The following is a 72,089-nucleotide window of genomic DNA, read 5'->3' on the forward strand; positions in this document are numbered from 1 at the left end:
TGACTCTCCTTTTTCAGCCAGGGTTGATTTCTTAGGGCCATGATTCTATCAAATGATTTTTCTTTGAATTAGTCAAGTTATATATAACCCACTTAATGTCCTACAGCTTTGCGGAAAGCTTATTAGAATACTACATCTTGGATTAAGATTTTTAAAGCCAAGTCACTTGCTTTTCTAAAATAATTCTTTAACAACTGAAGAGCAACTTCATTTACATTAAAAACAGTTTATACTGAATAGCAATGGAGATTAAAATGCTATTGTTGAAGACTTTACTGAAGTTTAATTTTGACATTTAAAACCCAAGCTATGACTGATTATATGACTGGGTCAGTATACAAGACAAGCCTAGCAAGGTAGTGTAGTGTCAGAAAGTTAGGAAGTGTAAAACAAACAAACAAACAAACAAATAAACAAAAAACAGTGATGGGGAATGTATGCCAAATAGACACAGGAGCCCACTGAAAGAACTCTCGGTGGCCAAAACTAGCACAATTTAAAAAACCAAATAAATAACTTTGCACTGGATTATAACCCAATTGTGATGGTTAGGCTAATGTGTCAGCTCAGCCAGGTAATGGTGCCCAGTTAGCTGCTGGGCAAGCAAGCACTGGTCTAATTGTAGTACAAGGGCATTTCATGGACTTTAATCATCAGTAAATTGATTACGTAGATGGCTGGTTACATCTGCAATCAACTGAGGAGATTGCCATCAGCAGTGAGTGACAATTTATCTAATCAGTTGAAAGCCTTAAAAGAGGAAGCTATTTCAGCATTCAGAGAGAGAATTCCCATCTCTGCTTCAGACAGCCAGAGTCTCCTGGCAGCTCATGAAGGACCTTCAATGGAGCCCCTGGTTTACAGCCTGCCCTGTGGAACTTGGACTTGTGCATCCCCACGGTCACGTGAGACAATTTTATAAAATCTCATACTACTTACAGATACCTCCTATCAGTTCTACTTCCCTAGAGAACCCTAACTAATACATCAATGTGGATAATAAATATCCATGTGTACATTTTGGTACAATTAAATGATTGATTAAATAAATGGAAGGGAATACACAAATCATCTATGCAGAAAAATTTCAAATAATGTATGAAGCTACTCTGTCCTCAAGGAGTTGGAGCACAATTTCCCAGCCCTTATGTATGGCCTGCATATGGTGACTGCCTTTCAAAGAGTATAGTATGAAGAGGAAGAGAAAGAATTACTTTATAGTGGAGAATCTGACAGGCACAAACTGGTGCCGGTTTAACTCAGGTCTACCTCCCTCAATCCCATAGCCCCTGTCAACTCTTTAGAAAAACATTTGACGAACCAAAATTTGAGAAACGTTTTATAAAATACCTGACTGGTATTCCTCAAAACTGTCATGGTCATCAAAAACAAGGAAAGTCTGAGAAACTGTCAGAACCAAAAGAGCCTAAGACATGCTGACTAAATGTAATATGGTATCCTGGAACAGAAAAAGGGCATTAGGTAAAAAACTAAGGAAATCTGAATATAGTATGGATTTTACTTAATAAAAATGTATCAATTTTAATTAGTTGTGACAAATATATCATCCTAATGCACGATATTAACAGCAGGGGAAATTGGGTGCAGGGTATATGGAAACTGTATTATCTTTACAACTTTTCTATAAATCTAGGACTATTCTAAAATTAAAAGTTTGTTAAAAAAAAACAACCCTAAATGTCATGTTTAATTTTGAATCATCCTGGAGGGAATGCTTATATCCTGCAGCATATTCATCAAATATAATACATTTTGAAAGAGGATTCCACATACTTCTCAGATGCATCAGCCTTAACCACAGTGTGATTGAAGAATACTGATGGGACAGATATCTCCAGAAGATTGTTAACACCACAAAACATTTCCTCATGAAATGTGCAGTTTGATTGTTCACAGTTCAGTAGCAAGATCAGATCGTATGATACTACAGGGTGGCTATTAATTTAGTAATAAATCCAAATCTCTTGAAAATATTAAACTTAGTCAATTTTTCCATTGTCTTTAGACAGACATCTTGCCTCCAAGTAAACAGCCCATTTAATTATTCATCCACTCCCTTGTGTCTTTCACAGTTGAATACAAATCCAGTCACCAATTCTATTAGCATGGTAGAATCAGAATCAGTGTTTCAACATTTATTTGCATGATCAAAACCTCAAATTGGAAGAACTGCAGGTTCCATATGAAACTAATATCCCCTTGAAGGAGCTGCTGGAAAGATCAGATCCAATTATAACAGAAGTCAAATTCCCAGGCTTTTCACAGTAGCTAGATTGTCCCTCAAGTGGGGAAGCCAAATACAACCATCTTGTCTTGGCAACGCCATCCCTTGGACTGTCTGCCTCTTGCTTTGAGACAGTATTGACTGTTGAATTGCTTGAAGGTTTGGGGATTGCACTTGCAAAATACTTTTAGTCGCACTTATGAATATCAGGATTCCAAAAAAGATTCTGTATTAAAAACTGAAGAAAAATTTCACTTCCAGCTGCTTTTAGTAATGCTAAATAAGTCATACAAACATAAAGACAGTCCATATATCTAACATTATTATTTTGATGCAGTAGGGGCAATGATAAATGATTACTCACCACTGAACAACTGATCAGTTGCAATGATTCTCAATGGTGGGGACAATGAGAGAATGCCTTTGGGGAGTGCATCATTTGAAAAAAAAAACATATTTGATAGACCTCTTATTTTTGTAAGTCAAACATTGCAAATTCTGTTTTCTCAGCTGATAGGACTATGCATAAGATAGTGTGAGAAAGAACTGTAGGTTAAAAACTATTGAGAAACACTGATGAGAGATTCAAATGAGCTTAGACATAGGTGCACTGGATTCTAGTTTCAGCTCTTTCACTGCCATTTCAGAGATCTTTAATTTGTAGAAAAAGTTTTCTCCCTTTGCTTTCTCCTCTGTGACCAAGGCTAATTATGTCTTTGCTAATGTGGTATATATATATTACATCATGTGCCTCACTTTCTCTACTTTAAGTTAGATGTATTATATTATACCCATAGAACCTTTCCTTAGGTTAATCATAAAGAAACAGGAAGAAGAAAGGAGAGAAATGAGATGATATTCAAAACAATTGTGGGACTCAGGTAACACCTGGACCCCAGGAGCCCAGAAGTATATATGGACAGTAATCCACAACCTCCTCCCCCCACAAAAAATATTCATTTTCCTGTCTAGATGTTATAAATCCAAATTAAAAGAACCTATCACCCTGGGTAATATAAGATGCATCTTGTTGTGGATGACCAGTATGGGAGCGGTGAGTGTTGTTAAATGTTATTTTTATGTCAAGAAAGGGAGAACTGGTCAGTAGTGGGATATTATGAAGTTATATCATAATATCTCAAATGTAATTAAAGCTGCTACATTCCTGCATGTTTGACTTTCACAAAAACACCTTTATCTCGTGTTCTTTCCACACTTGATTTTCCATCAATAATTATGGGGAAAAAACAGATCTGGTTTCCTAGTTTTTACAATGTTGCAGACTCTGACAGCCCTCTCTCCCAGTTTATTTGTCTAAATTAAAGACTGGAAGGTGAGATTTAGTGGAGAAGGTTGGCATGAGAAGGGGGAAAATGTACCCAGGGGGATCTGGCTCTCTATAGGCAAATGTGGTCTAATCATTGGCACCCTGTATAGTGGAAAGAGCCTGGAATACAAATCAAAAAGCCTGGAGGCTTTGTCCAGAATGCCACCAGTATTCTGGAATTTATGCTTTTTAGGAATTCTTTAGATGGAAAATTCTAATATCTTATTATCTCTTATTAATATTTTCTCTTTCTCTTTTCTGATTTTTCCCATTCTCCAGTCTTTATTAAGGATCTGAGATATGGTCATTTTAAGCAAAAGTAGTTTTAGGCCAGTGGTTCTTAAACTTTTTTCCCATGGACCCCTTTGCCATCCAGGTGAAATGAATACTACTGTAATTTATTTATTGCATACATTCATAAGTGAAGGAAATGCTAGATTGCAGTTAGAGGTCTGGGAAAATAAAGATAATAGTTGACTTTTTTTTTTCAATTCAAGCACACAGACCCTTGAAATCTTTCTACAGACCCTTGGGGATCCAAGAAGCCCTGGTCAAGAACCCCTGCTTTAGACCATGTATTACTCAGGGTCCTCCAGAGAAACAGAACCAACAGGATATATTTATACATATGGGGAGAGATAAAGAGGAGGAGAAGAGGGAGAGAAAAAGAGAGAGATTCATAAGAGAGTCATAAGTAATTAGCTCATGTGATCATGGGTGCTGGTAAATTCGAACTCCATAGGGCAGACCAAAAGCACAAAACTCCAATAAAGGTGATGCTAAAGCCCTTAGAATGATTGTCCAGGGGTAAGTCAGCTGGTTGGAAATTCCAGCAAGAACCAATTCTGAAGCTGAGTCTGAATATTCCAGAGGAAGCTGGCTGACCTGAAATTCTGGTAAGAACCAATGCTGAAGTTGAGGCAGAGATTTTTCTTCTGATCTCTGAAACTCTCAGTTGTAACTTTTTGGACCACTAGCTGATTGGTTGAGGAGATTCCCTGTATTGCTGAGGACCATCTCCTTTGCTGATTGTAGATACAATTAAAGGACTGTGGATACAAATCCCACCTATAAAATACCTTCACAGTAACAAGCAGGCTAGTGTTTAACTGAATAATTGGTCACCACAATCTAGCTAGATTAATGCATAAAATTAACTACCAAGGGCCACTAATTTAACTTATTTTTCTTGGATCTAGAAGTGATTATAGAAAAGGCATTTTTCTCCATGTATACAACATCCACTCACTTTCCATTAATTCAAAATGCATAAATTGCTTATTTTATTCAAGGCCTTGTGGGATACAAAGATGAATAAAACCCAATCTTTAAGTAACTCAGAGCCTGCTGATAGATTCAAAACAAACAAAATATATACAAGAAAATAAAAACCACTGTGATAAGCAGTGGTGTGCTGGTTAAGTGTTAAATGCCCTGCTCTCTGGGAGGACGGGAAGGAATCCTGGTTTCTAGTATTTGCCAATTTCCATGATATAAATCTTCACCTTCATGGACTTCAAGCTACTATTGTGATGCCACTCTAGGCAGACTTGTGAGGAAATGCTATGCTATGACTTTAAAAGCACATGATACCAGCATTGCAAAGAGAATACTCTGACTCTACATAGTAGCTCAGGTACAGACTGCAAGATGGGGAATCCTTGAGATGATATTTAAAGGAGAAGTGGACGTCACGTCAAGAGGGCTTTCAGGTAGAGGGAAGAATGACTTTTGGAACATAAGTTGGCAAATGTTTTCTTAAAGGACCAGATAATACATTTTAGGCTTTGAGGACCATGAGGCTAAATAGAGGACATTATATAAATACAGGACATTATATAACTATCAAATATAACCATTTGCAAATATAAGAAACACTGGAGGCTGTTAAATTTTTTTAAAATGATGGGCTGGATTTGGTACTTGGTCCATAGTTTGCTTAACCCTTTCTAGAAGAAGATACAGACTACAGGAAAATTATGCTAAAGGCTCCCTTCTATAGAATGGGTGAGTTTTTCTCATTTTCTTAAAATGTGTAAGAGTCAACAACACCACCTAACAGAATTCTGGAAATAACATTTTATTTAATTTGACCCTACACTCTCCTGATTCAGCAAGACTAAGAGGTGTTAGTGAACAGATCAAACAGATAAAATTCTTCCCATTCTTTTTTACATTCTGAAATATACATCACTACACATTGATGTTCTGATATCCCAACCAATTCAAGGAAGAAAATGAAATTCTGGAAATTATTTCATGTTGTGTGGCCACTGGTGTACTTTGCCATCATCCTTACATGAAGTAGGGTATATAGGACTGTTCAGATTATTCTTTGAAATAAGGTCATACGACTAGCTTAGTTTGAAAGCAATTAAGTCCTTGGTACGGTATTAGATCAAAAACATATATTGACCTTAATATTTCCTGGACAAAGTTTCTGAGGATAATATTTTCCAGGTACTGGCATTTTTAAAAAGATACAAAGGCCTTATTTTTGCTACATACTCAAAGGACTTGACAGAATATCCTTAAAAATAAAAGAGAAACATCTTGGGATACAAAAAAGTAAACAAGTTCTCAGAAAAGGGCACAAAAGTTTACAGAAACTAGGCTGAAAGAAGTCCCAATGACTGAAGCTAGCACAATTTGAGCAGCAAAATGAAATAGTATTGGATTATAACCACAGTATAAAATAAATATCCATATATGAGTTCATACTTACTTAAACAGAAAGTTGAACAAATAAACAATCTAAGGGGAAAAGACCGTTCTTCCTTACAGAACAAAAATTAATAAATGTAGAAGAAATGAAGCAAAAAGGAAAATCACCATTAGAACATACAAATAATATTTATTGCAGGCAAGATAATATTAATGGATGCTAAAATTAGTGGGTGAAAATTTGAGGAGAAACAGGGTACTTGCCCAACTTCAAAGTATCTCCTCTAAGATATTTATCATATACAAAGGACCACCTTAATAAGTCATCAAGGTTAACATCACCAATAGGAAGACATATCAATATCATATTCCCCCTGGTATGATACACTGAAGAGGGCATATTGCTTTTGTGATATTCTTGCCAAAATGTGCAACCTCAAGTTGACCATGAGAAAAACAAATAAAGATAAATTGAGCTACATTCTACAGAAATATGTCAGGGTCATAGAAGACAAAGTCATGAAAGACAAGGAAAAGACTGATAAACTGACATAGTTTGAAGCAGTATAAGGAAACCAAATGAAAGTGTATCTTAGATTAGATCCTGGAACAAAGAAGGACAATAGTAGAAAACTGGTCAAATCCATATAAAAGCTATAATTCAGTTAATGAATTTTACTAGTGTTGATTTCTTGGTTTTGATAATTGTGCTATGATTATAGAAGATGTTAACATTAAAGGAAGCTCGTGAAGGATATACCAAAATTCTTTGTACTATTTTTGCAACTCTTTTATAAGTCTAAAATTATTTCAAAATATCAAGCTATAAAGAAATGAAGGAGAAAATCTGAACTGACATTTTTCATTTATGGTATATTTTCCTTTGCTGGACACTACTTGGACTTCCCCATTTATTTCCCTTACTAGCTTCAATGGATATATGGGTACAGTGGAATTGACATTGTTACTCCTGGAGTTGATTTTCCATCCTACTCCAAGCAGACATTGAAGCATCTAACATGCACAAATATACATCTAGGCCAGGGCTAGTTCTATTAAATCCCAGGAATTATCCAATACTATAAGTGTTATCCCCAATTCTTTTTTTAGGAGGCACCAGGGATTGAACTCAGGACCTGGTACATGGGAAGCAGGCACTCAACCACTTGAGCTATAGCCTTTCTTATCCCCGTTTTATATTCAGTGGTACTGAGGTACTAAAATATAAGCTCCATGAGTACAGGAATTTTTGTCTTCGCTTTTACTGCCATATTTTCAGCTCCTAATGTATTTCATGGCACGTGGTGTGCACTCAATAAATATTTTGAAATGAATAAGTGAATGAATGATGCTTCAAGAGATTAAGCAACTTACCAACATAGCTGGAAAATGGGAAGCCAGGTCTTGCTCCTAGAAATACCTGATATCAGAGGACAACTTATCCACAGTACTAGATGACATTTATCTTGAGATCCTAAAAGAGGGGATTAGTTGTGAACATATTTGTGGTCACTGTTCATTTATACCAGTCAAACCATAAAAGATGTGAGAACCAGGAAATCCAAGGAGACTGTTAGTCTGACTGCTGCAAAACTTGTTTTTTACCCATTTGCTGAAGCAATTAAAAAGTGGAAATATCTAGAAAGAACCTAGCAATTTTTTAGCAAACCAGAACTGCATGTCAGGATGATACAAAAATATATTTTGAGAAATGGCATACAAAGCAGTACCACAGTGGAATGACTTCTACTTTAAACATTCGGAGGACATTGCTGATGGTTTTGGCTAAATTTGACTCACCTTCCGTGGAGTAGTTTTGCGGAATTTTCCCCAAGTATTTGGCTGAGTTTATTTGAATTTGTCTCAAAGGTTAGGCTTGAATAATATTTTCATTTCTTTACCACAGAACGTGACAATTAATTTAAATCGCATCTCATATTTTAGCATTGTAGCACCTTTGGGACTAGACATTTTATTTCAGTGTGGAAAAGATTCTATTGCAAATTGAGGGCGTGGGTAATGTAGCAGAGAGGGCTGTTGACCAAGTGTCAGAATAAAGAGTTCTAAGTCTGCTTCATTACTTACTAGGGGTGTGACCTCAAGAGAGTCATTTAAAGCAATTCTGACACTCAGTTTTTGTACCTCTAAAATGGGGACAGCAATTTCTTGGCCTTTTTGCACGGCAATGTTTTTAAAATAAAGTTATTAAATGTATGTGGCTATTCTTGTAAATTCTAAAACACTATCACCAGGATTATAAAATGGGAAAAAAAATATGTAAAACATCATTTATGTTTGGAACTTCTGAACACTTTGCCAGCTATTGGTTTTCTAATTTTTTTTCCATTAAAATATTAAAATTTGTTATATTTGTACTACATTTTTCATCACCTGTATTATATATTAAATACATACATATATATTTCAAAATTTTATATAACCCCCCAGCTCACAAACCTTAAAAAGATTGTTACTTTGAAATACTAGGGCAAAAACTATTAAGTATTTCTTCCTTCCTTTTTTTTTTTTTTTTTAGGACATAACATGTTAAGATTGTATGGAGTGCCACATTCCTTAAAAAAACAAAAGCATCTAATTTAAGTTTAATTGTCAGATAGTCAATAGGCTATGTTAGCCATCCCTAAAATTCACTGAACAGTAAGTAATGGTTTAACCCCGCCCCCACCAGAAAGAAGACAGAAGAAAACCAAAAGCAAATACCTTATTATTCAAACCAATCATTCGTTTGGCTTGATTAATCAATTCAACTTTTACAAAGTGTCCTATTTGTAAATACGATGAAGATATATCTAAACCAGGGGTTCTTAACCTTTTTCGTTCCATGGACCCCTTTGCTAGTTAGGTGAAAACCACAGACCCCTTACTAAATCCACACTATACTATGTATTATCTAATAAATGTATCAGACTCACACCAACACGTCTCCACAAGAATAATGGTTTTTTAAAATTTCATTTCAAACCCACGGACCCCTGGTTAAGCATCCCTGGTCTAAATAGATGTCACAAATTCAAATGCTATCAGGGGCCTGGCACTGTGAATGAGTGAAACAAGGATGACAGGGCACTGCAGTGAGCAGGGGCACTCCTGCTGTCTAAAGGGGGTAGCTTCTTCCAGCTGACTGCTGTCACTGAAGAACGCAGACCAACTCAGTCTTTGAGGATCTGTGAAGTTTTCGTCTTCAAGAGAAAATGGAAATTGAATTTTCAGTGAAATCTTAACTTTTTTCAAAGTTACAATTAATTCAGATTTTTATAAGACTGTATGGGCCAGTTTGGGAACTCTGCTATTTTTTTTTTTTATTATTGACCATTTCTTTGGGTTATGAATGTTATTTAGGTAGTCATTTGTCTCCATTTAAGAACCTCTGGTGTATGAAACCATAATATTAGAATCCAGCATCACTGACATTAGAAAAGGAATCTACTTTATAAAAAGACTCACCTTAGGAAAAGAAAAACAGTGAGATATAACACTACATATCAAAAAAAAAGCTAAACCTACAGAAATGCAAATTTAATGCATAATTCAGTTTACAGACCTCACATTCCTGCACTTCTCCACCCTCCGACACTGTGAGAATTTAATTATATAAGGCTGAACAATAAATTAAATGTAAGAGAATAAACTTCACAATGGTAAATACATACTGCATTCTTCTACCCACCACTAAAGTCCCTCAATTCTCATTTCTCCTTATAATTAGTTATATCTGAAAAGAAAAAATGAACAACAGCCTCTCCTGACATAGTGTCAGCCCCATCCCATAGGTAGAAAGAGATAGAAACTAATGACAGTTTTCAAACCACGTGACACTGCCACTTCCCACTCTTCATTTCCCACCTGAATTCCTAGACCTACCAGCATTTCCAGCTGCAAAAGGGTGATACCTCTTCTGAAATTCTCTTTTTAAATTTCCTCCAAGCCCCACCTTCCCCCAATCTCAGGGACTTCACTGTTGTAATTCCCACTCACCCACTCCTCTCCAAATAAGCCTCCTGTCCCCCAGTGTGTTATCCAAACTCTTTGAGAAATGAAAAGGGAAAAGTAATCCCTTCTTTCAAAGCCAATTGGAAACCCCTGTCTTAATATTTTCTGGAGTTCTGCTTATATTTTCCAAATGATCTGGGTTTGGCAAAACATTTTTGGTTAAGTAATAGACAACATCATAACATTCTAACAGGAAGATGGAAAACCCAGACAATTTAGGCTACCATGAAGACTAAACACTGGATCCTTATTGTGCAACCCAAATAACCCTCCCAAAAGAGAAGAGCTTCTTCAACTTCTTTAATACCTGGTATCTTAGGACACATGTTGCTACCTTTAACCTGCAATTTTTGTCTTGTTTTATTCCCTCTCTCCTTGCATAGCATTATAAATGATAAATGGGAGTCCACAGTCGTTTCTAGAGTCCAACACTACTGGAGTAGGGCTTGAACTAAATTTCTCTTCAAACTTATGGGTAGGTGTTATTATTATCCTCATTTTACAGAAGAGGCCACTTAGGTGAAGCATGGCTAACTAACTTGAACAAGATCCCACAGTTTTAATTTTGGGATCTGGGAGTAAAATCCTGTTATTCTGGTTCCAGAGCCCATGACCTTTACTCCTCAACTGCTCTACTTGATATTCTTTTTCAAAGCTCCTGATTCTGGAAATGTGTTTCTGCTTTGAATTTGAAACAGGTCTTTCATTATTGGTCTGAGACTAATATCCTCTATCATTTTACAGTGCATATACATTATTAAAGCTGAGAGTCTTAAGTTTTGATTTTCAATATAGTGATGAGCTAATATAGTGATGAGCTGTGAGATGATGTATCTCGCAGATGTTATGCTGAAAGAGGCCCTGGGAAGGAGCACGGAGATCCTCTGGGGACTGTAAATGCTATCTTCCCCTTGGTGGGGGTCCCACTTACTGGCAAGACCTTAAAAAGATAACCTCATATTAAAAGGCTCATTATTTTTATTTTTTTAATTTTTAATTTTTTAAAGTTAAACTTTTCTGTTTATTGAAAGGCCTCGCTGAAAATGTAGAAAGGAAAGCCACAGTCTGGAAGACAACATTCACAGCATGTATATCTGACAAAGAACATGTATCCAGAATAAAGATAAAGAAATCATATAAATCAATAAGGAAAAGGCAAGCAATGCAAATTTTTTTAAATGGGCAGAAGTTCACAAAAGGAAATATGCAAATGGAAAAGAAGCTCAATATCATCAGCGATTAGGGAAATGGAAACCAAAGCCTCAGTGAGATACTACTTCACCCAGAATGGGTCTATCTGAAAAGATTTCCTGGGGCTCTCACACCTGCTGGTGGGAGTGTAAAATGAAAATTACTACTTTGGAAAATGGTTAGGTAGTCCCTAATCAAGGAAAATGCACTTGTAGCCTTTTGATGGACACCCTCCCCGCCCAAGTACATGTGAAGAGAGAAGTGTGTGTGTGCTCACAGTCACTTAGGAGAATGCGTGAGGATGCTCATGGCTGCTTGACAAAATCCCAACACCTACCAACAGGAAATGGGCCAATGACCGTATTGATTAGGAACAAACTGCATGGATGCATCTTGCAGATGTTACGCTGAAGCAAGCCCTGGGAAAGGAGCTCAGGGATTCTACCCGGACGGGAAAAGCTGTCTTCTAGGGGTGGGAGTCCCGCATGCACATAATGTGACAGCAATAGAGCTGCACTCTAAGATAATTGCACACCGAGGTATAACTCAACATGAGAGTAGAAAACTTAGCATAGCACCCTCATTTTCCAAGAGTTTCACCCCAAATTTTTCTCTTTTCCTGGCAGTTCTCTCTCTTTTCTGAAAGCTGTTCTCCCTCTTCTTTAGCCTTGCCTGGAACAAGAGAAAGTCCGACTTGCTCCAACACCTTTGCCTGTTTCTCCAACCCTCTTGAAAGCAAAGGTCCTGAGCAGGGGAGACGCTAAGTCGTCGTCAGAACACACAGCGGCAGTTTAAAAAGGCAGCAGGACAGACAGCAGGCTTTACTCCATCTTAGAAGGGAAGTTCCCAGAAAAGTGGCTCATAGGACAGGGCGACAAACCAGGCTTCGCGTTCCAGCGATTTTCATTTCAGGCCTTCACTCTTCTCCCTCTGGGCTCCAAGATGGGTCCCCGTCACAGCTCGCACGCGCCTCTTGGCTCGTTGGCGGCCTGTTAGGGCGGGGACATCAGGGCAGAATTTATTTAAATAAAATCAGAAGTGGATATTCACAATGAAATTACCAGGATCCTTCAAGGAAGAAAAAGGCATGGAGAGAGGAGAGAAACCCTCTGTTGTCAATACCCTCTGAGTCATTTGACCTGCGTTTCCTCAGCCTTCTGCTCTGGCAGCAGATCTCCTCAGCCCCAGCCTGGGACAGCTTCCAGGGACAGTGGGGCCTCTTATTTCCCCTGAGAGCTCTTTGTCTCAGCCACGGAGGGGGGAGAGGGGGCGGGCCGGTGAACTAATGGAGATCAGATACCTACAATGGGGATAGATCTCATGTCCCTGAGATACCAGGGAAGGCTTTCTGGGGCACTGCCTAAACCACCAAAGCCAGTTTTACCTGTCAGTTTTCTCTAACACTCAATATGGGACCTGAACATCATTTAGGCCTACTGAGGCTTCCTGGCCTCATTAAGGTCATTAATAACATTAGATCTCAAGGAGGCTGCTGCTCAGTCTTTCACATTAAAATTTCACCATCTCACATCCCCTGTCGTACTGTTGAGTGTCGGCCCTGTGGATGGAAGGCAGTTTCCTGTGAAACACTCAAAGGTACAGTTAGAAATATATCAAGATACATTCACATTTCTCTGTCCCTTCCAGGCCTGCTTTTTCATCCTTGAAGTGACCAGAAAATGTAAAATTTTCTAGAAAAACTGGACTGTCTTAAAAGTGAGGTGCATTTCGAGAGAAAGAAGAGGAAGCATATACTGTTGGGAACAATTTTCAAGAAGGCATATAGAAGAGCCGGCACTGATGTCTACAGATGCTGGTAAGTTTTCAACATTTACAATAACCTGTCCTTTCAAAGATGCCCTTTGCCAATTCCTCAGCCATAACCAGGCAGATCATGCCTCTTCAGGTAAAAGTGCTCAGTGTTTCACTTAATGGTCTTAAAGTAAGCAAGTTTCATCAAGCCCAGCCTATCATACTGTTCCTAGAGCAGGACAGAAAATTCTGGCCTGGCCCTTGCCTGTAGTTTCCCTTCTGCATGTCGGCAGAAAGGAGGTGCTGTTTAGCTGCCCTAATCTAGTAGAGACTACAACTTCTGAGTCTCTATCCTATTTGTGCCCAACCACATGTGGCCTAGGCAAATGACCCTGCAGAGCTTTGCTCTTGCCATAATTCAGAATGTTCATGGCCCCGGAGCCAAGACAAGATCAAAGGCACAGTTTTAGGCCAAGCGTCTGTGGTGGCCTCTCCTGACTTTGAATGTGCCTTGCTCGCCATGTTTTTTTCTCTGCAGATACCGTGGACTTCCTTTTTTCCAAGCTTGACCCATTCACATTCTTACTGTGCTCACCTCCTTCACCCACCCAATCCAGGGGTACACACTGAGGACTCCCAGGCCCCAAACCCTCCATCTTCACACTCATTGCTCTGTCCTCTGTCTCTCTCACCATATTCCCATCTTCAGCAGCCATAGTTTACCCCTGGCACTCTCTCCCAGATCTAGATACCCCAAATTTTCCTAAATCTATACGAGAGACAGCAGAATGATGCAAGAGTCTCATCTCTCTTTTCCTCAATGAATATCATTATGTTCAGGGCTGACTGTGATAAAAAAAAAAAAAAATGGGTATATGGCCCTTCTCTTTTTCTGCCTTTTGCTTGGGGCTGTAGTGGGACCTATAAATAAGGAGGGGGTGGGGGGCATAATAGGTAGAAGATGCACCCTTCTGATGCAAATTCTTAATTGAGGGGAAGAAATGGTTTCTCTTCCTTTCCTTTCCTTACAAATTTGAATTAGACAACAAAATTTTACCTAATAAAAGTCTCCTGAGGAATGATTCGCATTTGCATATAAATTGCTGCTATGGAAATGGTACTTCTGTCACATTTCAGAAATGTTGGAGTCACTTCATCCTCTAAAGTCATATAAACACCCTTTGTAAGTGTCTTAAGCTTCTAGATGATTTACAAACGTTCTTTATAAATCAACCTGAGCTAAACCAAAGCCAAGACCTTGTTGAAAGTATCACAAACTCTCAGTCTGTAAGATTTTAGTACATTCCTAAATCCTATTTCCCATCTCTAAGTGCTGTCCCTTATGCCTCTGAACAGTTTGAATGCCTCTTTGAGATTAGCCTGTGACATTTTCAGAAAAATATTTCTTATTCACTTCTTTAAGGGGACACAATCCAATTTTACATTCTGCCTTTCTTACAATGCACAGAGGAAACTTAAAGGTCTATAAGAAAACGTTTACTGTAAATTTCCAATTCAAATAGAAATAGCTTTCACTTTTGATCTGTAGGAAAACCTAGGCAAGTGATGAAGTACAATATTTTCTTTGTGTTGGACTAAACTGCACGACTGTTTAAGAATATGTTTGAGCATTTGAGTTAAGAGACCAGAAGAGGATTTCCAGCCACATGTTTAAAAGAATAGGCAGCAAAAAATGGCTTAAGTCAATTATAACCCTCTTTTCAGAACCATCTTGTGGGATGGATACTACTATTATCCAGATACTTCTATCTAACAGTAAGCCAACTCTCCTCTTAACTGGCTGTTTTTGAAATCTACTTACTCTTGAGACTGACCATAAAATCAACACACTGACAAAGCAACAGTTTTAAATTCCAAACATGCACAAAACCCAGAACCATAATTATCTCAACTTTGAGTCCAGTGGGAAAGCAAAGCATGTCACCTCCTATGTTTTATTCAGTGTTGGAGACTCTGTCTGTACTGACCAGATGTCAAATAAATCCTCAGAACAACACTCTCAGATTCAAGGGCCATTGTTCACCTGGGCAGAAATTAAGACCGAGGAAATCTTTTCCCTAAGGGTGTACACGTCCAAAATTCATGTTCAGTTTACACAAAGTTTTGCCATTTTAGCAAGCAGACACTCAGAGGGGAAAATGAGGACCACTACTCATTTGGCATGGGCCTTCAAAGACTGGCTGGCTTATGCCAGCTGCAGGCATGGGGTGCCTTACATTAAGTATAAGCTAAGATCTAGCAGACCAGAGTCTCAACTGTTTGGATAATGGAAGACTTATAGGTGTAAAATGTTGGGCTGAGGCCAATATTGAAGAAAATCAGTTCTTACTTGCTCCCCCTCCATCCCCCAAATATCTTAGAAAGAAGAAATTCTTTAACACTGAGTCAAACAGATAAATTGATATTTTTTAGAACTCTTGATACTACATGCACTATTCTGAAGATGACATAGACACGTTGGGTGTGGCTGGAAATGCAAATACCATCAAATCTATACAGCAGAGAGAAGATGTGGACAGACTTCAAGTATAATTTACACCAAGCCAGTGAGTTTGTGAGTTTGTGACTGACATTAATTAAGTGACGATTCCTACAATTACATTTTATAATTTTTTTTTCATTTCAATGAATGATCAATTTCCCTCCATGCACGAAGCTAGGCTAGGTGCTAATGTACTATGGCAAATGATGAGAAAGATGTAGCCCTTTTCCTTATGGGGCATCCATTATAGTAGGGAAGAGACATTAACAAATAGGATGTTAGTTAATTATTCAAAATTATACAAATTTAACAAATGATTTCTGAAGGTCCTAAAAATGCAGCATGTTGAAAAGTTATCTTCTGGGTGTAATATGCTTTTCTAGGTGTACTTCAATCCATCAGGAGTAGAGAGGAGAAACAAATTTCTATAGTGCTGGATTGGCTCTACCACAAGAAAGCACTGCTTAGGCACAGGGTGAGTTGGGGCATAGAAGTAGTTGCACAGTCTCCTTATCATCAACCTCTTAAACAAAAACACAGCACCCAGTGGAAATTGCTGCTAGAATTTGCCAAGGTGAAAAACATATGGCAACTGCTCTGTGGTTCTGGCCGCAAAGTTACACACATTTGGCCTCCAGGGTAGGTTTTGATTACAAAGAAGGGACTGGAACTTGGCTTTAAGAACTAAACTCTTGGTTTTAATACCTCTACCACAGGATCAAAGCTACAGAAAAAGTAGGAACTGATGCCTAGCAACCTTCCCAGGCAATATGCTAGTGAGCTGAGCATTGAGCTTCCAATTTTGGACCTATTTCTAGAAGTAAATTTTCAAATCGATACATTGCAACAGGTGCAATTACTCATGATCTCAGCTGAGAAATAGGTATAGGTTGGCATGTCACTGTCACAGACTACTAACTGATGATGATGTCTCAATTTTTTCTATAGTACTTTGCAGAAAATGAAGAGGTACAGTATTTATTACAATTCTATAGTCAGGTATGATGGGACATCATAATTTTCTCAAAAGATACCCATTTGTAAACGACAGGACAATGAAAAATTATTGTGTGTTCAAAAGAGAGGCTCTTATTTTGAACATGCAACTGCAGTTTTAATCAATTATCTTTTAAATTAAAATGGCAGTAACTAATACTATGCAGTTATTTTAACATACCAATATATATGCATGTTTGTATGTGAGTGCATGATGTATGCATGTGTGTGTGTATCAGTGGGTTTATAGCTGGTATAAAGTAAGAAAAACTAATTGTCTAATAGTCATGCATAATAAATTCTGGGATAACTGCTCCCAACATTAAACAACCGGAATAAGAATGTGCTACATAATAAACTAAGTGTTGCCATTTTCAACAACCACTCGCACACAAGTTTTTGATTCATTGCAGATTCTGAATTACTGAGAAAAATGGCAGTTAATTACCCCTAACACCTCTGCAGGAACACCTGGGGGAAAGAAAGGGACTATGAAATTAGCACTCTGTGACTGAGTTACATATATCATTTTGGTTCAGTAGATCTGACTATCATAAGTCAAACTCACGCTATAAAGAATTAATGTATTTTTTATAACAAATGTCTTTATTTGATCCATAAATTCCTTAAGGTACTCTGAGTCTCACTTGTTTTGTTCCTGAAAAATTTTCACTGTCAAAGCTGGATTGGAAGTGGGTCTTTCCAACTTTTTTGATGAATAAACCAGAACGCACACTAACCCCTACTCTCCACGATAGTAAAATAGTTTTACACTGTATTCTAGTAGGCTGATGTAATATTATGCCTATTTTTATCCACTGCCCCCCAAGAGGAGAATATTTAATGGTTGAGAGAGAAGGAAAATAATATCTCATAACATTTAGTATAGATAAAATAATGTTTGGTTGCGAATGTTTATGTTGTGTGTTAATCTTAAACAACTGAAGTACCAGAATGAATAGCAGATCCTGAATTACTTAAGACAGCTTCCTCTATTTATGAAAGATTCTGAAATAGAATTGGTGACTTTATTTTGGGGCCATTCATGAAGTCCTTTATTCATTCATGCAACTTACCATGCGCATGGGACCAGGATAAGGTCTGAGGATAGAGAGTTGTGATGAAGATAGGCATGATTGATATGCCCACATAAATTTGACATTCCTTTCCAAAGAACACTTGGGTCTCTGTCATTATCTGAGTTCTGCAGTAATGTCACTAAAATTGTTCGATAAGTCATGCATGTCCCTCCCCACTTGTGGGTAGGCACAGCAAGTGTCCAGAATTCTGTGATCCTGTATGAGTAGTAAAAAATAGCACCTAGAATAGGAAACTTAAACAGAGTACTTTTTATTGATGAGTCATTGAAATGGCATAACATTTGAAAATATTTTAATCTGGACATTCATATATATACATATATATTTCAGTTATGTTTAGTAAATTTACCGTGTTGTGTAACCATCACCATGATCATATTTTAGAACATTTCCATGGCCCCAATAAGATCCCTTGTGCCCATTTTCAGTTAATCCCTGTTCCCACAGCAGCCCCAGGACAACCACTATGCTAGTTTCTCTCTCTGTAAATTGGCTTTTCCTGGACATTTCTTACAAAAAGGAATCATACAACAAGTGGTCTTTTTTGTCTGATCAAGCCATTCTTTTAAAACATAGTTATTTTAAGTCCTTACTAAATTAGATTATTTAACAATTCCCTCATCTACCTCACAGCTCTAGGAACTCTCAGTAGGAATAACTGAAATGCTCAAGACTTCAAGTCTACATGTTAAGAAACAAAATATTTCAGACAGATTTTTGTTTGGATGACCAATTCATGGAAACTAGAGATAAACATGGTTTGTTGCTGTGTATATTTATAAAGTGATTTAATGTTTCAAAGATTTGCTTAGTGATGACCAATAAATTACGTACTTTATGACCAAATTCATTGTTGAGTGCATTCCCAGAATCTCATGAAATTACATGTTTGGGTATCATTTGAGAAGGAAAATCTGAAAATTCCAATTTATCTTTTATGAAATTTAGTACATGGTTTTAAGTATCAATGATGTGCTGATAGATTCATTTCATTCCAAACCAATATATATTTAAAAATATTTTAACACAAAATTTTGTGCTAGAGATACAAATGAATAAGACTATCAGAGAAATAGGTAAATAGATTCATTAATTGCATAGATAATTTTTTCCCCAAAACTAGCTCCTTTTTTCTTCTTGTCTCCTTGATGTTAATCAGTAAACACACTAAATGAAAGCAGTGTGAAACAAAGCCTTTTTTTTGCTAGTAATCTTTCTTTGAGGAAAGCAATCAAATCCCACATGAAGTTATTATTGGTAAATACTGATATCAGTGATATTTATAATTCTCTAGTCCAAACAGACAAACTAGTAAGCACACCACAAATACTAGGTGCTAAGTGACCTGATTAATAATGACATAAAAGGTTTTAAACAGATGCAGCAAAGCATACTAAAGATAGCCTGAAGGGTGACAAGTGAGGCCAGTGTAATGAGATTATCTTTAATCACAAAGCGCTAAACAAGGAAACAGCATAAATAATAAACTAAAAGACATGAAAATTCCATATCAAAAAAGACACATGGGAAAATAAAAGACACCCTATATAATTTACACACAGGAAGAATGGAGAGAAATTTATTTCAGTACTGCTTCTGAAACAGTTAGGAAATATACTAAATTTTAAAGTTGGACAAATTCATGGCTGCTAATGATATTTGTAAGGGTTTAAGATAATGAGGAGGATAAAGGGATTGCAAATATCCTGGCATTATTTGATTGTATCCAGGCAAGAAAAGTAGTTCATTTCTCTTTTTGTTTAGAAGTCAATAATTATGTAAAATATGTCATGGCAAAATATATGTGAACATAGGCAAAATCTATACTGAAACACTTAACTGAGGAAGTTTATGGAATAAACCAAAAGAAACTGTTCAGGGGGTTTTCTATAAAAAAACTAATAAATAAATAAAAAATAAACCACTTTGAAAAAAAAAACAAAACAACAAAAACAAATCTTTTAGGGGCCTAGGCCTTGCCTATGACTTCTAATTCACATGCAGTTTCCCTATGTCTTCCCTGTATGAGAAGTTGTCCTCCTCCCCAGCTGCTGCTTGGCAATTGGCAAAGTCAGGCTTGGGCGAGTTTACCATGACTATTCTCCAGTTTTTACAGGATCTTAACATCTTGCTCCCTGTCCTTAAATTTCCTGGTTGAGAAACTAGAAAATTCTTCTGATTTATCTGATTGTTCTGATTCACTCAGTGCAAAAATATGCACTTTCATAGATGCACATGCCTTCCATTTCGGGGTGGGAAGAGCTCTCTTTAAAGTGAAATGGTCCCGTTGATCTGTTTTGTTTGGTATAGAAATGAGAGTACCTTGGCCATCAAAGAGCCATATTTTCAAACTTGTCAGATCATGCATTTTACCTTGACTCTTTGACAAAAACTGGCATTTCAGACCTAATCACTCTCATCTAGAGAAAACATAAGAAAGTGAAATATTAGAGAGCACAGAAAGAGAAAAGGAAAATAAGATCCATCCATGTATTCATTACGTTCATTTATGTAATTATGCATGAACGCATGAAGCAAATATTCCACCAAATATGTGGTTCCAAAAAGAAAGTCACAAAGAGCTTAGTTCTTTATTCCTCCAGGGGTGGTCAAATTATCCAAGTCAATCCTTCCAACTAGGCTCACATTCAGGGATATGATGCAGCTGGGGATGCAGGATGCAAATCAGGGCTCTCCTCTGAAAATGCAGATATCTGGTAAACTCGGATTTAGAAATTACATTCCAGCGAGACTTATCAACAAACAAGAAGCTCATCTGGACAAGAGAAACTTGGTAGGTTCCATCTCTCAGGTCTAATCCCAAAGGGTAAATGCCAATTTTGAAGACTTGTGAAATTACACTGAAAAAACCTCTCAGCTGTGGTGTTTCACAGACTGCCCCTTGGCTGACTTACCTCCCATTTTAAACATCAGACTTTTCACAAGATTCAATCCATATCCTATAAGACACTTTCTGAAAGTGTATTTTTACAAAATATTTTCTAGCCTCCATTCTGAAGATGTAGAAACAAATGCAATTGAATTGGTCTGTGAAATCTCCTGCAGTTATGAACACTTATTCTCATGGCACATCAACCTTTCCTGAAATGACAAGTAGGCTCGGCCTCATTTATTTTTAATATTTTCTTTCTCCCTCTGTGTATCATCAAAACAGTTTAGAAACAATGACAGACTTATGGAATATTGGGGTGTTGTACAGAGACCATTTCCTCCAAATAGTTATATTCATTGAGATGCTCTTTACCCATCCAAAATAAATTACCATGCTTGGTTATTTAATAAATATAATAAAAGTAATGGTAATATAACCACATTACAAAAACGTCTGGAAAGCAGAAAAGGAAAAATATCCATAAAACCCTACCCCATAACAGCAGTTATCATTATTTTGTAATATTTTCCCCATCTTTTTTTATATACATATTTTTAAATAATTGTAACTATAGTGTGCATGGAATTTTCATCCTGCTTTGGCCTCCCCTAATATTCATTCTAAGCTTTTTTCCATGTTAGTATATAATATTTATAACCATCGCTTTAATGGTTGTATAATATGCTGAGTTTTTGATGTAGCATAATTTAATTACCCATCTGATTATCATCAAACACTGTTGTTCTTGATTTTTAGCAATTGTAATGCTGCTTTTCCAAACATCTCTTATTATTTCCATGTGACAGATAACCAGATTTGGGATTACTATATTATGATATTGGTTGTATATATATTTTGTGAAATTAGATTTCAAAAAATTGCACCCTTTATTGATACCATGAACAGTATATGAAACTACCAATTTCACTGGCATTGTTTATTATCATTTATATGTCTTTGCAACTAAATTACTGTAAAATGATTGTGCAAAGATGTCATTACTCATACTTTTTAATTACTAATGAAGTAGAATATATTTCTTATTTTTCTTTATTTTCCCTTTTTTTAATTACTCTAGACCAAAAATCCTTTCTCTGTTATTCTTTGTCACATGCAAAACAAGTGACTTTTTAAATTCTACCTAAGATACTTGACGATTTAATACTATGGGACAATAGTTATAACTATTTGTGATTTAGACTTTAAAATAATGAATTCTTTTTTTAAATTTTAAATACCAGGTTAAAATCTGTCCTTAAGAAACTCATTAATTTGAGGTATATAAAAAATCAGTTAAAGTCCCATGGTCATGGCCATGTACATATCGTGTACCATGTGTATACTCTAAAAAGGAATAGGACTAGGGACAGAAAGTTCATTCAGCTAAGTCCACCCCTATATTAAATGTATGAATGATGTAATATGTTCAAATGAGCAAACTTCACATTCAAATGACTAACCAGTAGTTGCTTTTGCATCTATGTTTCAGTCATATATTAGACTCAGCTTTAAATTTAGAAATAAAACATGGACTTAATATAAATGATAGCCCAATGATTCGAGGAATACCATTATCACAACTATGGAGATTCCTAACAGGTATCTCATCAGTATTCATGATGAAAAAACTGTAGAATTTCAATACCATGGCATACTTTCTTATCAAGTATCTAGGGTGTATGCGCCCTTCTTCGTAAATAATAATTTGTCCATAATTCTCTTTGGGAAAAAATAGACATAATCTATAGGAAGCTAAATCACCAAGTTATTAGACTTTGGCTTAAGAAACTGGAGCCAAAATATAATCCTGTGTATTAGAAGGGCCTCTTTTTCAAACCTGAGCTCCTAAACAAGTCTAAAAAAAAATATCCAGCCTAAATGAGCAGTTGGTAAAGCAATCAGCCTTTCACATTGGAACAAGCAACAAACATGTGCAATGACCTTAGCATTTCTTCTTTGATTTATAGCAGTCTTGGAAAGGAGCTTAACAAGGTGGCACAGAGCTTCAAGAGCAGTTGCAGTCAATTTATTGTCCAAGTTGTTAAAGATGTTAATTAGATTAGGAATTTGCTGAGGCCTTTTTATTTCTTCCAGAAAGAAGAGTGTTTCTCGTGTTTCTCTTTGAAACTCAGTTTTGTGGCATAAAAACACAGGAAAGAAGAAATCCTACACTCAAGGAAATTGTAGGGTCCCATTGAATTCCATAAAATTGTAAAAATTCCAATAATAACAGTTACAAAAGAGCCAAAAAAGTACCAGACCTGTTTTTAAAAATAATATACTCTAACGATTCCTGCATTGTTTGATGTACGTATGACAAGAAGCGGGTGGATCATGGTGGGTGTATCTAGGAGGCCTGGGCTCAAGGAATGGAAATCATATCAGGGAGAAAATCCAAGCATACATTGAGAGGAAACAGAGTTTCTGGAAAAACAACAGGCAGGGCTTTTTACCCCAGAGCAATAAACATCACTCTGTATGTCATTTTAATACCCTGGTCAAATGTTTTAATAGTGAGCTGTTGCATAGGAATTGAAGAAGTTATTAGATACTTTGCTTTTAATGCAATTCCTTTGCAATAGTCCATTCCAGAAATGTGTTTTGTCTTAAATTAGATTAAACAAAAGAAAACATAAAACAGGCCAGTAAATTGCCTATTCACCTCAAAAAACAACATGAACAGAAAACTCTCTCAGAAATGTAACTGGGAAGGTTAAAAAAACAAAAGTCTTGATGACAAGTGGAATATTAGGATAATTTTTTTTTAAATTATTTTTTAAAAAAAACAAAAGTCTTGATGACAAGTGGAATATTAGGATAATTATTTTTTTTAATTATTTTTTTAAAAAAAACAAAAGTCTTGATGACAAGTGGAATATTAGGATAATTATTTAATAGTAATATCAGTAAAAATTAAGTTAAAGAAATTGTCAAGATTCATGATCGAAGACAACTTTCTTTAATTATTTTAGGTAAAGTGTGAAGCTGAACCATCCATTTAGTTATATGTGAGGGAAGACTATTCACAATAGCACTCAGGAAAAAAACCATATAAGGCAATAGCAAAGTTACCTATTACAAGCATGTGAAATCTAGACAACTTGTCTTTAGGAAAAAGAAGTCGCTGCATGTTCCAAGGAGCTTTGCATACTTATTAAAAGACAAGAATCCTTTGAACAAAATCTCTTTATTCTAACTACTGGAGCAATTGATATTTTGAGGCAAAATGCTTCAGATTCAGTAAACTAGTCATGCAGCCTGCGCAGAGTCTTTGGTCATGTAAAAGGATTGAAACAAGCCACTTTGTGTAATCTAGGATTTTTCTACCGGCCCTTACTCCATCCCTGCTACCTCCCCAGGGTCTCCAAGGCAGAGAACATGGAAAGGAGGAAGAGTGAAGCTGAGAAGCAAATAGATTTCCAAGAGGCTCTAAATAGATTTCATCTGGGAAGCAGATTTGGCTCACCTGATGGAGTGTCTGCCTACCACATGGGAGGTCCAGCGTTCAAACCTAGGGCCTCCTGACCCATTGGAACTGGCCCATGCACAGTGCTGATGCACACAAGGAGTGCCATGCCACACAGGGGGGTCCTTCACATAGTGAAGCCCCACACACACAGAGTGCACGCTGTAAGGAGACTTCTCCACATGAAAAAAAAAGTGCAGCCTGCCCAGGAGTGGCGCCCCACACATGGAGAGCTGACGCGGCAAGATGACACAACAAAAAAGAGACTCAGTTTCCCAGTGCTGCTGACAAGAATACAAGTGGACACAGAACATGCAGTAAATGGATACAGAGAGCTGATAACTGGCAGGGGTAGGGGGAAAGGGAGAGAAATAAATAAAATCTTTAAAATAAATAAATAAATAGATTTCATCTATGACTCCTTTTAAATATTTTTAAACTATTTAAACATGCCCAAGGTTGTGGTGGAAAAGACTCCTTTAAAAGAAAGTGAAAATGTTTTTCCAGTAACCCCACCACATGGATGGTAAATGTGCAAGGCATTGTTAAGGATTTTCTATTTTTTCTTGAAAGATTGTCTTACCTGTTTTTGAGATTTGCTAGTGACAATTGTAATTTCTACATGGCCCAGTAGATAGACTCCAGAACAGCTACAACCGGAAGCTTAAATCCGTGGTGTCATTCTATTCTGTCAAAAGTTCCTTCATTTGTGGCATTTTTAACTGTTTCTTCATTCCCCAGGTTTCTGACATACAGGAGTCATAAATCTCTAAGCTTTTTAGTTTTTCCTTAATTTAATGTGCAAAAAAGGACATTATTGACTAACTTTTCTTTTCATGCTTGCTGGTAATCTTTAATTGTACTCAAAGGGCATCAGGAAATTAACAATATATTATTCTCAATAGTTAACATAACAATTTCCCTTTCTAATATGTGTTTTTGTACATTTGATAATTTTATGGTACAGTTCTTTGAATCTTTCTTATTTCAGTATGAATACTATAATCTACAATTTAAGATCCATAGCTATAGTTTCTATCATTGTTTCTGTAACATTTTCTAGATATAAACTAAAAAGCTCAGATTAAAAAGTTATCACAAATATACACAGTTATTTGGAAATAGCTAGATATTTAAGAAGTCATATTCTTCATATTTTCTTATGCTTTAATTTTTTTATTTTTTATGTGTTTTAAAAATTTATTTTTAATTGTATTTTTTGATGATATATAGATCACAAAAAATGTTACATTAAAAAATATGAGGTTCCCATACACCCCACACCCCACCCCTTCCCCACTCCTCCCACATCAATAACTTCTTTCATCATTGTGGCACATTCATTGCTTTTGGCGAATATGTTTTAGAGCAGTACTGCAACGCATGGATTATAGTTTACATTGTAGTTTACACTCTCCCCCAGTACATTCAGTAGGTTATGGCAGGATATATAAAGTCCAGCATCTGCAGTTTCATTTAGGACAACTCCAAGTCCCTGAAATGCCCCCCACATCACATCTCTTCCTCCCTCTCCCTGCCCTCAGGAATTACGGTGACCACTTTCTACACATCAATGCTACAATTTCTTCCATTACTAGTCACAATAGTTCTATAGTAGAATACCAGTAAGTTCACTCTAATCCATACTTTATTCTTCCACCCTGTGGACCCTGGGATGGTGATGTCCACTCTACCTCTAAATCGTGAGGGGGTTTAGATCCCACATGGTTGATGGATGTGATTCTCCTGCTTGCAGTTGTAGGCACTCTCAGTTCCATGGTGTGGTGGTTGACCATCCTCACCTCCCTGTTAACTGTCCTGGATAAGTCCAATGAACCGGACAGTAGGAGCTGCAACTCTTCTGAGGCTCAGGGCCCAGCTGGCACATGGCCAATCCAGAGATTCAAGTCTCCTGAGTATACACCAACCCCAGTACCAACCACAGGTTCAGTTAAAGTGACAGAATAGGCAAGTGTAGAAAGACCACATCTGAGTCCAATTCCATCACACTCAGGAACACCAATTCCAACATAGGGTCCATTTACAAGGCACTGAACTCCAGAGCCCTCTGCCATGACCGCAGAATCTGTGTGTCTCCATAGCCCTCAGGAGCACCAGTACCTGGGGTTGTATCTACTTTGGCTGTCTCTGGGATCCTGCTGAGGCATGCATAAGCACTATCCCTCTGATGACCTCCTGACTCTTTTTTGAAGACTCTTAGCCATATAAAGTCATTTGTTTTTACCATTTCCCCCCTTTTATTCAAGGCCTTTTTCTAGTTACATTACCAGTTAGTGACTGGCAATAATCCCTCAGCACCAGGGAGGCTCATCCCCAGGTGTCGTTTCCCATCCTGGGGGGAAGATAATGCATTCACATGCTGAGTTTGCTTATGTCTTAAATTTTAAGATTAGAAGCTGAAAGTATTTGAGGTGCAGAGACTAAATTAGTCCAGAGTCTATACTTTAAAATTTGAAAGAAATAGAAAAATATAAGTATACATATATTTCTATTCCCTTTATATGTGGTGAGATTCTAAAGAAACATCAGAAAATGGATGGGCTGGTAGGAAGATGTGATCATGCTTATTTTTGTTTTTAGACTTTTTGATGGAAGAAAGAAATGTTTCTCCTCATATATTTGAGAATGGTTGATTATCATCAAAAAGTAAAAAATAAGAGTCATAAACCTATCTGTATTGCTTATTCACAACTATGCACATTGTACATTGTTTGAGTTGAAATGGTTTGAGCAATTATCATTTTCCACAACTGGATTTTATGTTCTCTGAGGGCAGAAACCACAAATTTATGGTTCTCTGTTTTAGCCAAATATTTTATTTGCTCAGTTCTTCTTTTTCTTGTCTTGGTTAATTCCCTTACCCATTCTTCTCTAAAACTGGATCTCTACTTCTGTAATTAGCTCAAATTCTCCATCCATGCTTGCCTACCTTTATTCTACAGTTATCCTGTCTCCTAGTTCACAAAGAAATTAGAGGGGTTAGGCAAGAACTCCCTAAACTTTCTTCTCCTATTCTCACCTGTAAAAGTCAATTAAATAAAAAAAAATAGTAGAGACCAAATTTAAAATGTACCTTGGAAATACTAATACTACTAATAATCACACCATATTGCAGAATAAGTGCCAATAAAGAAAACAAACTCAGAAAAGACTATCAAATGAGAAGAAAATATGTAAATAAATAGAAAATGGTACAAGAGAAAATAATAGAAGGCAAATCATAAAAATCCAGGTAACACAAAAATTGATGATACCTAAAAACAATGCAAATGAGTTGGAAACAACAATGCATTGTATGGGTAAAGAGAAATTTGGTGATGCCAGAAAGAACTAATATGGTTTAGGAGTCTCAAAAATGTTCAAGCAAAACCAGTATACTTAGCTCAATAACACAAGAAAAGCCTCTAAAGTGGTTACATTTCAAGAGCAAAGAATTTGTGAGCATCCAGAAGGAAGAAAAGTGGTTATTTTCAAAGGAGCAAAATCAATCAATCTCTTATTTCACTTTCTTGACAATAAAAATTCTATAAGACAAGAAATATCTTCAAAGACTTGACAGAGGGATACAATTATGACTCAATTAGTTTATTGTAAAGGTTTTCTCAGATTTTCAAAGTTTTGGGAAATGTACAAATATAGTACATTTTCCTACCAAAGTTTTCTATGAGACCAACTGACTCAATCAAGAACAGAACTCAAGAATTAAGGTATCACAGCAGAAATCACTGAAAGTAAAAACTAACAATGAAAAAAAAAGGTGAAGGGGAGAAAATAAACACATTCGGAACACTAGCCAGAAACTTTCCATTTTTTAGAAAGCACCATATTGAATTTATCTGGTTGTGAATGCTCACCCTATTAGTATGAACAGGAGTTAATATTTATATCCAGATCTGTCAGTTTGCACAAGGTAAAAGGAAATAAAATAATTATTTTTGCAAGAGAGTTTGATTAGATACCTAATAATTGTTACATGCTATCAAAATAAAATATGAAGGAGAAAATATTAATGTTGACAGTAGGCAATTTAGTAGCCATATATATATAGGATTTGCAATTCTAGATTAAATAAACTAAGACAAGCAAAACAAAGGAAGAAATGCGGGCCAAAATGCAGACACATGCATGCACACACACACATGTTATAGTTTTGCTTAGCAAAATGGAGTTAAAATTATTGTACTTTTTATTTAATAATTAAGTAAGTGGCAATTATGCATATTTGCATGCAATAGTGTTACTGTTAATAGAATTAAATCACAAAAATTTCTGACTACTCAATGCAAAAGATAAAGTAAAACAAAGCAATCTATATAGGAGAAAATAAGGAGAGAAAATAGAAAAAAATATATGGCAACCTGAAAGACCTATTCATAAGTAAATCAACTGTATACTTATAATGCTATTTCATTTCACCTCTCTTTGAGCATTTTACCCTCCTATCTCTTTGACACTCCTTCTTAGCATCCTTTGTCAATCTTCTTTTTTACTCAGCTATTAAATGTTGGAGATGCTCTGTCCAAGGACATCTTATCTTCTCTACATTCTCTTCTTCAAAAACATCATCCTTCCCAAATCTCAGCAGAGTTGCAGCCAACATCTCCTCTCAAGTTCTTCGGACTTCCCTGTACAACTAACAAAATGATGATGATACACAACTCCCATCCAAAAAAGCAAAGAGTATCTACAACTGCAAGCAAAACACTTCCTTCCAACTGTCACAAAAGCTCTAAGCCCCCCTCAATTGGAAGCAGAGCTGTCATCACCATCCCCAAATTCTCAAGATTGAGGAATGAACAAACATAAGGGGGGAATTCAACCATGAACCAAAGTAGGTATTGTGTTGTAGTAATGGAAGTACTTGTAACATTAATATAAAGATAGTGGTTAGCAGAAGTTCTGAGGGGAAAGGGACAAAAGATTAGGTGGAACATAGGGCATATTTAGGGCACTGAAATTGTTCTGAATGACATTGCAATGATGGATACAGGCCATTTTACATTTTGTAAAACCTATACAATTATACAGTACAAAGTATAAACTATAATGTAAACAATAGACCATGGTTAGTAGCAATGCTTCAATATTTGTTGATAAATTGTAACAAATATTCCACACTAATGTAAGGAATTATTAATAGGGGGAAATGTGAGGGGAGAGAGATGGGACTTTCCTATATCTCCTATATTTTCAATGTAACTTTTCTGTAATCTAAAATTTCTTTAAAAATAAAGTTTAAAAAAACAACAAAAATATCATCCCTTGACTCTTAAAACCATCTATCAAGGATACTTACTTTTACATCTCCTGATGTCTAAATCTGTCTAACATTTCTTCTTGAAAATTTCCCAGGCCCCTCAAACTCAACATGGAAAAACAAGTTGAATATCCCCTAATCCCTTTCCAAATTTGGGTTCTTGCCAAATGTTCCTAATCTCAATTAAATTTATCGCCATCCACCCATTTGCTCAAGTCATAAACTTGGGAAGGGTCCTGAATTTCTAACGTTTCCCCAGTCCACTCCCTCTGCCCCACCAATTCTAATTCTTTCTACTTCCACTTCCTCTAAATCTAGGTATATCCAGTTTACTCCAAATTGTCAAACTATCCTGGTTCAGATCATGATCATCACTTATCTGAGTTGTTCTAAAATCTTCCCAACTGGTTTCCCTATACCCGTTCTTGTTTTTCTTTAAACCATTCTCCGTTAAAATTCAATTTAAAAAATGCAAATATAAGCAAACCATCCTTCAGTTTTAAATCTATTCTATAGCTTTTAAATAAAATTATCACATATCTTTATTCATGCCCATGTCCTGGCATAATTATTAATAGTGCATCCACCCATTCACAGAAGAATCACTGTTTATATGACAAATTGCATGCTCACTCACGTGATCAGGCCTTTCTTGCCCTGCTTCTCTGTTTTCCTCTCCAGACTTGCCTCATGCTATGCCCCACCTGGCCATCCACAGTCTAGTCATAGTAATCAGTCTCTCTGTCTCTCTTTTATTTTCTCCCCTACCTGTTTCTTGCCCCTGGCCAGTTATCCTTTAATACTTAAAAAAACGAAACAAAACAACTCTAGCAATAGAAAATGGTGTGCTCTCATTTTTCATTGAGTGAAATGATTACTATTCATCGTCCAAATTTTAGGAAAAAATGCCACTTGATTTAATTTTTCTGTCACCCTTACACTGTCAGTTCTTGTTATGTCTTTTACAACACTTATTACCTCCCTATCATAACACTTATAACAGTTTATTGTGATTGCTCTTTTGCCTCTGTTCCTCAGTAAACTATAAAAGTTATCAGGGCCAGGCCATCTTGTTCATCATCTTATCTCTAGTTCTCACACTGTCACTAACACTTAATAAATATCCCTGAAAGTCATAAATGTGTAGTACATTTTCAAGTGTCCTGAAGTAATACTAGTCATAACAACTTTGATAATCTTTCAAAACTCTTTCTAGTTTACAAGAGAGCATTGTTCTAATTAGTCTTGGGTGTTTAAACTAAAAAGCTAAGTGTATTTCCTTTGGGAAAAAGAAACTTTTTTAGAGAACAATGCATTATGTGCTTTTGAGTATGCCAAAAATCTTGCTTTTCTCCTATTCGCTGTTGGAACCAATTCACTGCTAAATATCTTCAAAGATTAATCTGATTTTGTGGAAAACCTCTAAATCCTGAACGTCTTGAAAAGAAGGTTTCACTTCCTTTCTCAGAAAACGAAGCTGTCTAATTTTAGCAACCTGCTCTACCTTCTTCATCTTTTCCCTTTTTTCTCAAGCAGCTATAGGTGTTCTCTTGCATGACTTCCTCTCATCCCCTATTCTTTTTACACTCATTCTCCCTAAATTCTTCTTCTAACTATCACAGATTGAAAGTATTTTGAGGAGATAACGCACACTTGTCCATTGGCTGAGGCTTCTGAGGCATCTGCAGGCTCTGCCTGTGTGTAGACTGGGAGACTAATTGTGGCCATTGAGTAGTTCTGAAACTGGTTCCTCCTCCACATCTCAAAGCAGTCTCTCTGCCAGTTCTGATTTCAGCGAGATGTTGCACCCTCTTGCCTCTTCATTCTGTGGCTGCAGTGTTAAGTGTTGATAAGATAATTCTTGGATTATATCCAGGGGGGTGCTTTAAAATTTAATGTATGTGGAAGTGGCTGTAGCTCAATCAGTTGGGTTCCCATCTACCATATGTCCCGGGGCATCCTTGTGAAGGCAGACTTGCTTGCATGCTGTGGAGTGCTGCCTGGCCTACAAGCACCGTGGAGAGCCAACTCAGCAAGGTGACACAACAGAAAAAAGGGAAACAAACAAAAAGCACGCAGCAAATGGACACAGAGAACAGACAGCAAGCAAGCTGCAAGGGGGGGAGGGGAAATAAATAAATAAATACAGACACAGAAGAATGCACAGCGTATGAACACAGAGAGCAGACGGCATGCAAAAAAAGCCACAAGGGGCGGGATAAAAAAAATTAATGTATGTGGGTGCTAAATAATGCTATCACACACTGTGTGACCTGAGACATAACCTGAGAGTGTCATATTACTGAATTACCCTTAGGTAATCAATACTGTGTCTGAGTCGTCATTCGTAAGGTCAGAAGGTGAAAGATGTCCCTAAGTGTGTGTGTGTGTGTGTGTGTGTGTGTGTGTGTGTGTAAGGAGACAGGGAAGAAAGGGAAGGGAGGTCGACTGCATCACTCCCAACACATTTATAATTTCCATTGGCCTATCACTTACATAACTTTCATATATCTATGTGGAATTATTTTATTTTATATGTATACATATCACAGCTTCACAACTGGTAGGATTTCTATTAAGTATCTAATATAGGTTTGCTACTTGTGTGGTTTTTAAAACAAAAAGGATTGTAACATTTCCAATTTTTTTCTAGCTTATCAAATTTCTGTAATATCCATTTGGAAAGGAAGTTTGTGAATAATTCATTATTACCTTGAATAGCATATAAGATAAACTCTTTAGGCAAAACAGTGAAATTGGAAAGCAGAGTTAATATGATTGGAAGGCTTATATAGTAATAATTTCTTCACTTCCTAATAGTTCTGCAAGTTCAAGAAATCAGGGGTGGTCTGCAGAAAGAATGAAAAATGAAATCTACATAGTTTAAAAGTATATCCATAATCTCAAAATATGGAGCCTCAAAATATTTGGCATAACACTAGAAATCACTGAGTCCAATTCCTGTCTTTACCTTTGAGTATATTACTACACAGAGAAGTAACTTTACAAGTCTACCCAAGGAAATATTTACCCTTAGTAAAAAGGTAGACCTCAAACCCAGGAATCTTGACTCTCATCTAATATACATTAATAATTCATCAGTTTAGCAACATTGTATTGAATGTCTACACTGGCATGCAGGGGCTTAATGACAAGGAATAGGGCACAGTCCTTGCCTGAAAGAACCTACCTTCTCATGAGGGAAACTGACATTATATAGCAATGTTCCAGGGGGGTATTTATAGTATTAGTCATATGCACTGGGAGTTACAGGAGGAGACCGGAGATAAAATGAACCAGATTGGGTATTCAGGAAAAGCTTCATATAGGAGAAGACATGTGTATGAGCAAAGTCCTAAAGGAGCAAACTGCCCATGGCCTGCCACGGAACACAGTACTATGGCATTTTTTGTTGCTTAACATGGGTGAGAAGGAGCAATGAAGAGATAGACAGATAAAAATCACAGATAATGGAGGATCTTGCATTGCATGACAAAAGGCTAAGAATTTATGCCTGGGATTTTATTGGGAGCCATGGATGGATTTTGTACAGAAGAAGGAAGAAGTACATCAGTGGCTGGTTCTTCTCAAACCATCCATGTTAGATACAATTTTGTTGATTTTAGTTCCCAATTGGTTGTGCACTGATATGTGGTCATACTGTATACCATCAGTACTCAGCTTGCACAACATACCATTTACTATAGAGCTCAATAATCCTGAAATTTTCCAAAATCTGTTCAGGGGGACCAATCCACTCAACACATATTTGGAAGTCTCCAAAAGGACAAAATGCTATGATAGCTTCTAAACACTTATTCTTAGTTTCTGTGCTTATCTTGACACAGTCTGGAAACACACTGTAGACTGGCAGGAGTCCTTGGATTACACTTAAGTGACACTAAATTAGGAGACTGTTAAAGTAATCCAGGTGAGAGGATGAGGGTTGAACTAGAATGTTAATAGCAAGGACATAGAAGATGGAGAAGACAGGAAAAAGGTTTTGGAGATAAATGGTTGAGATTTAGTGAAGAATTAGCTGTGGAAGGGTAGGAACAATTGAAGAATTAAGGATGACTTCCTGTTGGTAACTGGAATGATAGTGGAGCTACTATATAGAATAGATATAGGAGCTTCTGGATTCAGGCTTAGTCATGTTGCGTATGAGGTGCTTGTGGTACCTCTGAGTGGAAATTGCCACTAAGAAGTTAAATAGGCCCATCTGATTTAGGCTTGGCAGTTGGGAATCATGGGCATATGGGTGGCTTTTAAAACCTTTAGTATATATAAGACTACCCAAGGAAATAATTAGGGTGAAACTCATTCAGGAGCTAGGAACAGAATCCTGAAAAACAGGAATATATAATAGACAGATGGAAGAAAAGGAAATCAACTAAATATAAAAGGAAAACCACACTTCTACTTTTCTGGGACTATTTTATACATATAATGATAAACATGAGGTCACATGCCCAAATTTAGACTTTACTTAATATGTATTTAATTAATATGCCTCAGTTCCAAAATATCACATAATAAAATTAGCAAGTTGCTGATTTTATGAAAGAATTTTGTATTCCTGTATATCTGAAGTGAAGACTCTTTTGAAAGAATTACTTTTTATTGTCCTTTAATAAGCTGATACTGGGAGCCCTGCAAGCATGCAGCTAACTTCTATTGGCTTTAGAAAGAGTTTTCTGTAGTAGAATACCAGTAAGTCCACGCTAATCCATATTTTATTCCTCCATGCTGTAGACCCTGGGATGGTGATGTCCAGTCCACCTCTAAATCAAGAGGTGGCTCAGATTTGACATGGTTGATGGATGTGATTCTCCAGCTTGCAGTTGTAGGCATTCTCGGTTCCCTGGTGTGTTGGTTGACCATCTTCAAGTCCCTGTTAGCTGTCCTCGATAAGTTCAACAAACCAGAGAGTAGGAGTTGCAATTCTGCTTAGGCTCAGGGTCCAGCTGGCACATGACCAGTCCAGAGATTCAAGTCTCCTAGTATATACCAACCCCATCACCAACCACAGGTTCAGTAAAAGTGACAGAAGAGACATATATAGAAAAGTCACATCTGAGTCCAAGTCCATCACATTCAGGAGCACAAATTTCAAAGTAGGGACCACTGATAAGGCACTGAACTCCAGATCTATCTGCCATGACCATAGGACCTGGGCATCTCCATAGCCCTCAGGAGCCCCACTGTTTGGGGTAGTATCTGCTTTGGCTGTCTATGAGATCCTGCTGAGATGTGCAAAGCACCATAAAGCACTCTTATGACCTCCCAATTCGTTTTGAAGTCTCTTAGCCATATAAACTCGTTTGTCTTTACCATTTCCCCCTTTTTTCAAGGTCTTTTTCTAGTTGCATCATCAACTGGTGACTGGCAGTAATCCCTCAGCACCAGGGAGTGTCATCCCCGGGAGTCATTTCCCATGCTGGGGGGAAGCTAATGCATTTACATGCTGAGTTTGGCTTAGAGAGTGGCCGCATTTGAGCAACATGGAGGCTTCCAGGAGGTTACTCTTAGATACCTGCAGCTCTACTATAGAGCTATTATGACTCTAGCAATGGAAGAAATTGTATCATTGATGTGTAGAAAGTGACCACGGTAGTTCCTGAGGGCAGAGAGAGGGAAGAAGAGATGTGATGTGGGGGCATTTCGGGACTTGGAGTTGTCCTAAATGATATTGCAGGGACAGATGCTAGACATTATATATCCTGCCATAACCCACTGAATGTACTGGGGGAGAGTATAAGCTACAATGTAAACTATAATCCATGCAGTAGAGCAGTACTCCAAAATGAATTCAGCAAATGGCAGTGAATGTGCCAAATGATGAAAGAGGTTGTTGATGTGGGAGGGGTGGGGGAAGGGTGGGTGTGAGATACGTGGGAACCTCTTATATTTTTTAATGTAAAATTTTTTTATGATCTATATATCTTTAAAAAAAAGACAATTACAAAAAAGAAAAGAAAGAAAAAACAAAGAGAAAGGTTCTACGTGTGTAAAAATCTAAGAGCTATTTTTCCCCATAAAATGTTGTGCTTTCTTCTCTTTGTGGAAAAATCCAAAATTAGTCTTTTTGGAAGAATATTGCTGTGTGAAGAAGCCAAGTTATCATTAAAGTCGATGGAGAGGAAGAATTCCACAGTGCTTTCACAGCTGAATTTTTAATCCCATAGAGGAATGATGACTCTGATTACGAAGAGATAATGAGTCATAATGTATGGGAAGGGAATTTGAATTTCCAAGAAAAATTATTTCCTGAGAATGGGAAAACTGAAACCTTTGTGAGAAACAGAATGCCTTAAGTGCCTTCTAAAAGGTACTTCCTAAAATGAAATAGAAATGGCATACTTGAGCAATTTAGGTATAGATGTTGCTCACTTGCAGGACAGGTATTCTAATTAGATTTGAGCATGCTGGGAAAGATTATAAACTTATTTCAGGAAAGACCAGCAAGCTGTCTTGGAAGATGCCTTACAGATGACAATAAATTAATGCTAGAGTCCAAGATCCACAGGGGTAGGAATTTTGTCTGTTTTGTTCTCTAATGTGACCCAAGCACTTAGAACACTGCTTAATACATAGGAGGCACTCAATAAATATTTATTTACTGAGTGGGCAATTTAACAAGATCTATAACCAAGGACCAGCCTTAAGATTCAGAATCCTGATTTTATCAAAATAGTCATCCACCTGTTGGGATTGTACTCCTCTTAAGCAATTCAAGAAATAACTGTTATTAAAGAAGAATGATCATTTATTAATTTAGAAGAGACAAATTATCACAGGACTTAGAATATTCAAGTCTAAACAGCATAGATTTCTTTGTTGTCAAGCTAAATGTTAAGTGAAATCATATCCAGAAAGAACTTTAAAATTTTGCTATCAGAAATATAACTTTCCTGAGAATAAGAACGTTTATGTGTATTTGATTGGCATATCATCTCCCTGTGAAAATCAGATGGGAAATCAAAATTAAAGAGAAGGTTCTTTGGTAAACATGGAATCAGATAAAAAGATACTTAGACAAGTAAAGTTTTAGTGGAATCTGATACAATAGGCTATTGCATCCCCTTCACAACAAGACAGAACACCAGAGTTCATTGTCTACAGTCTCTTCCATTTGGCAACATTTAAGTTGGCTTTGCCTAGGGGTCTGAGTTCATTTGCAGAGGTTTTCCTCTCCCCTGGACTTGCTTACTTGAAGAGTTGACATTTATCTGTATTGCTATCCTTTTTTAATTCCTAACTTAAAATACCCCATCCCATTGCACTCTCCTCTATGAACCTATTCTTTCTTTAGATAAATTTATATATTATATTATATGACAGTCAAGTTTTGAAGGCAGAGAGTTGCTCTATTTCTAATTTGCTTTTACATATTCCTACTCTGATTCATTTTGTGTCAGAGTTAAATTTTAACTATCAAAAGCAATTCTTATTTCCCTCAATTCTAAGGTTTGAGAGAATAGCTCTCTGTCAAATATGAAATCCTACATGGGTATATATGAAAACATATATGTATATATGTTCTCGTTAGTTCTTTTGTGTCCACATGGGTTTGGCAATGCAGGGCCTGGTACATAAAATCCCAAGTGAAGAATTAGAGGCATTTGATAATCACTCAGAGCCAAAACTTCTTAAGAGTGGAAGAAATTTTTTAAACTATTCAACTTACAAGTTATCCTCTTTTTAAAAAAATAAAAACAATAACAAAAACAAAAAAACCAAGGTGGTCCATTTTGCTAGCCCAGTGTTACTACTCAACGTGAAGGCAAAGTGCAGAGAGGAAAGCCGTTCTCACAGAGCGTGCACCCGAGGGCCCCATGGTTCTTGTGTGCATGGACATTTGCAACGGCAGATTGAGAGCAATATCAATAGATAAAGCCAAGGAGTTAACAAAGATACTAGTTGTCATCTATCTTAACTTTGACCAATTGCACAAATAGTATTTGACTGCTAACCACTTAATACAAATGAAAATCATGATTCCAACAAAGACTGTGGAACAGAACAGGATAATTGTGCAAACTGAGAATGAGGAAAAACAAAGAGAATCTGAGAAAGCAGAGTAGAAAAACTTCCCTTAAAAGATTCAACTAAATTTTAAAACCTTTCTAATCTCTTTGTTTTGTATATGTCTTCCATATAAGCATAGTCTTAAATGCTGTATTTTAGGCAATATAATACTCTTTTTCTTCAAATAGAAGAATTAAGCCATATGCATTCATTGGAAGGATTATTGTGCTTGACAATTCTGAAATGCCATGTTTATATATTACATTTAGCCTATTTTATTTTGTGTGATCTATTTTACTTTGCTTTTGTTTTTATCATCCCTTTCCTCTCCCCCTTCCCCTCCCCCTCCTCTGCCTCTTCCTTGTTCTTCTAATACTATTGAAATTATATAATAACCTTTTTAGCTACTGTTTATTTATTCCACTCTTTGGACAAAATTGACATTAGTAATCACGTCTACCCCTTCCACTCCTTCTCCCTCAGCATCTTATTTTAATTTCAAATAGTAATCTTTCATTCCCAGTAGTACCTATAAAGAATCAGAAAGCTTATTCAACTTTTCATGTACTCCTTCTTACCCCCTACTTTTTGATTGTTCTGTTGTATCATTGTTATTAAAGAATGGGGCCGTTGTATACTATATTGTAGTAAACTGTCTTCCTGATAATAATAGAACATTGATTCTACAAGAAGATATATTTAATACTTGCTTTCATCCTTTTTTCACATGTCTCTCCAAGTATTTTGGCTGTATTAACTTCATTCTTTAGTAGGTAATGTTCATGGAACAATAAATTTTGAATTCTTGCATGTTAATAAAGTTACCTTTAAAGAATTTATTCTTGGATATAGGTTTGGTTTCATAAAAAATTCTTTAGTTCATGTTTTTCGTTCCTGGTATAAAGCATTAATGCCCAAACATCTGATGGCCATTTTATTATCTTTGTAAGTAAATGGGTTGTTTTGTCTAGATGACCAAAGGACTTTTCCTTTCATTTATTTAAATTAGAATTGTTTAGTGGAATATATCTTAGTTTTAATCATCCAGGTTTTGTTTTCTCAGGTACACAGTTTAGCATGTTAAAAATGCACTTCCAAGTTTTTTAAAGGAAAATATTTTTGAATTTCAATTTTTATAATATATCCTTTTCTTTGCTTTTGCTTTTCTTCTTCAGGGATTTTTATAGACACATTGCTTTGTCTTTGTTATTGTGTCCTTTTTATATATTTATTTATTTTTTCCTTTTAATTTTTTCTCCTTTCCATCTTTTGTGTGTCCAATCCAGTTTATCATTTTGAAAATATTTTTTATTTCTGTTTTCAGAGTTCTATCACTTTATTTTCATCAAATTCTAATTTATATGGTTTGCTTATACTTTTTATCACTTAAAATATATCATCTATCTCATTCTGAAATATCAGATTACAGTTTTATTTGTTTTGTTGACAAGTCTTTCTAGTGTATGGATTTCCATTTTATAGGAACATTATTTTCTTCCATATTTTATTTTTTCCTAATAAAATCTTTTATAAGTTTCAACTGTAAACTTTTTGTTAAAATTTTATTATTAATTTAAATGAATTTTTCTTCAAATTTAAGAGGAAATGCAGGCCAGAATAACTTTTCTAGTGTCATGGATCTAAAGTTTCTTCATTCATTGGTTTTGCAAAGTGATGATAAAATAGTTTCTTAATTTTTAATATGTCTTCTCTGCCCATTAACCCCCCCACACACACACTTTATCTGGATCTTTTCTTTCATTTTTTCCTATTGTCTCTATTTTGACTCAAGGAGAAGCTTTGCCTTAGTTTGCTAGTTTTGTTAATTTGTAGGGCCCTTATTCCTTCGGCTCTGTTAGCCCTGATCACATTATGGGTTGTGAATTGGATTGTGCAAAACCTCCTGCCAGTTTTAGCTGCTGTTCTCAGTTTTGGTTCACTTGCTTTTCAGGGATACCACTTGGTGGGTTTTTTAGTTTTTTGGCTAATGAAATAAATACCATGCAGTGGTTTGGCTTAAGCAATGGGAATTTATTGGCTCATGGTTTGGATGCTAGGCATAGTCCAAAATTGAGGCATCAGAAAGCTGAAGCTTTCTCCCAGAAGACTGTGATATTCTGGGGCTGGCTGCTGGTCATCCTTGGTCCTTGGCTTTTCTGTCACATGGCAATGTCTTCTCTTCCAGGTTCTGGGACTCCTAGCTTCTGTCTTCTGAGGGTGGTTTCCTTTCTGTGTCCAATTTTCTTTGTGTATGAGACTTCAGCCATATCAGAATAAGGCCCACCCTCATTTGGTTTGGGCACACCTTAACTAGTAACAGGTACCGAGGTCCTCTTTACAAATGGGTCCACATGGACAGGACCAGAGTTTGGTACCTGAACTTGCCTTTTGTTAGGGAGCATGCTCAATTTCTCAGGACCATCAGAAGTACAGTTGCTTTCTCTCTATTTCCTCCTGCACAGATGTGTGTAACATAAGGATATTATAGCTGACTCTGGCTCATGTCATTGACTTTGATTTTCCTATCCTATTTGCTCTTTATTTTACAGGGAGATTGAGAGATTTCTTAGCATTCTGCTACTTTCACCTCCACAACCATCCTTCCAGAATTTTCCACACTGCGTTTGTATTTTCTTGGTTGTTAGACTGTTGTTCCTTAAAATAACCATTCTGCTCCAGCATTAAACCATGAGACAGGTAGTCATTGTCTGGATACCATGTCAATGAGATGAATGAGTTCATTTAATCACTTAAAAGAAAAAGTAGCAAATTAATGGAGCATCCTCACCTCTAGGACGGACTTGTCTTATCTGTCAATCTCTACCTCAATAATGATTTTTTCACTATTTCTATTGTACCAAATGTCTTTTTAAATTTTTTCTAGTTGTGAGTGAAATGATTTTTGTAACTCTGTTTCTAAAGCTAAATAACATTCACCATAGCTTTGAAATTATACTCAACAAATGCAGACTGAGACCTCTTTAACTGTGACCTGAAAGATACTCATAGACATAAAAATGATCGTTTCACTACTGCATAGTTCAATAGTATACATATCAGATCAATCTATGAATAAGAATGTTAAACTGAAATTGAAGTAGCATTTGCCTCCTGCAAAGAAGGTGATAGTTAAGCACTGCTTCGCCTTTAATGAAAATTGCACTAGATGACTGAAAACCAAAAATAGTGATGGGATTGACCAAACTCCTGAATGATATTGGGCTTTACTCTTATATTTTTATTTTTAAAATTTTTACTACAATTAACATGGTTGCTCTTGTTATGGATGAAGAGCATGTTATCACTAGAAGAAGGAAGAGAAGGGGGAGCAAGAAAAAGAAAAGAGAAGATAAAACTAGCCCCTCTACTAAAATCTTTTTACACAGGGATTGAGAGCATTGTTCTGGAGCAGAAATCAATGCTAATTTACCTTAAGTCTTAAATTTGAGGTACATATTCCTAAACCATTCCGATTTTTTACTTAGGTGAGATCAACCTATTCTACAAAGCAGATAGAGAATTGTTAATGAATTCAGGTCACAAGATAAGGTTTCTGATTAGAATAAGACACCACTTCTGTACTGTGATAGAGCATCGTTACAAAGGTCCACAGAGAACACCAGACATATTTGCTTCAACTTGGTAATTGAAACCCTGCTGTTGAGTACGTCTGTGTCCCTGGATGTTGCGCTAGATTTGGGATCTAGACAATCAAAGTATTCCTTATTTATTTCCCTGAATATACACCTGCACTATCATGAAGGCACCCTACATATAACTTAGGAGGTGTGATTGATATTTGTGGCTCATCTCGCAAAGCTCAGTGAAAGCATTTAAAATTACCAGTTCTTTGTAGGCGCAAATGTCTCTTTCACTCTGAAGGACAAGATTGAAGGCGTTAGAAGGCTCTTACCAAGGATGCCAGTGCTGTTGTGGAGAGGGGAGCGATGTGAACATTAAAGAAACAAAACCAAAGCAGTGATTTGTTAATATTTTAAATGCTGCTGGATTTGCTATCAGTGAGGCAGTATGGCTTCATATGCAAACACACGCTTCTTATAAGCACAATCTTTGTGTCTGAACAGAAAGTTTTTTGTCCTCTCAGACAGGAAACCTAATGCAGCGCTTAGCCAGAGATCTATTTTCCATCACGTGGCCAGGACAATAAACATGGGGCTTTTGATCTGTGTGGCAATAGTGGCAGAGCTAGAGTTCTGAGGGGAAAATGGGAAACAAATCTGCCAAAGGTGAGTGTGTGCCCTTGGGGTACTTTTGCATGTCTAAAGTTCACCAAGCGAAGCCAGAGAGATTTCAAATAAACATGTCTTAGGAGTCATAAAAATCCTAACCAGTGTGATAGTTTAAATCCCAATGTCAAAACACAGAAATGCATGGCCTACATCATGTGAAACTTCTTTGGCCCCAGGTTTATAAATTATACCTCTTTCAAACTCCTATTTTTACAAGCATAAATTTATAAAGGACCCTCCTCCCTGCCACCATTTTCATAATCTGAAAACTGGCACAATTATTGTTATGTTTCTGCAGGTGGAATAATTTGGAGCTAAAATAGGAACAAAAACGCATTAAAAACGATTTTTTTCTAATGTTAATAAACCTCAAATGCATGCTATTGTCATAATATAGGTGTCCTTTCAACTTGCTTCTCCCAATCTTTATCCTTGAAGCCCTTGCAATTCATTATTTTTAAATGTTACCTTCATTTACAAATCAAAATGCCAAAGTAAAGCACAGTTTATTTCAGCGCTGTTGAAATAGAGAGCTGTTATTAGGAAACGTGAGTGAGCTGAAGTGGGCCTCCCTGTGGGGTTAGCTTGGCAGAGTTTGAGTTCCCGGCTCAACCTGATATTAAAAGTGAGTCATCAGTTTATCCACACAGCAGGGTCCCACTCTGTACTTCTCAATCTGAGCAAATCAGCGGGTCCAAAGAATCAGAGTTAGATTCTGTTATAAATAATCAGATGAAAAAACTACTCATTCATTTTGGGAATTAATATTTTAATACATAAATTCCTCAGTGTTACTGATTGATAATGAGCACAAATGAAATTTATTTCGTAGAAAGTTAGTTCACATGTTTGATGTAATTTATTTCCATTGGAGCGTAAAGGCTTCTCTATTCACATGAAAGTGACTTTTTCCCCTTTACATCTATTAGGAGACATTTAAAAGGCAAACGTTTCGTGCATCTCATGTGTACTCATATGAAGACACTATTGTTATTTGTTTAATACTGCTGGCTGGCTTTAATAAAGGATGAAGACAAAATATATTAAAGATTAGTTCCTTACTTTAGGAATTAAAAGATGAATTTCATTTATTTTCCTTCACATTTCTTATACTACACGCAGTGGACATAAGCATTGTTTTAAATCTGATTCCAGCCAACACTAAATACATTTTTTGAGCGCAGCTTCAAAGTCTTTGTGTGAAATGACCTCAATATAGTCTGCTCCTTATTAGAGTCTCTATCCAAGATAAAATAAAGTACATTATTTTTTAAAAAATATGTCAGTGGTAATTTTTAAAGTTTAAAAAAAAAAATAAGTTGCTGGTAGCACAACAAAACTAAGTACCTTAGGTTTCTGTTCACATGTTCTACAGGCATATAGACCCTCCTACATCCACACATACATATTTAACACATACCTTTCTAGCCTGGCAGACAGACGTCCCTCACAAATGAGAACTTATCTGCATTTCCAGCCTCGGCTCTCACTGTTTGCAGTCGTGAACACACAGCTAATTCTGAACATCGTCTCTCATGCTCTGTGTCATTGCATATGCTAGTTCCCCTTCCAGGCTTTCACTTTTCCACTCATCTACCTGGGAACCTGATAAGTATCTTGAAAACTCAGTTTAAATGTTTTCATTGCTCTATCTGCCTTCATAAACACACATTTATTATAATATTCATTACAAGGTATTTTAATTAGCTATTCAAAGATTTGCCTTGACCAAAATACTGAGAGTTCTTAGAGGGAAAAGCAGCTTCATATTCATCTTTGTCTCTCTCCATTCTATTTCCTGCTTTCCACCATTAAGAAGCACTGCATATCCCAGAAGAGAGATTCTGTGGACGTCAAGTATATACTGGTGTATCACGGCAGTGACCTTGCACATCACTCAATTTCTTTTGGGTCATTGACAGTGCTTGGCTTGCACTTAGTCTATTCCTAGCCATTAACCTAATCTAATCTCTTAGTGGAATTGACTTCATTGATCCCCTACTAGATTTCAAGTTCTTATCCCCACAAAAACAAGAAATTTCCTATGGGCAATTTCATTGGATTGATTTAAATACATAGAGTAATATTAAGGGGAGACTGACATCTTTACTTAGTAAGATTTCCCATTTAGGAAATCTTTTTAATTATTTTATTTTAAAGCAGTTTTATTGAGATATATTCACATACCATACAATCTATGGCTTTTAATATAATCACAGTATTGTGTGCTCATCACCACAAAAAATTTTAGAACAACTTCATTATTCCAAAAAGAAAAACTCCACTCCCCTTAGCAGTCACCTCACAATCCCTTTATCCTTCCCCACCCTTATATAACCACTAATTTAATTCCATCATTGGAAATTGATTTATATTTACATGTTTTTATAAATGGAATCATATAATATGTAGTACTTTGTGTCTGGTTTCTTTCACTTAGCATAATATGTGTGGGTTTATTTTAACTCATATTAACATCTTGTAACATTAACATACTTTTATTCTGGTTCAAAGAAAAACAATCTTAAATATGCAATATTACTCATATTCATATTTCACATGAGGTTTCACTGTACTACACAGTCCCATGTTACATTTTCTTCTAGTAATATACATGACTTTTATTTTTCTTTAAGATTTCTTTAAAAATTTCTCCCCCCTTCCCTTCCCTGTCCCCATTTGTCTGCTTGCTGTGTATTCTTCTGTGTCCACTTGTATTCTTGTCAGTGGCACTGGGAATCTGTGTCTCTTTTTTCTTGTTGATGTTGCGTCATCTTGCTATGTCAGCTCTCCGTGTGTATAGCACCACTCCTGGGCAGGCTGCACTTTTTTAGCATGGGGCAGCTCTCTTTACAGGGTGCACTCCATGCGTGTGGGACTCTCCTACGCGGGGGACACCCCGGTGTGCACAGCACTCCTTGCGCGCATCAGCACTGCGCATGGGCCAGCTCACCACGCGCGTCAGGAGGTCCTGGGTTTGAACCCTGGACCTCCCATGTGGAAGGCAGATACTCTATCACTTGAGCCAAATCTGCTTCCCTTTTTTTTTTAAATTTTATACATGGCTTTAGACTTTCTCTATCAACCACTGTCATACCCATATAATAGCATGGCTACTTATAAACATCATGATGCACTTTCACCTCAAAGATTAACAACTTTTTACCAATTCTGCACAGATTAACCTTCAGCTTTCTATTCTCTAACCTCATTCTATTTTCTGGTGACCTATATTCTAGTTATTAACTACATGGCTTCATACAATATATTTAGCTCATAATAGTGCAATCATACAATATTTGTCCTTTTGTGTCTGGCTTGCTTCACTCAACATAATGTCCTCCAGGTTCATCCATATTGTCATCTGCTTCATGACTTCATTTCTTCTTACACCTGCATAATATTCTATCACATGTATACACCACGATTTGTTCATCCATTTATTGGGTTGATAGACACCTGGGTTTTTTCCATATTTTAGCAATTGTCAATAATGCCACTATGAACATTGGTATGCAGATGTCCGTTTGTGTCACTGCTCTCAGTTCTTCTGGGTATATCCCTAGTCATGATATTGCCAGGTCATGTGGCAAATCGATATTCAAATTCTTTAGAAAACGCCAAACAGTCCTCCACAGTAGCTGTGCCATTCTACATTCCCACCAACAGTGAATACACATTCCTATTTCTCCACATCCTCTCCACCACTTGTAGTTTCCTGTCTATTTAATTGTGGCATTCTAATAGGTATGAGATGATATCTCATTGTAGCTTTGATTTGCATTTCCCTAATTGCTAATGATGTTGAACTTTTTTCATGTGTTTTCTTACTATTCACATTTCTTCTTTGGGCAAATGTCTAATCTAGTCTTTTGCCCATTTTTCAATCAGGTCATTTGTCTTTTCATTGTTGAGTTATAGCATCTCTTTATATATCATGGGTGTTAAACCCTTATCAGATATGTGATTTGCAAATATTTTCTTCCATTTAGTCAGCTGCCTTTTCACCCTTTTGACAAGGTCCTTTGAGGTGCAAAAGTGTTTAATTTTGAGGAGGTCCCATTTATATATTTTTTCTTTTATTGCTTGTGCTTTGGGTGTAAGATCCAGAAACCACCAACTACCACAAGATCTTGAAGAGGTTTCCCTACATTTTCTTCTAGCAGTTTTATGGTCCTGGATTTTATATTTAGGTCTTTGATTCATTTTGAGTTGAGCCTTGTATAGGGAATGAGACAGAGGTCCTCTTTCATTCTTTTGATTATGGATACCCAGTTCTCCCAGCACCATTTGTTGAAGAGGTTGTTTTGTCCCAGTAACATGGACTTGGTAGGTTTGTCAAAGACCAGTTGGTAACCAATATTCTAATTATTAACACCATGAGTTTGCATGAGCTCTATTATTTTTCTATTCAGGTTTTCAAATTTTTCTTTGTGCTTACCCATTGTGTTCCTGATGTCTTTATCTCTTTCGTCATATTGTCTTTCAACTCAATGATATGATTTTGGAGATTTGCATGAACCTTGTTGATTAGCATTCTCAAATCCTGTGTCTTATGTGGAGCTTTGAGGTATTCCTTTGCTTGCATTATTTTTTCCATTTTCTTAGTATGCCTTTTAATTTTTGCCAATGTGTAGGAATCTGATTTAGTGGCAGGAGACTGTTACTGCCTTTCTTTGATTCTTGGTTCAACCAGTTCTAGGTCTTTAGGATTGTCCCTGTGAGTTGCTCAAATCTGGGCCATGGACCCAATAATGGGTTGAAGACCTCTAAAGGGCCCTGAGGAGGGAGGTTGTAAAGGCCGGAAAAAGCCTTTCATTACTTTGAATTTACCCACATGCACTTACTTGGTCTGCCAGCAGATGGTGCTCTTCTGCAGCCCTCTCAGTTCAAAGCCTGGTGGGAGTGTGTTCACCCTAACACCTACAGCAACAACCTGATAGAAGAGCCTGCCTCAGGCTAGTCAGAGCTTCCCAATTCAAACTTTCTCAGAGGCAGTTCTCCAGTCTTTGCTGGCAACCTTCCCTCCCTCCTCCCCCCCTTTTCCCAGCTAGGAAATAATTCTACTCTTCTCTGAATCTCAGTAGGGAGGGTGATTGAGAAGGTGGGATCTTTTTAGTCCCTTTCCAGCTCCCACGGTAAACAATGGTGTGGCTCCTCCCGCCAGGGCTGGGCTCCTGGGACACAGCTGACCACATTTTTGGGGGGCAAAAGCTGAATCAGCCTTAGGCTGCATCCCTCTCTTTCCCATTTCCTGGGGAAGTGGATCTCTAAAGCCCCTTCCATCTGAAGTCACGAGCCAGAGGCTGATAGAATTCAAAGCTGTCCACTTAGAGTATGGGGGGAAGGGCACTGGCAGCTGCAGCTACAGCTTCCACACACAGTCTTTTTGTAGAGATTTCTTTTCTTCTGCCCTCCTCTCTTCTGGGTGGTGTCCAGCCTTCCCCTGGTGTCTTAAGCCCTAGGACATTTTTTTTCCTCCATTTTTGCCTGTCCTCTAGCTTTCTTTCTGTGTCTCTCTAATCCTCAGGAAATTTTGTTTACTTTCATTCTAGCATCGCTAGAATTTTTCCTCATTAAAGTTTTGTAGTTTTCATGTAAGTCCTAACATTGCTTGTTAAAATTATTCCCAGTTATTTTATATTTGTTTTTTGTTGTTTTTTTTGTATGTTTATCAGTGTTATATTTCAGTCAGGTTTGGCTGTTGATATTTAAACACTTAATATTTTAACTACATTACTATAGAACTCTCTTATTTGTTCCTAAAAATTTTCAGTTTATTTCCTTAAATCGCCCAAGCAGACAAACCTATAAGCACCTAATAATGACTTTGTGTACTCTTTTTAAAAAATATTTATGTCTTTTAAAAAATTCATCTATATTCTTTACTTATAAATTCCAGAACACCTTGTTAAATTACAGGTGACATTAGATGGCCTTATCTTTAAATAGTATTTGGTTTAGTGTTCATAATTTACCTTTTCCTAGAAATTGTTTCATTATAATTATCAAAATTATTATCAGCATCCTGGGTATTATTTTAAAATATTTTTAAAATTCAGAATCTGGAGTCCATCTTGTTCATATCTATTTTCTGTCTTTTTTTTTTTTTTTACTAAATTAGCCTTAGTGTCTATCTTCATCCCCACCTATACTAGTGGCATTACCTTGGTCAAAATACATAATCTCCATAAGCCTTAGTAATTGCTAGGGTTGTTTGAGTAAAAAAGGGACTAATTTCTGTAAAGGACATAATCTAGTGTCTGGTATATAATAAGAGGTCAATAAGTATTGATTGCAATATTACTATTACTGTTATACACACAATTGACCTGTCAAAGTTGAGGAGATGTCAATTCGCCTGAGTTGACATCCATCATACATTTTTAGGTCTCAAAGTACTTCATGGTCTTGTTGAGTTATGAAAATTTGAGGCTTTTAAAATTATATTACTCAGTTTTCAAATATTTTCACATGAACAATTTAATCTATCTGGTATTTAAAACATATATTAGGTATATATATTAGGCATAGAAAATGCCTAGAAATTTTTAAATGCTCACTGATTACTTGGCATATTGAGAGTTTATAGCAGTCGCAAATGGGAGGTTAAATGGCCAACTAACATCCAGAATCTCCTATAACTTAAACTCTTTGTTCCTAAAAGAAATTAGGAAACAGACTTTAGTATATTTTCAGTTTTAGTTTTTTATATCAATAGTGCATGAGCAGCAAAAAGCACGTCCAACCTATATGTAAAAGTAAAATTTCTGACTGAATTTTAATCCCATGTGACAGTTTCTTTCAGGAAACAACACAATGTTCTGTGGAGTTCCTGGCAAGTCTTCAGTAAAGGTCATGAAGTTAAGTGCTCCAGCAGTGAGCCCAACTTTTTAGTAGCCTTCAAAGGATTGCACTACGGTTTGCCCTGAGCATTATAGCAGAGAATATCAAAGGCATCCCTTGAAAACGTTTGTGCAGTTAATTTTGACCACCTTTCCATGTTACTATAGGCATTCAACTACTACTAAAGTTAAGACTGCTTTATCCTGTAGAGAGTAAAAGAGAAGGAAAAAAAGGCATAAATACTAACAAATTGAATCTCATTATCTCTTTCCTCTACCAATCACACCCTCACCCTCAACCTTAGTCCAAGGAAATATAAAAACTTAATTGAATTCATTTTAATTTCCTGAAATTTTTCAAAGTTTTTTTTAACTTAATATGTATAGATATATAGCCAACTTAGAGATAAATGCACTTATCTCGTGTGTAGCTTGATGCATTTGTAAAAACTGTGTTTTCATAAAACCAAGATTCTGGTTAATAAACATTTTTGGTACTCATGAAGCCCTTTTGTACCCCCTTCCACTTTCTACAGTTCTACCAGCACAGTTTTGTTCCTTTGTAAACGTTTTTACTTTATATAAATGAAATCACATAGTAAATATTCTTTTGCTCCTCACTTCTTTTGTTCTTCATTAAATTTGTGAAATTCAACACTTTTCCATGTACTTTAGATGGTTCATTCTCATTATTATATAGTATATATATCATTGTGTGCTTATAATACAATTATTTATGCATTTTTCATAAATCAAATGTTTACTGTATCTGGGTCTGTATGTGGACTCTATTCTGATCCATTGATCTATTTGTGTGTCATTTTTCCTATTCTATGTTGCTCTAAGTAATACAGATTTCTATTAAATCTTGCTATAACTGATAACATAAGTTTTCCACTTCCTTTTTCCTGCAGAGGTTATCTTGCTATTCTTAGTTTTTAAATTTCTATATGCATTTATGACTCCACCTCTGTCCTCTTCTTCCCCCAAAATTGTTTGGGATACCTTTGACTTTATGTATGAATATGGAGATGAATTGGCAGATGTCTTCACAATATTGATTCTTCCAATCCATGATTATGGCATATTCCTCCATTTGTTTTTGTGTTATTTAATTTCACTAAATAATATTTTATAGTTTGCAGTATAGAGATGTTGTACATATTTCTTGAGATGTATTCCTAGATGTTGATGTTCCTCAATGCAATTTTATGTTACTTCATTTTTAAACTTTAATTTTCTATTTTTGATGTATAGATATAAAATTTATTTGGTGTATTATAATTATATTCCTTAACTTTTATAAATTAATTTATCAATTCCTATACCTTTTCTTTAGATTCATTTAGATTTTGATGCAACAAATATAAAAATGGTCTATGAACAATGTAAGTTTATTTATTTTTCCAAAATGTTATGCACTTATTTTTTTAAGTATTCCACTTTTTTTTCTGAAATACAGTGAAAAGTTGCAAGAATTATATAAGAAAATCCTGTGTGCCCCCATTAACCAATTCAGTGTTATGTTTTGCTCCAATTGCTTTATCATTCTCCCCTCCTCTCTTCTTCTCAACTCTCTTCCCTTCCCTTCATTCTTTCTATCTTATATGTGTATATTGTATGCATGTGCACACATGTGTGTACACAGAAACACATAGATGTATATATACACACACATATATGTATGTGTGTGCTTTCACATTTGTATATATGCTTATATGTGTCTACACACATAGGCATTTTTCCATACAATTTGAGGGTAAATTGGAGACATTAGGTCCCTATAAAAATAATTACCTTAATGCATATTTCCTAAGAACAGGATGTTTTCTTACACGATCACAGTAAAATTATCAACATCAGGAGTTTTAATATTAATAAAATGTTATTATCTAATAGAGCATATTCAAAATTTAGCAATTGTCTCATTAATGTCTTCGCTGGTTCATTTTCTCTTGTCCAGAATCCAATAAAGATTTATCATATATTGCCTTTAGGTTGTTATGCTTTTTATTTTAAAGTCGAGTTACATATTTTGGGGTCATCTTTATGAGGTTTGACCAAAATACAGTATACAGTTGTTTAGTGAACATCAAAATCAAGATAAATAATTTTCCAGCACACCAAAATATTTCCTTAAGCCACTTTGTATGCGATCCTCTTCTCCAACTTGAGCCACTCAAAACCTCTGATTTAATTTGGTTCTATAGTTTGCCTTTTCCAGAATTTTATATAAATTAAGTCCTATATTATGTAATATTTTACATCTGACTGCTTTTACTTAGTACAATTTTTGGAGATTTATCCATACATATTGTTGCAAAAATCAGTTGTTCAATTACTTTTATTGCTGAGTAGTATTCCATTTTATGGATATATTACAATTGGTTTATCCATTCATCACATGGATGTACCCTGGGTTGTTTTCAATTTCTGGCTATTATGAATAAATTTGATATAACCATTAATGTACAGGATGTGATGGCTGTGTATATTCATTTTTCTTTGGTAAAATTTGTGTGTGGGGTTTCGGGGTCATATGGTAAGTCTATATTTATTTTGATAAGAAACTGTAAAGGATACCTTCAAGGTAATTATATCGTTTTCATTCCCATTAACAATGTATAGACATGGTAGTTGCTGCACATATTGCCAGTATTTTGTATTGCCTGTGTTTTTGGCTTTTGTTTATAATTATAGCCTTTCTAGTAGGTTGTAGTGATATCTTATCATGGTTTTAATTTTATGTCCTTAATAACTAATGATTTTGAGCATCCTTTCATGTTCTTATTTGCCAGTCTATGGATGTGATATAATTCTCTTTATTTACATGTTCTTTTGTAGTTTTCAGTATATAGATTTTTCGTTATATTTGTATTTATATGTAGTCCCAAGTTTTTATTTGTAGTACATATAGAAATACAATAGATCACACTGATTCTTTATCTAGACCTTGCAAAATTCACTTATTTTAATAACCTATGTTTTGAAGATCCCTTGTAATTTTATACATAACCAATCATATCATCTGTGAATAAAGACACTTTTTATTTCTTCCTTTCCAATTTGTATGCTTTCTATCAATTTTTCTTTCCTTATTAAACTTATGCCTTATTGATTCTATATCATTCATAATAGTTTTGTTTGATTAAATCCCATCTGGAACTTTGGGTTATAATTTTTATCCACTTTATGGCAACATTCTTCTGATGAGTTTTTCTCACTTGTAGGAAATGTATGCTGATTGCTTTTGTTTTATCTTATATAGTACCTTAGTATGATGTTGATGTATGTCTTTTTCCTTACTCATTTTTAAATAAACTGGGTTTTCCAGAACTATTTTCAGCTGTTTCTGGTAGGGAGGGGGGAGGGGGGAGTCCAGGCTAGTATTGTCCATCCAACCTTCAGAACTTAAAAGCTTCTCTTCCTATAGGATGGCCCATTTTCTTAAAATAGGTTTCCTCTATGTTACCATTTCTCCTCTGACTCTCAGATCTTAGCTTGGCAAGAAGAGATTCTACCACCAGTTTTAAGCACCCCTGTTTTCTTTACAGGCTGTTTTCATCACGGCACATGGTCTTTGCCTTCCAAATTGATAGATAGGGTGAGTGTTGAGTGTGTATTTAGCTAGTGCTTTTGAGATCTACAACTTCCTTGCCCCACCAGATACCACCCATACCTTCTTTCTCCACTTCAAGCAGTGCCTTGGTCTTGTTCTGTCTCAGCCCTGATCATAGCAACTACCTCCTAGGGTGGGGCTGTCTCCTCTCAGAAATGAACATTTGCTAGAGATTTCTTAGATTTGCTCCTGATTGAGCTTATAATTTATCCAGACAGAGAGAACTGGCAACTGATTAAAAAGTGAAATAGAGACACTCACTTAGACCTAGGTTTGGGAAACATTGTCACCATTCTTACAGAGAAAGAGTCATAGTCTAACAAAAATGTCCTGCTAGAATGTGTTGCAATTAATATAATCCTAAAATCAATACCACCAAAATGTTCGGGAATAAGCTGATCATATACTTTCTGTTCTGTGTTTCAGTGTTTGCATTTCAGTGCTTCTTTTTCAAGTTAGCCCCCATACATAGCACTGTCTCTGTGGCTCAGCAACACATATAAATTTCTTATGTTGATTCAGACAGTTTAGTTGCTTGCTGTTTATTCTTATTAGAAAGGAAATGTGGAAGTGCATTCTCTTGGCTTTTTCTACTGTGACCTGTCCCTCCTTCTCCCTCTCTCCATTACCTCTGGGCTCTCTCCTCCCATGAAAGGAGAATGCTTGTTTGTTTGTTTTTTTGTTGTTGTTTTGTTATTGTTTTTGTTTGTTTGTTTTACTTTAGGTACAATGGCACTGTGAATTTGTTATAGCTGTGGAATTTCACACTTGGCCACATTTTCCATATTGGTCGGCCCCCATTGCTAATTACTATGAATGGTGATGATGGTAAAGTCTCTTTGGATTAGATTTGTGAACTGCACGAAAATGTCTGTAAAAAATGTGCAATTGTCCTTAATTTAATGATGGTGTTCTAGTGGTGCCATGAGGGAATTGGTTTAATCAGAATTTTTGGCCTTATCAACAGAGAGGTAGAAAATAATCTTTGAATCAGAGGAACAAAATCTTACTTTTATTACCATAAATATTGATCAATAAAGTACAGGATAAATTCAATTTACAGGAAAGATAAAGTAATTCTCAAATATTCTAAGTCTAGTTTTCTTTGCTGCAAGTCAATATTTTGAATATTTATTTAATTTTTCCAAGTCCCAAAGATATACCTGATATTCAGCATACTTTGCTTTGTATGTTCAAAATACATTTGACTGATTAATAATGAGTCAAAAGTCAAAAACACAATCCATTCTATGAATTAGGAATTTTATGTTAGAAATTCAGAAAGATATTATGTTGGCTGGATGGAAAGTAGGAAAGAATTCCAAATATATATATGTCAAATATATTTTTATTTGGAAGTGATGATTTCAAACTCAAATATACCATTAGACTATATGACATTTATTTTTAGAAGCTGACAATACACAATTAGCTAAATGAAAAGGAGAAAGTCTTCAACAACTAGGATAACTAGAAGAGTCCTGGAGAATACTGTAGTTTCTTGCTCTAACCATATTCTTACTTCTCAAAGTGAGCTGTGTGAGCTCTGATTAAGTTTGCTATTGTGAATCTTTGTGAGTTCAAAAATGTACAGTTTCTCAGGATCTCTGAGCGGTAACCCCCCAAAATTAAGAAGCATGATTTTTCTTCCCCAAACATCTGGTAGAAAATGACAGATTAAGAAATTAAATACTCTAATGGTTTATGAATGACTATCTTAGCTCTAGACAGGTCAGCAGGGACCTGTGGTTCTGAGTCTGTTTCAGTCTCTAGGACTTGGGAATTTAAAGGAGTTAGAATTATCCTGTTTTACAAACACAGAAAAATAAGCACAAATATGTTGTCTTTTTAACTTACAACAGAAAATGTCCTGTCATTTTATCTGCCAAAATAAAATAGTTTTCCACCAACAGAATTCAGAGGATGAGGGTAAATCACATATAATAAAATACCTGAATACTGGATTAGAAATTTGTAGGAATTTTCCACATAAAAGATCACCTTTTCCAGGAACATTTCCATAAGCCCCTATTCAGACTAAATCTGTGTTTTGTATTCTCTATCCTCCCAGCATTTAATATAGACCTTCACTACTGTAATTTATCACTATTGGAAAAATAAAATTTTATACGCGATTTTAATCATCTCACACATTCAACTAGAAACTCTGTGAAGCAAGACACTGCTATGTCCCAACACTTAATGCAATATCTAAGACACAGTAAGAAAGTAATAAGAAGTTAGTTGAATAAACAATCTCATAAGTAATAATAGTAAGTCGTGGGCAAACCTGCTACAGGAAGATTACAGGTCAAATTCTATTATAAAATTGAAAAATGTCTTTACACCATAAAGATTTCCAAGTTGCAGCAAGAAACTAAGACACTACAAACTACTTTTGTATGGTTACGTTTTAGTTTGCACTAATGTAGGAACAATTGACACAGATCAATAGCATGGAAGAGGCAAGCACAATGATGAGTACTCCAGAATGATAACAAAGCTGTAATAAAACTGGAAATACATTTTTTTGAGGAACACTAAAACTAAATTTTTCCCTTGGGAAGTTTATTTTGGCATTCATTTCTTCGGAAAAAGTGGAAGTGTTTTTCTTATTTTTTAAAAAAAGACACCTAACATGAATTTTAAAACATTCTTCTGATATTCTAGTTAACTATTCCTATTATTACACCTATCGGTGAGGGGAAAAAAACCCAAAAAACTAGAATCTACAGATATTGATGCATGATACACACTGGTCAGTGTGTGGACTCAGTGCCCAGAATATGGAATTCAATAGGAGAGAACCAAAAGGAAGCATTTGTACTCTTCGCTTACTAGTTCATGAAAGTGTGCATGGTTTCTGGAATTTGTGCTACAGTATTGGAGTATATATTCACTAATAAAGCAAGGCTAAAGAATGGCTTGAAACCCATAGTGTTCTAAGGAATCCAAACAGAGTTAGTTTCATGCAGCACACAGATAATGTCCAGTTGGTCTTTGGTATAGAAAGTAACCACTGAATGTAAGCCATCATGAAAATGAAAATGTTGCCATTCATGCAAACAGTGATGCAGAAATAGAAAATAATAAAATAGAAAAGAAATAGAAGGAAGATGGAAGGGAGAGATATATATCATCTCAAAATCACCATGATTCAGGGAATGTCATAATCATTTCCACATTCAAGGAATGTGCATACAAAATTAAAATGGTAGAACACTAGAGAGCTCTGGATGAAGGAGTGCCAAATTCTAGGTGGTTCCAGAAGAGCTGAGAACCTGGCATTGCTGGGTGCTCTTTTAATTCTTCCAAAACCATTGAAAGTTTGAACTATGCACCCCTTAAATAAAACAGAATTTTTACTATCAAGACCCCAATAGCCATCAGATGCTGGAAATTGTCATAAGCATATTACAAAGAACTCATTATCTTTATTTTAAGATAAGAATATGGTGCTCTTTTATAATTTTGATTTATTCCATATAGCAAGCACTCAAGTTTCCTGTTTTGATTCTGCTTTCTCTGCCCCAATCTTAGAAGACAGCCAAGTGGTGGCAATGAGTAGATATCAATTACCCAGTAATTGCCAGATTTTATAGGAGATGCCTACTTTCTTCTAATCAACCACTTGACACGGCACTTTAAAAGACCTACTGGTTTGGCACAGTTAAACATACCTTGAAATTATGTAGATTTGCATTGTCAGTATGCTTCAATTTTAACACTTCAAGGTAAACATAGAAAATGCATAAACATACCAGAGCAGCTACATGAGGAAATGAAGTATAACTTGGTAAAACAGAAGCACAAGGCAGTTCAAAATGGAAGCACAGTGCCTAAATATTTTCTTGGACTTTCTAGATAAACTCCCACAAACATAAATTACTTCACATTCTTCAACAAGCTCTATGCTTAATATTTGCACAGTTTGAAATTAAAATAAAATTATTTTTGAATCTTAGTTTTATCCTAATAAATGTAAGGAGTATAAACAGGAGCTTCACCTTAAAAAATATCACATATCTCCAGTTTGTTGCTTTGAAAGACAATTCCTGCTGCCACCAGCTATCCTTGATTATTTTTCTTCCTCGAAAACATTTTCCTGCTATCCATATAAATTAGAAATAAAAGAAGAAATAAAGAAAAAAATTAGTCCAATAAATTAGAAATTAGGTATCTCTGCAGAAGTCTTTTCAGTGATATTCAGAATATAGTTTTTATTGCTACATAAACATAAGCCCATATTTTAAGGAAAAGTTTTGCTGGTTAGCAGTATGTGTGGTGTTTAAACTGGTAGCTAGAGGGAGCTCTTTTTTCTTAGAAACAATTATCTAAAAGAGACAGGAAATCTACTCCTAAAAAAATCAAACTGTTTTTTTTATTTTTCACATAAAGGCAACTGTATGAAAGTACGGTGGATACCTGGCATTTTATCTAAAATTTGTTTTTATACTTGTTTGGTGTTGTGTGTTTTTTTTCATTCTTTCTTTGCATAAAGAAAACAAATAAATAACAAAGAAGTCAAATTAACATTTCCCTAGGGTGAGGAACTAAGTTCCTCTGTAGGCAATAGCTCCGACTTCCTGGATAGAAGGTGCTAATCAGTTTAAGCACACTTAAAGACTTGCAATCAAGAGCACATAGTTTCACTTTAGAAAAGGGGAAAGTGGAAGAAGATCGGCCCTCTCCTTTTCGGACAAAACTTCTCCCTGTGCGACTGGAGAAAATACTTTTGCCAGGCAAATTCTCTCTGTGGCCCGAGTGGCAGCATCCCAGAGCCGTGCTCCCACCTGCTATTCCCTCCTTTCCTCCCACCGCTGTGTGGGAACAGCAGTGGCACTTGTGAGCGAAGAACCGGCACCAAAGGGAGACCAGGAGGGGAAAAAAAGCCTATCCTTTTACCAATTAGTTTGCTTACTTTTGCCTTTTCTGTCTCAGACCACCGGGTGCCTGGAATTCATATATTTAGGGCCAAATCCACTTCAACTCAGCCACAGTTTGGCACTGAGCTTCTGCTGTGTGGTTTGGTGTGCCTTTGGCCTTCACTGTCTACCGGTCAGGTAGTTAGTTCTCTAACCATGAAATTTGTGGGCTAGGTTCCTAAGCCTTTTCCTTGCTCTTTCCATAGCATAGAATTTGGAGTGTTAATATTTATTTAAAAATCCTTGAGAACTGGAAACATTTGTGGAGCTTAGATGCCCCTAGTCTCCTGATATAAACTCAGGAAACTGATTGCTTGGGACTTGAGCCACAAGAGGGTTTCAACTTAATTATTAGAAGCCCTCGGTGTCATTGAGGCCATCCCTGGTAAGAACTTTTAACTGCAAGTCTAGAGGACTTGACCACACACTAGACCTTCTATAAACCCGAAGTAGGATCTGAGGGTGTGGTCTGTATTTTTCAGACTCCAGTGTCCGGGTTAGAAAAACAGACGGCAGCTTTCTCAGAATGCTAGTCATTTTAGATTTACCTTTGCCTGAAGTTAAGACCAATGCTTTTATTATGTTTAATACTGCATGTTTCAAATATTGCCAAAACATTAACATGGAGAAAAGGTACACTTTATTTGTAGTAATAGGAAAATACATTCAATAATACTAATGTTAAAACTAATACTAATACTACAGATGCTGATTTTATTTGGGGATCTCAAAGCACAGCCAGTTGTAATTCAGTGAAGCATCCTCTTCGTTTTCATGATGTGGCCCTTGGAGAACTGGACCCCATAAAGGTATTCCAGGTGGTCTGGGGGTAAACCCCAAATGTGAATTACACACATGCACATATTTTTATAAATGTACTTTCCACTGCACATCTGAGTCTTCTGGAGAGCATAAAAATGAATTTTTTAAAAAAAAAACCTAAATCATAATAATGATTACAGAGCCAAATAAAGCACCACAACATAGCACTGAGGAGTTTGTGAGACCTAATACTGGGGTTGGTGGTCCCCAGGGCCTTATGCCCTGCTGAAGGGTGACTATGGAAATGGTTCCAGAGCAGAGGAACCTGTCTATGTTTCCCAAGGTCCTTCTCAGATGAACATTTGTCTCAAAGGAAGAATCACATCCTTCCAAAGTGTTGGGGTTTTTCCCCCCCTAAACTCTAATACAAGCTTTTAAGTTATATTAAAATTGGTCTCTTGAAGACTCTCTAAATTTAGAATTAGTAGTATGATTTAAATTAGGGAAGTATACATGTATGTAAACATAAATGTCATTTGGTAGCACATGTTTATTTATCATATATGTTGTCATTCTGAATCCAAAGCTCATTTTAGAAAGAAGCATGGAGCATGTAGTGGACTTCAACAAATGATACCTATGGTTATCCAGTGGGTGTTTTTTTGAGGTGGAAGCTCTGGTGTTATAACAAAGGTGGATTTATGACAGATAACGTACTTCACATTTGTGTATATTTAAAGTTGGGAAAGGGAGGATGGTGGAACACCTACTATATACCAAACACCATGCTAGGAGCTTTGCAGGAATTTCCTCATTTAATTTTCTATATAACTATAATCTATAGCGTATATACTATTTTGATCTGATAGACAGGGAAACTGAATCTCAAAAGATTAAATAACTTATCCAAAATCACACATCAGTGGAGGTGAGGTTCAGAACTGGACACCTCTGATATTATAGTCAGTATCAATATTTCCATTATCTCCCTCTTTAAGCTATCATCTAAGCTGGTCATAGGTTTCGACTTGATTTTTGTCTCTCTCTTACCTAAATGGTTGGGATCATGCCCCACTCAACAATATGATGTAGAATTTGACTCAGCTCTATTTCCACTCCCCTTCTTCTTCTTGGAATTCAGGAAGAACACTTTTCACTGTAACAGAAAGCCCAATCTAGAAGAGATCTTTTCACTTAGTTTGGAACTATGTGTTCCAAGATTGAAGGCTGATTTGTTGTTTGGGCTCCTTAAGAACTCTAGGAGTCTTTTGGGATAGACAGTCCCCTAGGGTCATCATGCTTCCTACAAGTCTTGCTGGCTGTGCCAAAGAATGCAAGACCCTGCTCACTCTTTACAAGAGCTATATCTTAGTGTTGTGTTTATGCAGCTGGTAACCTTGAGAGATGAGGTAATATTTCCCCCACAAACAAAGAGCAGGCTTACTTACTGCTTGCTGTAAAAGTGGTGGATTCCTCCATAAGCTTAGAGTTCCTGGACTGGGAAGCAAACACTGCTTGTGAGCATCCATCTGGACCACAGCTCAGGGGATCAGGGGTAAGCAGAATTATGACTGCAAGAAGTTCCCCCCTCACCCCCGAGCCCTGGGACTGTAAATGTGATGAGATAGCACACCCATTAATATGTTACCTTACATGGCAAAGGAGATTTGCAGAGGTAATTAAGGTTACTAAATAGTTGACCTTAAAATAGAGAGGTTATCCTGGATTATCCATGTGGGCCCAGTGGGAACTCACATAAACTCTTAAGAACAGAAGCACAAGACAAAGTAAAAAAGATGCCGGAGAACAGAAATTCAAAGAGCATAAATATTTGATGCTACTTTGCTGGCTATGAAAATGGAGGGTCCCACAAGACAAAGAATACAGGTAGCCCCTGGAAACCAAGAACAACCCCCACCCAATGGCAAGTAAGAAAATGGAAACTCTACCCTACAGCTGTTTGGATTTTAATTGAATTCTGCCAACAGAATTCTGAACGAGCCTGGAAGTAAACCCTCCCCCCAGAGCTTCCAGATAAGACCCCAAGCCGGCCAACACCTTGATTTTGACCTATTGATGAACTAAGCAGAGGACCCAGATGAGCCCTTCTGGGTGAGATAATAGGTATTGTTTTAAGCTATTGAATTTGTGGTAATTCATGTCTGCAGAAGAGAGCTAATACAGGAATCGGAGCAAATCTACCAATGCTTATGTTGCTTTCTGTGCTGTGAGTTAAAAATTCCCTTGTTTCTGGCCATAAGTCTTATATCCTTTGCCAGCATCCATGAAACAGTAACAGGCAAATTTATGAGTTTGGTAAAATCAAATCCCATCAGAGACTAGGATTAGCAGGTAGTATGGACAGGTCTCCTGTTGTACTGATAGAGGTGCATGGTGTTATTAAAAGAAGATTAAAGCAAATTAAAAAGAATATTAGAGCAAGGGAGACTTCACTTCTAATTCAGTTTCCACCACTTAATAGCTATGTGGTGATAGACAACTTGATTGACATTGTTGAACTTCCATTTTTGAAATTTATAATAAATATTATAAAAGAGCTATGAACATTAAATAAAATTGTAAACGTGTAATGCTTGCTCAGTATCTGATCACGTGTTATTTGTCTCTTCTTGCACTATGACCGTGTTGCATAAAAAGTGAATGAATTTCTGGACTGAAAAAAGAACGTCTCTCTAGAAAAACAATTTTTTTCTTCAAATGATGATCCCGTGTGTACATTAAGGATATGTGTGATTAAACACATGCACATACAACTCACACACATACACATTAGTTTGCTTCAATAGCTAATCTTATTCAAACATAACTATAGACTGTTAGTCTATTTTCAGAAAATCTCCATGTGAAGATTTTGTGAGGGCCACAATTCTGTTGATGACTTTCAGGCACTGTTCTTTTTAGTTTCACTTCATTTCCACCCACTCAATGTCCTAATCCCAGCTCCTGCCTTCTTGCCTACACCATGAGAAGCCAGAACAAGCAGCACAGGTTTTCCTCCTGTTCCTTTCCAAATGTTTGTGTTACCTGCAAATATTCACTTAGAGCTGTCAGACAAAAAACCATGGCGCTAGTTGAAGCAGGTTTAGGCTCTCAAATTATGGAGTTTTCTAGAGTAAGCAGTCATTAGAAGTCATGGTCCAGAAATTGCTTGGGATTCATTGTCTTCTAGTTTCACCTCACCTTCGTCAACAAAGACTTGTAAAATGCAAAGGGACTTTATAAGTGAGTTAATCTTACAGTCTTACTTTCATAGATGAAGACAGCACAATGTAGCAGGGTTCAGCACTCAGTATTAGGGGTTACACTGAGATCAGAACCCAGTTCTCGGGGTTCCCAAACCAGAAGAATTTTTATTCCACTCTATCTCTACACACATGAAGAGTCAGTGTCTCTCCTTTATGATAATGCTATCCAGAGAAAAGCTGAGGCATACAGAGATCAGTGGTATTTTCTTATTTATCTTATTTTTCATTTCCCTTTTATTTAGTTCTCCTTTCCTTATCTATCTGAAACAGCTGCTACCAAAAATACAAGTGTCCTCACTGCTACAGACTCTCAGAGACAGTCTTCTTACCAGATCTTGGGATTATTGACTCAGCAAGTGGTTGATGGCAGAAGAAAGAGAAAATAAACTTGCTCACTGAGGTCCTTGGCAGATAACAGATCATTTTGCCTTGCTTTTGTACACGTACCAAGTAGGGTAAAAATTCAAGCTTCTCCTGATAAAATTTTTCTCCACCTGCTCAACTATCCCTAGTGGCTAAGAAACCCTTTAAGAAAATCTTACTTGAAAATTCCAGGCACTTGAGCATATATATCTGAACCAGAATTATTTAGTGGAACTAAATTAATGTGTCATAGAAGAAGTAAAAGAAATGTACTAGAAATCCTAAGCTGGTAGAGAATCATTCTGAATGTTGAAATAGCCTAGGATGCAGTACATATTTCTCACATCATTAAGTTACACAAAAACATGCCATTGTCAACTAATTTTCAAATTAAGTAGGCTGGTTGACTCGAAAAAATATTTGGTTTGACCCATTCCCTGAAGCAATCAAGTTCACCTCTGAAGTTATGAATATAAATGATGCTTGATTTGGTAATCTTCATTGATTGAAAACAATTTTTTATTTAAGTGGGGAACAGGTCATAATAAAAAAACACAGAAAGAAAGAAAAAGAAATAAGAAAACCCTCAGCATGAAAAGTTGGCCTGAGTCAGTTTTGCAGGAATCTTTTAAAAGTAACCCCTATCGATGTCCCCTATCCCTTTAATCTATGAAGTTCTTAGTATTTCCACTGACCCCACTTCTATTTGTTCATGATAGCATTTAGCACTCACCTTCATCTGTGCTTTCCTGATTAATAAAAATTTTAAAAATTCAAAAATTATACACTTATAAAAATTAATTTACAAAAAATAGTTTCTCCAATTTGCTTGCCAGAGCACCAAAAATATGCAGAAAAGCAGAAAAGAACAGTCTGTATTTTTTAAATCAGTTACCTGCTTTCTTTGAACCTCACTGGGGGATAGCACTCCTCATTTTTCTTTGATGAAACATTACAGAGAAGAATTATTTTTAAGTTTTATTTGTGCTTTAATTCAAACCCATTTATTTTTTTATTTTTTAATATAAAAAACTTTATTTTTAAAGAAATTTTAGATTACAGGAAAATTACATTAAAAATATAAGGGATTTCCATATACTCCCATCTTTTCCCCCTCCCACATCTTCCCTTATTAATAACATCTTACAATTGTGTGGTGCATCTGTCACAATTGATAAGTAAATATTGAAGAATTGCTACTAACCAAGGTCTATTGTTTATATTGTGGTTTAAAATTAATTTCAATGCCCTAAAATGCCCTATATTCCACTTATTATTCCCTCCCCCTCCTCTCAAAACCTCTGATATCCACTATCTTTATATCATTGTTACATATTCTTCAATTAATACAATAATGATAAGTTTACTGTGTCCATGGTTGCATTCCCCTTTTATATTTGTTCATTCCTCAGTCTTAAGGATTTAGGGATAGTGATGCCCACTGTGCTTCAGATTGAGAAGAGGCTTAGATTTTACGAGGTAGATGGAAGGAACTGTTTTGCTTGCAGGCGTAGACTTTCTGTTTTGGGGGATGGGGATTGTCCATCATATTCATTTTGTTAGTTTTCCTGGGTGAGTTCAATGAACTAGAGAGTAGGTATTGGCTGCAACTCTTCTGAGATTCAGGGCTCAATTAGCAAAAGAATATACCAGAGATTTAAGTCTCTGAGACATATTTAACAGGTATAATGCTAATTATAGGCTCAAATAAAAGGGGTAGAAGATGATTTGTAGGGAAATTATAGGTGAGTCTAACTCTATTTCATTGGGGAAATAGGTTGTCAGATATTCCAAGGTAAGGCCCACCAACAAAGTGCTGATTTCAGGCGATTGTGTGCCTTGCCTATAATATCTGGATGAATCTAGAGCCTTCAGGAACAGTTTGATATTTTCCCCTTCTGGTCAAGGTCTTTTTCCAAATGCGTCACTGGTTGGTGCTTGGTATGAATCTCTTGATGCCAAGGAGGCTCATCCCCAAGAGTCATGTCTGGCACTGGTGGGAATATACAGTATTTTTTTACTGGGTTTGGCTTAGAGAGAGGGCACATTTAAGTAAAAGGGAGGTAACTTTTAGGGAATAGTTATTATTTCTTTAATCAGACATATCTGGTGGTACAATGGATTATTTTTAATACGAAAATTTTACATATTATCTTTAGATAATCATTCTTTTCTAGGCTAAACCACTCTGATTTCTCACATTTTCCTCTTGGGGCATAATTTTCTGTGCTTTTACCACCTTTATTTCTTGACTTTGGATTCCCTTATGGATATGTGTAACTCAAAGTGCTTAAAATGAGTGGATTTCAAACATTCTCACAAAATCGCTGGTTTCTCACATCTCAGAGAATTAAGGATGTATAATTTCTTAAGTTTAATGAGGGAAGGGAGCTATTCTTTATACCTTAACATACTGTATATTTTGTTTGTTATTGAGGATAGTGGAGTGATTATGGAAGAAGAAAAATGTGCAGATTCAGCTCTATTATCAGAGGTAGGAAAGAAGCTTATCACAAGTGCCTCACCAGACACAGCTGATTTACTAAATGATTATCATTCATTAGAAAGAGCTAATGACTTTCTGAACAGCAGGCAATATATTCTCTTTCATTAAGGTAATGAATAATTGATACATACCTTTATTCCTTTGAAATATATACTCAGGGCCTTAATCTATGCCTGATGGCAGTGAGATATATATTGCTGTCTATCCCTTACTTTTTACACAAAATTCCTCATCATTCCATTTTCACAATTTCATATGAGTTGAATAATTAAACTTAATCCTGTGATTATGATGGTTCTTAATACTGTCATTTCTCACTTATTCATATATCTTAGAATTTTCCAGTTTCCTTATTTTTCTATCACCTTCCTTTAATACAGCATTTGGTTATTTTATATAATTACCAGAGGAAAACATGAGGTGAAGGAAAATAGCATTATTTACTGGTTAATATTGACTAATTATTATAGCATTATTTACTGGTTAATATTGACTAATTATTACCTAGATGCTTTAATATGTAATTTCATTTAATACTTGTAACAAACCTATAGGCTTAGTTGGACGTAGTTTTTTGTTGTTTTTACATTTATTTAACAGAAAAAGGAGCTAAGCCTGGGAGAATATAAATAAATTGCTCAAAGTCACATAACTACTAGGCAAAAAAGTGATAAAAGTTAGATTCAAACATAGATTTGCCCAACTCCTAATTAAGACCATAATTTTAAATCCATGCTTATTAATGGCTCATGAGATGTGTAAGAAGTCTGAATTAAAATTTCTTAGCCAACATCCTCCATTAGTTTATCAAATTAAAATAATGTCAGAACCATTCGATAGAGATGTGTTTTGAATATATTAACATTTTAATATTTAAAATGTATACTTTAACTTCCCCTTCTGTTTATGATGGAATCACTTTCAGCAGACAGAAAACAATATTCCTAGTGAGAATACTTAGAAAAGACAAATAACCCCCAACACAGACACACACACACATGTAATATGAATGCATAGGAGAAGTGATGGGAAAGCAGGAATTGGAGGGGCCAAATTCCTGGAAAGAAGGAAACTTCAGAGAGAGGAGCAGACTTCTCCCAGGTTTGCAGAAGGATAAAAAAGAGAGAAAGGGTTATAAAGAATATTCAAAGAAATAATGGCGGAAAACTTTCCAAATTTAACAAAAGACATGAATATGCACATTCAAGAAGGGCAAAGAACTCCAACAAGATGATTCAAAGAGAACCATGACCAGACACTTAGTATTCAAACTTTGCAATGCCAAGGACAAGTGGATAGTTCTGAAGGCTTCAAGAGAAAAGTAATGAGTTATGTTCAAGGGAATTTCAATAAGATTAAATGCCAATTTCTCATCAGAAACTATGGAGGCAGGAAGACAGTGGTACAAAATGTTAAAAGTTCTGAAAGAAAACAGTTGCCAACCAAGAATTTTAAAGCTGGCAACATTTTCTTTTAAGAAAGAGGGATAAATTAAGACATTCCCAGATAAACAAAAGCTGAGGAAATTCATTACTACCAGGCCTTCCCTACAAGCAATACTAAAGAGAGTTCTTCAGACTGAAAAGAAAGAACACTAGACAGTGGATCATAGGGCATAAAGAAATAAAGACCCTCAGTAAAGGTAACCATAATGCATAATTATAAATGCCAGTACTATCATATTGCATTTTTTGGTATTTGACTCTACTTCTTACTTCTTACAGATGATAAAATGCAAATGCATAAAATGTAACAATAATCTATGATTTTGGACATAAAATGTACAAAGATAATTTTTAACAAGCTCAAGAGAGATAGGGAAGTATGGAGGGTTAAGAAACAGTATATTTGTATGCATTGTATATAAGTTGGTACATTCCAAATATGAATGTTATAGATTTAGAATGTTATATTTTAAATACATAGTAATCATAAAGAAAATAATGAAAAAAATCATAAATGAGAAGGGACTCAAAATGATACAATACCAAAAACCTAACAAATATGGAAGTAGACATTAATGGAAAAATTGAGGATCAAAAAAGATAAGATACTTACAAAGACAAAACAGTAAAGTGGAAGAAGAAAAACCTGCATTATGGGAAGTTACTTTAAATGTAATCTGATTAAATTCTCCACTCAAGAAGCAGAGATTGGGAGAGTGGACAAAAATTCAATTTTGGATGTACCCATATACTGTTTACAAGAGAGTCACCTTAAATTCAAAGATATAAGTCAGTTGAAAATGAAAGGATGGGGAAGAAAGATATCATGGAAATAATAACTAAAAGAGAGCTGAGTAGCTATACTAATATCAAATAAAGTAGATTTTAAGTCAAAAACTGTTATGAGGGACAAAGAAGTTTATTATATACTGATAAAGAGGTCAACTCAACAAGAAGATAGAACAATTATAAATATGTATGTACCTAACAGCAGAGTCTCAAAATATATGAAGAAATATTGACAAATTTGAAGAAATAGACAATTCTATTAATAGAGGAGATTTCAATACATAACTTTCAAAAACGGATAGAACATCTAGACAGAAGAGCAATAAGGAAAAATAATATTTGGATGAAACTCTAAACCAGAAAGACCTAACACACATGCATAGAGCATTCACTCAACAGCTGCAGATTGTGCATTCTTCTCTAGTGCACATGGATCATATTTCAGGATAGACCATATGTTAGACCACAAAAGAAGTCTCAATGAATTTTAAAAAGTATTGAAATCATGCTATGTATCTCTTCTGACCACAATAGAATTAAGCTAGAAATCAACAGAGGGAGAAATGGAAAATCTATAAATAAGTGGGAATTAAACAACATACTCTTAAACAATCAATGGGTCAAAGAAGAATTTGCAAAGGAAATTAGGAAGTATCTTGAGGTAAATGAAAATGAAAACACAACATACCAAAACATAAAGGATGCAGCAAAAGCAGTGCTGAGAGGGAAATTTATAGCTGTAAATGCTTACATTAAAAATAAGAAAAACCTCAAATCAGAGATGCTAAGATTATGAGCATAATTAACAGCACTGTATTATATATTTGAAGGTGGTTAAAAGTGGAAATTCTACATTATTAGAATAAAAATTATTAGAATAAAAATTAAAAGAAAAAGAAGCAGAGGACTGTCCAATATAATTAGTGAACCCTAATGTAAGTCATGTACTATAATTAATAGTACAATTATAAAAATGTTCTTTCATCAATTGTAATAAATGTACTACCCCAATGCAAGGTGTTAATAATAGGGTGGTATAGGGAGACTGTACTTTATGTACGAATTTTTTATAATTAAAAAAAAGATAATACACATAGAAAAAAACTTTGAAACAATGTATACAAAGATGTTCTTAAAACAAATACATTTCTAGAAAACACAAATTACTGAAACAGAAACAAGAGGTAATACGTGGGGTCCTATAAGCATTAAAAAAATTAAATTTGTAATTAAAAACTTTCCTACAGAACAATGGCCTTTGTTGAAGTCTTCCTAACATTTAAGGAAGAATAAAATAAATCATAAACAAATAGAAATAGAGGAAACACTTATGACTTGCTTTATGAGGCCAACTTAATCTTAACACAAAAAAAAATTGTAAAAACATTACAAGAAAGCAATATTAAAGGTCAGCCACTTTCCTGAATATAGATGAGAAAAAATAAATAAAATATTAGAAAAGAAATCTTAGGAAAATATAAAAACTAAACGATATTCACAATCAAGTTGCATTTGTTCCAGGAAAGCAAATTTGCTTAAAATATGAAAAATAATCAATACACTTCACCAGCTTAACTGAAAGAAAACATAAAAACATGATTCTTTTATTAGATGTAGAATAAGCATTTAATAAAATTAAATACTCTTTCATAATTAGAAACTCATAGTAAACTAGGGGATAGAAAGGAATTATCATACTCTGGTTGAATGTCTACCATGAACCTATAGAAAACATTATGCTTAATGGCTAAATACTAAAACTTCTCTAAGTTTAGGTAGAATGTTTTTATTAAATGTTGTACTCCAATGATATTATGGGGCAAAATAAAGACTTTCAAAAAGAAGAAATAAAACTGCCACTATTATACATATAACATTTTAATGTAGAAAATCCAAAATAAAACAGTATCAGAACATATAAATAAATTTAAGATTGCCTGTGACAAGATCAATATTAAAAGTCAATTATTTTTCTGTATACTAGCAACAAACAATTAGAAAATGAAACTTAAACATACCATTTTGCTTCTAGAGAGCATATGCATTTCACTCTATTATATATGCTGAATTAGAGAAAGTTTTGTAGCTGACTTTTCTTATTTCACTTTCACTCTTTTATTTTCCAAAAACATATCAAAGAAGGGATGATTTTAATATAACCTAAAATAAATATTAACCAGTGTTCTAGTTAAGTAGGTTTTTTCACATGCTGACTCTTAACATTCTCTAGAAGAAATTCTGCAATCGGTGAATTTTGTGTCGAAATATCAGGACATAAGGCCTGACTCTTTAATTTTGTGACCATTGGCAAGTCATTCATTAACTATATGAAGACTCAGGTTCATGTTTAGTATTTGTGATGATTGAACATAAAATGCATTTCATGACCCCACAATTACAATGAACTATTTTCTTTTTAAAATTAATTTTATGTTGCAATGTATGTCAGGAATATTCCACAGGCAGAAATTTTCATCAAAATATATTCAGTGTCTGTTCAGAATGAGTTCATTACAATTTTCAGACTATGTGCCAGAGCCAAAATTGCTCAGGGTGAAGGCAGCTTGTGTTTTCTCTGTATAGAGTTTAGATTTAACTGAAATTATCCATTTTTCTGTTCTTCATTATCTTTAAAATCAAATGATAGTCTCAAAAATGGGTATTTGATTTTCACTTATCATTGAAATATTCTTTTTTTATTTTCTTGCCAAACTATTAACACAGACATTTTTAAATTTACATTTTTTCTCAATGGTACATGTATAAACATGGTCCAGAAAATCAAATACTACTACAGAGACTATTGGGACAAATAGCAGCCTCCCTTATCACTAGTCATTAGTCACATTTTCACCTCTTTTTTTTTTTTTTTAAGATTTTATTTTTATTTATTTAATTCCCCTCCCCTCCCCCGGTTGTCTGTTTTCTGTGTCTTTTTGCTGGGTCTTGTTTCTTTGTCCGCTTCTGTTGTCGTCAGCCGCACGGGAAGTGTGGGCGGCGCCATTCCTCGGCAGGCTGCTCCCTCCTTCGCGCTGGGCGGCTCTCCTTACGGGGTGCACTCCTTGTGCGTGGGGCTCCCCTACGCGGGGGACACCCCTGCGTGGCAGGGCACTCCTTGCGCGCATCAGCACTGAGCTTGGGCCAGCTCCACACGGGTCAAGGAGGCCCGGGGCTTGAACCGCGGACCTCCCATGTGGTAGACCGACACCCTAACCACTGGGCCAAAGTCGGTTTCCCTTCACCTCTTTTTACTCACATTTATTTTTATATATCTATATAACATACATCCTGATGTATGTTTCCTAGTATGGAAAATGGTCATTTAGGATCATCCTGTTTTCTTAGCCTTTCTTTCCTATTTTTTTTCCTCTTTATTTTTAATATGTTCTAGTTTCTTGATATTTCATTATCTATTCACTTTGTTTACCAACTCTTCTGCTGTCATTTTTTTTTTTTAACCACAACTTCTTCGTTGTTTTCTGAATGTTATTTTTCATGGGAACAATTCTTCCCAACTCCAGTCTTCTCCAGAATGGACAATGACTAGTCCCAAGGCTATATAGTTTTACACTGGGGAAAATAGAGTTAAAACCCTTTGTACTTACTAAAATATATTTGGGTACTCATATTTCTGCATTAATATCCTCAGGTTTTTGGTGTGCTGCTGCAATATGTTTTTCAGATATTTTTATATTTTAGGAACTTTTTCTTGAATTATGATTGTAGTGTTCATTCTGGTTTTCTTATCCAGAGATTCCTGTTTCCTATTACCCATAAATTAGATTTCCTTTGCCTATTTTCATTATTTCTCACTTTCTTTTCAAACTATGTTATCTCCTTTTTTCATTTATTGGTGATTTAAAAAATTTTCTTCCTTTTCACGTTTTATATCTCTTAATCCATTTTTTTTTTTAATTAGAGACCCAAAAAGATTAAGGACCACCTTCGTGGTCCTTCTAGTTTGGTCTTCACTTCTAAAATGATTTTCCTTTTATTTCCATTTCTCTTGAGTTTTGCTATCTCATTTCTGAGTTTTTCTAACCCTAATATATGATATTCTTTTATGCCTTGCATCATACTTAATGTCATTTAACTTGTATTCATAAAGCATATTGCAGTCTGATATATATTTCCTTTGAGCACATCTTTCTGTCAGGCTTTTATTATCTGTTGGGATATTTCCTATTCCTTTTTCTCTTTTTTCTTATGAGAATTTCTTATTGGATTTGACCTTGATATTTTTATGGTACTCATATATATAGGAATCTAGTTTTCCTGAACTTTCAAAAGGAGAATTGGTTCAAATGGCTATTTTTCAGACTTTGCTCTGTTGTTTTTATGCAGTTAAAAAATATATATGACAGGTTGCTTTCTGAGATTTCCTGACTCTCTTACCCTCCCCCACTTGAATGAAGACTTTTTCTTATCTGTGTTGTCACATGTGCCAAAGTTTTTTCCCTTCCAAACAGTTCTTATTCTTGGTGGGAACCCAGCCTGTTCAGTTTCAAGAGTTTAAGGGGCTAGATTGCTCCACCCTTTAGGTCTTGTCTGAGCCCTTGCACCTATTCATTACTGGAGTGGGGGAAAATATCTGAGTTTAAGCTGCTTTACTCAAATTGGACTTCCACACTTTCCAGAAAATTTTCTATTAGCTCTTATGTGGTTCTTCTCTTGTCAACATCATTAGGCACCTCGTCGTTTCTTCCCACACAGAGGCTTACATCATGAAAGTCTTGTGGCTTTTGGTGGGTTAGCACCACCTGCTTATAGTTTGGGATTTAGGGACATTTTGTCACCTTGATTTTGTTGTAAATGTATATGAGTTTGTGAGTTCGTTATTAATTGCTCTATTTTTATGTGGGAATTTGGGAAGACACAAAATCCATTCTACTAGCTCCATTGCCATGCCGTTTTTTCAATATTCCTTGATTTATAGTTAAAATTGAGATATTGACAGGTACTTCACTTTATAAACATATAAATACTAACTTAGAAGAACACAAATAACCATACTGTTATTGAGGGAAATAAGTTAACCTATTGAAACAAGGCTTTACATAGCAAAAAGGGTCTTTTCCTAATGAAGCCTTTAAAATCACAGCCAAGGTAATATTTTTTTTTCAACATAATTACTCTTCTGGCATTTGCCTCCTGTTGCCCTGGATAATTCTCATGTGTGGACACAATTTTTCTTCTCTTCTAAATTGTATGCTCATGTATGGCAGTGGTTGCATGCATGTCATTATTGTATTGACTCTAGGCAGCACTAAATGGAACTGGTGCTAAATGGTGACCAGCAAATGTTTGTTGAATGACTTAACGAACATAGGGAAGCAGGAGTTCCATAAAATTAATTTTCCTTTGATTATTGTCAACTCTCACATATCCATGGAGAGGTTATCTGTACATCTTGGAGGTACTTTATGTGATAGTCCAAAAGTACTTCACTGTACTTTTTGCTCCATTGACATATGAACTCCTATTTTCTCTGAGTGCAGAGATTCCCAAACAGCTCAAAAGGTTTATGTTGCAAGAAGATTTAAGAGAGGGTAGAAATTAAATTGCTCTATCTATTTTCTGGAGGCAATTATTAAGATTGAGTTTGGCATGAGATTGTGGCAGTGGGCTCCTTTCCAGTTCCTCCTGTGTCAGTGCTTCACAATGTGGCTTTATTATTCTGTTCAAAGTGAATTCTGACCTAACTAAACACACCTATAATAAAATATATGTCTAAACCTTTACTCCTAAGGGCTAAGATGAATTAATTATGCATTATTAATGTTTAGGATTAATCACTCTTCCTCCCTTTGAGTCACAGATGGCAATCTCTTAAAAGCACTATTACTTGGAGAAAAATTGATT

General features: G+C 35.8%; 1 long non-coding RNA gene across 1 annotated transcript; it reads right to left on the minus strand.

Annotated features, from left to right (window-relative positions):
- Positions 1-11,207: 11,207 nt before the first annotated feature.
- On the minus strand, positions 11,208-59,450 carry LOC131278486 (uncharacterized). Its single transcript, XR_009185796.1, has 2 exons — positions 59,307-59,450; positions 11,208-12,427 (listed from the first exon to the last, which is right to left on the minus strand). It is a non-coding gene; the product is annotated as an uncharacterized lncRNA (long non-coding RNA).
- Positions 59,451-72,089: the final 12,639 nt, after the last annotated feature.

This window comes from Dasypus novemcinctus, chromosome 5 (genome assembly GCF_030445035.2).
Source record: "Dasypus novemcinctus isolate mDasNov1 chromosome 5, mDasNov1.1.hap2, whole genome shotgun sequence".
Classification (NCBI taxonomy): Eukaryota; Metazoa; Chordata; class Mammalia; order Cingulata; family Dasypodidae; genus Dasypus; species Dasypus novemcinctus.